Below are 72,089 nucleotides of genomic sequence, written 5' to 3' on the forward strand. Positions count from 1 at the left end.
GTTCCTAAGGTTTCTAACGTTTTCACGTTAGCTAAGGTTTTGACATTTTCATGTCACTAAGTTTGGATAGTCGCCAGTAAGGGCCGTACTCCAGTTTACATACGATCCTTTGGGCTTGTCCCCAGTTATCCTTTGGGCTTGTCCCCAGTGATCCTTTGGGATCATCCCCAGTGATCCTTTGGGCTTGTCCCCAGTTACTAACTTATCTTTTATATTGGCTTAGTCCCAAGTTATATTCCATTTTTTCAGGTTTTCGAAGTTAAACAATTAAGGATCCCTAATCCTTATTATCCATTAAAGTTTTACTTATGGTTATCCCGATTAAAGGTTAGGATCCTAACTTGGATCCTCAGGTATGATCCTTAACTATTTTTAATTTCATTGTTCATTTGAATAACCTTTAGACCTTGACAACTGAACCTATGATCCTTAAAATAAACTACCTTGAAAATTTTCGATTATAGGATATTTGATCCAGGATCATATCCTAAATTTCTTAAACATAATTTGCTCAACTTTTCTTACTCAAACAAACATGTGTCAAAACAATTGAAAATAAAAAGGATAATAACACAAGATAAGCGACAAAAGTTTAAGATTTTATTTATTAACGAAAGGATTAACCCTTCAAAAGTTGTCAAAATTGCCAACCCACATTTCTACCAGCAAAACGTGGCCCGTCCACATGGGTTGGCAAAGGGTGTCCATTGTCTGTGCGGTCTTAGCATGTGCAGGAAATTAAAAGCGGCAGGATCACAAAGGCTTCATCCCCCAAACAGAGGATCCCTCCACCATTTGCAATCCTACCTATTGTCTGAAGGATCCTGGATCCTTAATCCTAAAACTATTGTTTAAGTACAGACCATCATTGTTTGAAAACACCAACAACCACAAAAACTACTACCAAAATTTAAAAATTGGGCTCTGGCTATGTCTAGAAGTTTCCATCATTGCCCAATCTTGCAGCTCAAACCTTCGCTGCACCATCACCACCAGCTCCACTTGCTTCCTCCTGATCCTTACCAGCATCTCCACCTTCAAGCATAGGGATATCCTCAACATCGTCATCATCCTCCAATTCTGCCAGCCTTGCCTTCCAACCTTCCACGTCCCATGTGCCTTTGTCAAAAGAAGGATCCTGAGCCTCTGCAGCCATTTGCAGCTGGATCTTATACATGGTTATCGCAGCAGAGACCTTAGCATCATGGGTGATATCATGCTTCTCGTAGTCAAACTTGATCAATGCTTTGACAGCTTCATCCCTGGTAGCCCGGAGCTCCTTCTCAAGATCGGCTATCTTGAGATCCTTCAGCACACCCATCTGTCGGAGGTCGGCAATTTGGCGATCCTGATCTTCAACGTGGCTAACATAAGTTTCTATTTCAGTAAGTTTCTGCAAAAACAACAAGATATGACGTCAGACACAGGTGATCCTCAAAAACCATCAGGATAACCAACAGGGGCAGTGATCCTAACCTCGTTGACAGAATCAAGAAACTGCTGGCGAATCAGGGGAAATCCTTGAAGATCCTAAGAAACCTTTCTCTTCTTTCCCTTACCCCTAATAGGAGCTTTAGGGGCAGAAGCAGAGGGACTAGCAGCAGGGGTCTTCTTTCTTGAAGACTTGACATTGGCAAGTTCATCAATCCCGAACTTGGAGGCAGACTTGGCAGACTTAGCAGGTTTCCCAGCGCCTACACAATCAAAACCAGATAAGTTCCCTTACTAACTAAACAGTCTTACATATAACTCACTTTTTAATAAGGATACTTACTTGACATAGTGGCAGATGCGGAGGATACTTCTTGTGAATCTTGGACGGTGATTTGAAAACTTCTGGTCTCAGGATCAAGCTTTTTGAAAGCTAAAACCCTCTCTTTTGCAGCAGGAGTTAACTTGAGATGAGCAACGGATATGGCTGCACAAAAGACAAAGAAAACATTAGTGATCCTCATCATGAGAGACAAGTCTGATAGTGATCCTTCCAGGACCCTCTATCCTACCATGAGTAGCCCACTCCTTGGGCAGATCTTCCCCGTTAGGGATGGTATCTCTCCTAACAAAGAAGAACCGTCGCTTCTAGTTGGTATCATTTTTTGTGACCTTAAAAACAGGGTGATCCTCTCCAGCTTTCCGTTTCAACAAGAACCGACAAGAACCAAACGTGGTAAGATCATATAGCTCGGCCAGCTCCGACATCCCTAAGTCAATCCCCTCCTGCTCAATGATCCTCTCAAGGGTACACAGAACCCTCCAGATCATCGGCATGGCTTGGATATAGGACATGCCGGTCAGAGAAAAGAAGGATTGGGTGAAGGCTGGAAAAGGATATGAATATCCTAAGGTAAACGGAGTTGCAGGAAAGGCCACCCAGGCATCGGAAACAAAATCACTCAGAGCGGTGGAAGAAAAAGACTTGAAGACAGTATCCGCCGGAAAACAGTGACGGATCCTATCAACATGAGCATCAGTGAAGCAGCACCTCTCCGTAGGAGAGTCTTTGACGATCCCTTGGCTTTTCAGAGGACTGCTCTTCTTGTGATCCTTGTGAGGGGAATTTCGGAGCAACATACTCTTGGCAGGGTAAAAGCAGAAAAACAGAGCAAGAGAGGAAAGAAAAGAAGAAGAATACCTGTTTTGGTCAAAAATCACACAAGGATAATGTAACCAAACTTTATGTAAACGGGGTATGATGCTTGGTTAATTATAAAAGTAAAGGATCACTTTTATGAGAAATATGCAAAGACACAATGATTTATACGAGGAAAAAGCCCTTGATCAATATATGATCTCCGGCATAAAAAACCTCGGGTGATGGCAACTACCGATCACCAAACTTCAATATAAGAACAAAATGGTTACAACTTCGGATGATAATGAGCTGAGTACAAGGATCACTATTGTTTCGAGTGTCTAAGTGTGTGAGAGTTGCGTTGTATGTCGTGTGTCCTCTTCCAAATGATGGAGAGTGGTATTTATACAAGTGTAGGTGACATATTTTAGGTAAAAGGACTAATTATCAGCTCATTACCCCTTTAGAAATAAAAGACAATCTAGCCTAAATTGCTGCCCATGAATCAAGCCATGTTTCCATATCCTGTGCAACGTCTATCTTCAATTAAGCTCTTGCCATAATTGTGAAGACGCGTCCCTGGATCATGATGCCTAGAGCGTATCCTGCTAGATGTTCCTGCAAAAATAACATTGCATTAAGCGAAGATGATCGTTAGTATGAGGATCCTATAATGTCCCATGATCCTGATCCTGAAGTCCGGCTGAGGATCACTGTCTGCCAAAGAAACAAGGATCACTGGTTAGGATCACGTGTAAGGATCACCTATAATAAAAATCTAGCCCTAACAATTGCCCCCAAAATATAAGGAGTTTATTGTAAATTGACGAGTTATATTTTGTTTCGATCTTATCTCCAACGGGCGACTCCGAATAACTAGCCGTTACATATGGACTAGCCGTTGTGATCATTACGTCATAGATGTGACAATCCCTGCAGATCATGATTATAAATAGGAGATAGGGTGAGGATCAGTTTGTATTTAAATTCAAGATACACTCCCTTTATATTCTGCACCGAAGATTGATCAGGTATTCTTCTCTTTCTCTCTTTCTTTTCTCTTTGCTCTGTTTTCTGCTTCTACTCTGTTTCCGTCTCGTCACAAACATGTTGCTCCGGAATTCTCCACACAAGGATTCCAAGAAGGATAGTCCCTTAAAAAGCCAGGGGATTATCAAGGATTCTCCTACGGAGAGGTGTTGCTTTACTGATGTTCACATAGACAGAATTCGTCATTGCTTTCCGGCGAATGCTGTTTTCAAGTCCTTCACACCTACCGCTCTGAGTGACTCTGTTTCGGATACCTGGGTGGCTTTTCCTGCTACTCCATTTACCATAGGGTATTCATATCCTTTTCCATTGTTCACCCAATCTTTCTTTTCCTTAACCGGCATCTCATATATCCAAGCTATGCCGATGATCTGGAGGGTTCTGTATACCTTCGAGAGGATCATCGAGCAGGAAGGGATTGATCTGGGGATGGCGGAGTTAGCTGAGTTTTACGATCTTACCACCTTTGGTTCTCACCGGTATTTGTTGAAACGGAAAGCCGGGGAGGATCACCCTATCTTCAAGGTTACTAAGAACGATACAAACTGGAAGCGTCGCTTTTTCTTTGTTAGGAGGGATTCCATCCCAGATGGGAAGGATCTGCCCAAGGAATGGGCCACTCATGGTAGGATAGAGGATCCTCGAAGGATCACTATCAGCCCTGTCTCATATAATGAGGATCACTAATATCTCTTTTTATCTCTTGTGCAGCTATATCCATTGCTCATCTGAAATTAAGCCCTGCTGCAAAAGAGAGAGTCCTAGCTTTTAAAAAGCTTAATCCTGAAATCAGAAGTTTTCAAGTCACCGTCCAAGATTCTCAAGAAGTATCCTCTGCATCTGCCACTATGTCAAGTAAGTATCCTTATAGAAAATAAATTAAATGTAGGATTGTTTGATTAATAAAGCAACTTATCTTGTTTTTGATTGTGTAGGTGCTGGAAAGTCTGCCAGGTCTGTCAAATCTGCTTCTAAATTTGGGATAGATGATCTCACCAACGTCAAGTCTTCAAAGAAGAAGGCTCCTGCTGCCAGTCCTTCGGTCTCAGCCCCCAAGGCACCTATCCGGGGCAAGGGAAATAAGAGGAAAACCTCTGAAGATCTCCAAGGATTTCCCCTCCTCCGTCAGCAATTCCTTGACTACGTGAATGAGGTAAGGATCACTGCCCCTGTTGGTTATCCGTTTCGGATATCCTGTTTGTGTATCCTGTTTCTCTGAGGATCATCCGGTTCTGGACTTACCTTGTTTCCCTCTTTGCAGAAACTTGCCGAGATCGAGACCTATCTTGGCCATGTTGAGGATCAAGAGAGCCAGATTGCCGACCTTCAACAGATGGGCATGCTTAAGGATCTCAAGATAGCAGATCTTGAGAAGGAACTCCGGGCCACGAAGGATGAGGCTGCTCAGAGGTTGATCGATATGGATAACGAGAAGCAGGAGATCACCCAAGATGCCAAGGTCTCCGCGGCAATTGCTATGTACAAGATACAACTTCAGATGGCTGAGGAGGCTCAGGATCCTACCTTTGACAAAAGCTCGTGGGACGTTGAAGGTTGGAAGGCAAGGCTGGCGGACCTGGAGGACGAGGATGAGGCTGAGGAGATCCCCATGCTGGAAGGTGTTGATGCTGAGAAGGATCAAGGTGGAGATGCTGGTGGTGATGAAGCAGCGAAGGTGTAGGCTGCATGATTGGGCGATGATGGATATTTCGAGACTAGGCCGGAGCCCAATTTTTTAGGATTGGTAGTGGTTTTTTGTGGTAGTGGTGTTTGTGAACAATTATGGTCTGTAATCTCCGAACAATAGTTTTTAGGGTAAAGGATCCTGGATCCTTCGAACAATAGGTAGGATTACAAAAGGTGGAGGGATCCTCTGTTTGGGGGATGAAGCCTTTGTGATCCTGCCGCTTTTACTTTCCTGCACAATGCTAAGACCGCATAGACAATGGACACCCTTTTGCCAACCCATGTGGACGGGCCACGTTTTGCTGGTAGAAATGTGGGTTGGCAATTTTGACAACTTTTTGAAAGGGTTAATGATCCTTTTGTTTAATAATATAACTTAACTTTTCTGGCTTATCTCGTGTTGTTATCCTTATCTTCTTGTTTCTTAGTTGTTTTTGTAGTATATTTGTTTAAAGTGGCAAGAGTTGAAAATATGTTATCCAAATTTAGGATATGATCCCAGATCAAATATCCTGATATTGAAAATTTTCAAAGTACTTTAGTTCAAGGATCATAGGTTTGGTTGTCAAAGTATAAGGGTCGGTTAGGATAATGAATATAATCAAAATAGTCAAGGATCATACCTGAGGATCCAAGTTAGGATCCTAACCTTCAATCGAGACAATCGTAGATAAGATTTTGATGGATAATAAGGATTAAGGATCCTTATGTGTTTTACCTTTGACAATCCTGAAAAACGAAGCACAACTTGGGACTAAGCCAATGTAAGAAATAAATTAGTAACTGGGGACATGCCCAAAGGATAACTGAGAATGATCCCGGAGGATCACTGGGGACAAGCCCATAGGATAACTGGGGACAAGCCCAAAGGATCGTATGTAAACTGGAGTATGGCCCTTTCTGGCGACTATCCAAACTTAGTGACATGAAAATGTCAAAACCTTAGCTAACGTGAAAACGTTAGAAACCTTAGGAACGGATGTATGGTACGTCTACCATTATACGTAGGATCCTGGGTATAGCCAGTACGATGAGGTTGTCAGCCCCGGAAGTGGGTACTGGTCCCAAAGACGTGAACTATATCAGGATCATCGAGCGCTGCTGGCGGAAACTGGGGATAATCCCAAGGATAACTGGGGTTGGACCCAAGGATCTGTGGTGCTTTTGAAGATCTTTTGACGATATGCTGAGGATACCTGAACTATCATAACTCAAATGTTTTGTGAGTAGAGGATGAAGGATACATGATCCTTATCCTTAGGTAAAAAGTAAGAAAATGCAATAGTTTCTAGGATAAGGATATTACCAGAGTAAGGATCACTGATATCACCGGGATCCTTCAAGGATACTTCAATGTAAGGATCATATGCATGAAGGATCATGTTCACAGGAAATATTTCTTTAAGTGAACAGCATTCCAGGCTCTTGGCAATAAGTTTCCTTCCATGGTTAGCAACCTGTATGCCCCCTTTCCTGCTTCGGCTTCAATTAAGTAAGGGCCTTCCCATTTTGGTGCTAACTTTCCGTCAGCAGGATTAATAGTGTTTTGGAATGTTTTCCTCAACACCATATCTCCGACTTGGAACTTCCTTATCCTAACATTTTTGTTGTAGGCACCAGCCATTCTTTGTTGGTAGCTTGCCATCCTTATCCTAGCTAGATCCCTGATTTCTTCAATAGTATCAAAATCCTGGGCTAGAATTGTAGCATTTTCTTCAGGATCACGAGTACTTGTTCTAGCAGTTGGGATCACCATTTCTGTTGGGATCACTGCTTCTGCCCCAAATACTAAAGAGAAAGGTGTTTGACCAGTGGCATTCTTGGGAGTTGTTCTATCAGCCCATAGCACATAAGGTAACTCCTCTGCCCATTTCCCCTTCTTGGATCCTAGCTTCTTCTTCAGATTGTTGATGATGATCTTGTTGGATGATTCTGCTTGACCATTGGCTTGTGGATGAACTGGTGTTGATGTTATCATCTTGATTCCCCAACTGTCACAAAAGTTAGTGGTTCTGCTTCCAATGAATTGGGAGCCATTATCACATACAATTTCAGAGGGAATGCCAAATCTAGTTATAATATTTCTTTTGATGAAGGATATGACTTCCTTTTCTCTGACTTGGGCGAAGGCTTCAGCTTCTATCCACTTAGAAAAATAGTCAGTCATGGCAAGCATAAATACTTTTCCGCCAGGTGCTTTAGGAAGCTTGCCCACTATATCCATTCCCCATCTCATGAATGGCCAAGAGGATGGTATAGGGTGTAGCAGTTCAGGTGGTTGGTGAAGGATATTGCTGTGTCTTTGACAAGGATCACATTTCCTAGCATATTCTACAGCATCTCTTTTCATGGTTGGCCAGTAGTATCCTGTTCTAAGGATCCTTGAGAATAATGCCCTGCCCCCAGTGTGGTTTCCACAATCTCCTTCATGGAAGTCTCTCAACACTTCTTGATCCGGAAAGCTCTAGGATTTTCACCCATTGGAATCTCTCCGTTTTGCAAGTATTTCATGATTGGTGAGACCCATGATCCTGAATAAGATTGAGCTTCTTTACTAGGGATTATTGCAGTATCCTCTTCTATTTCCATGGCCACTTGATTTTCAATAGCAGGAGCCAGGATATGGATGATAGGGATACTTATGTCTTCTGGAATTTTCAAGGATGATCCTAAGTTGGCCAATGCATCAGCTTCCGTGTTATCCTCCCTTGGTACCTGTGTTAAGCTGAAAGAAACAAAAGAGAGTGCCAATTTTTTTGACTATCTCTAAATATTTGGTTAGTTTTTCACCTTTAACAGCATAGGATCCGTTAAAGTGATTGGTGATCAATAATGAGTCTACATATACTTTAAGATATTTTACCCCCATATCCTTAGCAATTTGCAAGCCAGCAATCAAGGCTTCATACTCAGCCTCATTGTTAGTTGCTTGGAACTCACAGGCTATGGAGTGGGGTATTATGTCCCCCTGTGGCGATTTTAGTAGGATCCCGAGCCCTGTGCCCTTGACATTTGAGGATCCGTCAGTGTGTAATATCCAAGGATCCTTGGTTTCATCCAGCTGCTGGACCTCCAATTCTGCTTCTTTTTGTAGATCACTACTGAAATCAGCCACAAAGTCGGCTAAGGCTTGTGATTTAATGGCTGTTCTTGGTTCATATCTTATATCATGGGCACTAAGCTTCACTGCCCACTTAGCCATTCTCCCTGACATCTCCGGTTTCCTGAGGACATTCTTAATTGGAAAATTAGTTTTAACAACAATAGTATGGGTTTCAAAATAATGCCTTAACTTAGTGGATGCCATGATTAATGCAAGAATAAGTTTTTCGAGGTGTGAGTACCTGGATTCGGCATCAAGTAAACTTTTACTTACATAGTAGATAGGATATTGTGTACCTTCATGATCCTTGACAAGGACAGCACTTACAGCGGTTGAGGATACCGCCAGGTATAAGGATAACACATCTCCTTTTTCCGGTTTAGCTAATGCTGGTGCTGAGGACATATATTCTTTGAGGGCTTGTAAAGCGTCTTCATGCTTCTTAGTCCATTCGAACTTCTTATTCTTCCTTAGGATATCGTAGAATTCTTTGCATTTTTCTGAGGATTTCGATATGAACCTGTTCAAAGCTGCTATCCTGCCTGTCAGTCTTTGAACATCCTTGGCATTGGCAGGAGATTTGATATTTACTAATGCTTTGATTTGTTCCGGGCTTGCTTCAATGCCCCTCTGGGTTACCATGTATCCTAAGAACTTTCCTGCCTTAACACCAAAATGGCATTTCGAAGGATTAAGTTTCATGTTGTAACTATCAAGGATATCGAATGCTTCTTCCAAATCCCTTAGGTGATCCTCAGCTTTCTTTGACTTGACCACCATGTCATCTATGTACACTTCCATAGTTTTTCCAATTTGATCTTTGAACATCATATTCACCAGCCTTTGATATGTTGCACCTGCATTTCTTAGTCCAAAAGGCATGGCAATATAACAATATAAACCGGTTGGGGTCATAAAGGCTGTATCCTCTTGGTCAGATGGTTCCATCTGAATTTGTTGGAATCCAGATGATGCATCCATAAAGGTCAACAGTTCATGCCCCGCCGTTGCATCCACCATGGAGTCAATGTGGGGTAATGGGAAAGGATCCTTGGGACATGCCTTATTCAGATCAGTGAAATCGACACATACCCTCCACTTTCCATTTTTCTTTTGGACAACAACCACATTGGCTAACCATTTTGGATACTTTACCTCTCTGATCATACCTGCTCGAAGTAGTCTCTCTACTTCTTCTTGGATAATGGCATTCCTTTCTGGTGCAAACTTCCTCCTTTTTTGATGGATTGGTTTGATAGACCTGTCAATGCCAAGTTTGTGAGTAATAATATCCTTAGATATACCTGTCATATCTTCATGTTTCCAAGCAAAGGTAGATTTTCTTCTTTTGAGGAAGGATATCATGTCTTCTTTCATCTTGCCAAGGATCCCTGATCTGATATAGATTTTTGATTCAGGATCACTAGGATCCAAGAGGATTTCATCCACATCTTGTTCCCTTGCCTCCAAGACATTCCTTGGAGGATACTGTAATTGCTATTGCTCCCTTGGTTTCGAGGTTGGCTTCATAGATGATGTATAACAATCCTTAGCCTCCTGCTGATCACTATCGATCTTGATTATTCCCCATGGGCTAGGGAGCTTCACACATTGATGGTAGGTAGATGGGACTGCCTTCATATCATGTATCCAAGGCCTGCCAAGGATAACGTTGCAACAAGATAAACAGTCAATAACACAAAATTTTTGATAATTATGTAATCCTTCCACGTAGATTGGTAGTTTGATGTCCCCCAGAGTTTTCTTGGTTTCCCCACTGAATCCTACAAGCACGGAGGATCTTGGTGTGATGTCTGATTCTGGGATTCCCATCTTCTTCAGGACATCCAGCTGGATAATGTTCACTGAGCTCCCGCCATCAATAAGGATCCTGCGGACAAAATGGTTAGAGATAAAGAGAGTGATAACTAAACTATCATGGTGAGGATCCTGAATGTTAATGCGATCATCCTCATCAAATGTTATCATCTTCCCTTCTGAGACACTTGATGTTCTAATAGGCCTTTCACCATTGTCCATTTTTGATTCTTTTGCATGTCTTTTGGCCGCCGAGAAGGATGTACCACAGATGTCTGATCCTCCGGATATAAAGTTGATCACTTGTGCATTTGCCGGAGGTGCTGGAGCTTTTTCGGGGATCCTTTCAGGATCCTGGGTCCTTTGCTTTTTTCTCCCCAATAATTCTTTTAGATGCCCCTTGCTTAGCAGGTATCCAATTTCTTTTCTTAAGGCTATGCAATCTTCAGTTAGATGCCCGAAATCCTCATGGTATGCACACCATTTTGACTTGTCTTTAGTCCCGGATGGTTTATCATTCTTCCTGGGCCATCTAGCTTTTTCACCTAGATTCTGCATTGCAAGGATCAGTTCATGATTATCAACGGAAAAACAATATTCTGAGATTGGAGGATAATCTTCATCATCCTCTTCTTGGTCAACAACATGCACATTCTTGTTCTCATTTCTATGGTAGGATTTGAATTTGTTGTTCTTGAAGGAGGATCCTTGCTTCTCCTGTTTTGAGGATCCTACTTGTCTCTCCTGGATCCTCTTGTCATCCTCTAGCCGGATGAACCTGAGTGCTCGAGTTCTTACTTCATCTAGATTCCTGCATGGTGTCATAACAAGATCATCATAGAATAATGAATCCTTAAGCAGTCCCATTTTGAAGGCTTCAACAGCCGTAGCCATATCCAAGTTGGGAATGTCCAAGGATTCTTTACTAAATTTAGTTATATAATCCCTTAATGATTCATTATGATTTTGAGTTATCCTGTACAAATCACTAGTTAATTTTTCAAATTTTCTGCTACAAGAGAATTGGTTATTGAATAAATTAACTAAATTAGCAAATGAAGTAATAGAGTAGGGGGGAAGACTTAGCAGCCACTTTAGAGCTGATCCAGTAAGAGTGGATCCAAATCCTTTACATAGGCATGCTTCCTTCAACTTTTCTGGGATAGGATTGATCTCCATCCTCTCCCTGTATTGTGCTATATGCTCCTCTGGATCCGTTGTGCCATCATACAGCTTCATGGTAGGGATATGGAACCTTTTGGGTACCTCTGCATCACAAATTGGTGGTGCAAAGCGAGATACCTTGTGGTTTCCATCTGCAATCTCTGGGATAGGCTTGACTACCCCTGGAACACTTGAGATCATATCTTTTAGCTTCTGCAACTCCCTGGCCATAGCATGATTGGTACCTGTATCCTGCATGAATCCATGGTTAGTGGTAGGATAATTATTTAAAGTGTTACCTCCCATTGGGTTCAAGTTAGGGAACCCATATTGCTGGGATCCTGGAACAACGGAGGGACCAGTGGAAGCAATGGTCTGCATTGGAATGAAGTCCCCTTGATGGACATCTAGACTTCCTGTTTGCAAACTTTTTAGGGATCCTGGTATCTGGAAGGATCCTGGTGTCTGGGATGATCCTGGAATGAAGGAGGATCCTTGAACCTGGGATGATCCTGGAACAAAGGAGGATCCTTGGCCCTGGAATGATCCTGGAACAAAGTAGGATCCTTGAAACTGCTGTGCCCCCGGATAGGCTCCTGAATTCATGAAGGATCCCATGTACTGAGGATAGGATCCTACTGGCTGAAAATGTGAGTCTGATGTCTGAGCCATTGCTGCCGAGTTGAGATGTGATCCTCTTGACTCCCCTATGATTTGCACGTCCGGGATCCCTGATGGCTGGGAAGTGATCGTTGGAGTATCGAAGCTCAAGGATTTGGGCATCAGTGGGGAGTGATCCTCTGCCGCTTTCTTTTGTCTTTTGAGGTCTCCAATTTCCCTGAGGATCCTGTCATTAGTCTCATCCTGCCGCTGCATACGATCCTTCATCTGCAAAATTAAAGCAAATATATCACTAGTACTGGGAATAGAAGAATTCATAGCAGAAGAAGATGGAGGTTTAGAGAAAGTGGGAGTTGATCTCTTCTCAGTATTTTTCTGAGATCCTGCCGGTGGAGGAGGCAAAGTGGTCTGTGATGAGGTGACTGCAGACATCGCCGTGGACGTGTTCTTCAATGATGAATCCATGTAACTCTTTGAAATGATTTCGAACAAAAGATTTTCTTATGAATGAAGCACCAATTGCCCCACGGTGGGCGCCAAACTGTTTTGGTCAAAAATCACACAAGGATAATGTAACCAAACTTTATGTAAACGGGGTATGATGCTTGGTTAATTATAAAAGTAAAGGATCACTTTTATGAGAAATATGCAAAGACACAATGATTTATACGAGGAAAAAGCCCTTGATCAATATATGATCTCCGGCATAAAAAACCTCGGGTGATGGCAACTACCGATCACCAAACTTCAATATAAGAACAAAATGGTTACAACTTCGGATGATAATGAGCTGAGTACAAGGATCACTATTGTTTCGAGTGTCTAAGTGTGTGAGAGTTGCGTTGTATGTCGTGTGTCCTCTTCCAAATGATGGAGAGTGGTATTTATACAAGTGTAGGTGACCTATTTTAGGTAAAAGGACTAATTATCAGCTCATTACCCCTTTAGAAATAAAAGACAATCTAGCCTAAATTGCTGCCCATGAATCAAGCCATGTTTCCATATCCTGTGCAACGTCTATCTTCAATTAAGCTCTTGCCATAATTGTGAAGACGCGTCCCTGGATCATGATGCCTAGAGCGTATCCTGCTAGATGTTCCTGCAAAAATAACATTGCATTAAGCGAAGATGATCGTTAGTATGAGGATCCTATAATGTCCCATGATCCTGATCCTGAAGTCCGGCTGAGGATCACTGTCTGCCAAAGAAACAAGGATCACTGGTTAGGATCACGTGTAAGGATCACCTATAATAAAAATCCAGCCCTAACAATACCTGATTGATCTTCGGTTGAGATTATAAAGGGAGTATATCTTGAACTTAAATGCAGATTGATCCTAACCCTATCTCCTATTTATAATCATGATTTGCAGGGATGTCACCTCAATGACGTAAAGGTTGTAACGGCTAGTTCGAGATTAACGGCTAGTTATCCGACTTGTTTGTTGCAGATAAGATCAAAACAAAATATAACTCGTTAATTTACAATAAACTCCTTATATTTTGGGGGCAATTGTTAGGGCTGGATTTTTACCATACATGATCCTCACATGTGATCCTAATCAGTGATCCTTGTTTCTTTGGCAGATAGTGATCCTCAGCAGACTCCCAGGATCAGGATCACGGACCATCATAGGATCCTCATGCTAACAGTTGCTTTCGTTGAATTTAATGTTGTTTTGCAGGAATGACTAGCAGGATCCGCTCTTAGCATCACAATTAAAGGACACGTCTTCACAACTATGGCATGTGCTTAATCGGAGATGGACGTTGTGAAGGATATGGAAACTTGGCATGATTTAAGGGCGATAATTTAGGCTAGATTTACTTTTATTTCTAAAGGGGTAATGAGCTGATTATTAGTCTTTTTACCTAAAATAGGTCACCTACACTTGTATATATAACACTCTTCCTCATTCGGAAGAACACACAACACAATTCTCACACGCTTAGACACTCGAAACTATAGTGATCCTTGTACTCAGCTCATTATCATCCGAAGTTGTAACTATATTTTTCTTATATTGAAGTTGGTGATCGGTAGTTGCCATCACCCGAGGTTTTTTATGCCGGAGATCATACATTGATCAAGGGCTTTTTCCTCGTATAAATCATTGTGTCTTTGCATATTTCTCATAAAAGTGATCCTTTACTTTTATAATTAACCAAGCATCATACCCCGTTTACATAAAGTTTGGTTACATTATCCTTGTGTGATTTTTGACCAAAACAATGATGTAGCTCAGGTTCAACACGAACAGGACATGGTCTCTTACCGGGAATGCTTTAAGGGCTCCGTCGTTATCTCTCTCCTCCAAGCCAGGTTAAAAATGGCCTATGAGGCCAAGGCCATGGGCCTTGAATGCTCCTCGTGGAATGTTGAAGCTTGGGAGGCGAAGTTGAGGGATCTTGGTGGCAATCCCGTGGAGTATCCTATGAAGCCTGCTGTTGAGGAGCCTGCCAAAGTGGCTGAGAAGGCGCCTGATGCTGGTGGTGATGCTGCTAAGGATGCTAGAGCGGATGCTGGTGCTGAAGAAGCCATGGTCAAAGAGGGTGCTGCCCCTTGAAAGCAGCGAAATGGGCGATGATGGATGTTGATGCAGAGGCTGGAGCCCATTTTTTAAATTTGTTGGTTGTGGTCGTCGAAAAATTTCCTTTTTCTGTCTTTAAACAATTTATTTTCCTGCATTAAGACAATATGATGGCCAAAGGTGGAGGGATCCTGAGTTTCAGGACGAAGCCCTTGGTCATCAGTTAGTATGGTTTATTTTGAACACTTTTAACAATTGAAGGTGGAGGTATCTTGGGTTCCAAGACGAAGCCTTCAATTGTTAAGTAAATATGGTAGAAAACTAATCGTGCTTTTGGTGGATGGGTCTCAGTTTGAGATGAAACCAAAAGCACAATCTTTTGCTATGTTAATAATATAACCTTTTTATGACTTTTTCTATTGTTATCTATTTTTTCAATTTTTGTTATTTATTGCTTAGTTTGAATACGATTTCAATATTCCAAACTTTGTGTAATATTTTAAATGTCCTGACCAAATATCCTAAAAATATATCCTGAGAACATATCTTGATCAGGATACTCGTAAATATCCTACTAAGACTTTTGTCAAATAGAGTTTTTAAAACTTAAACAATTTAGATAATGTTTTCAAAGAAAAAGGAAAGGTCATACCAAATATAGAGTACACCTCTATCCTTACACTTCAATCCTTTTGCAACCATTCCACCGAAGATGTCCCCAGTCTGGGATACTTAGTGAACTAGGCCCAAGCTTGATCCTCCGAGCTTTCCATCATGCCTTAGTAGGAATGTCCCCTGTTTAGGTCATTGTTAAATACTTATGAACTCTTGTGATCACAATTGATTTCACATTTATGTATAACTTTAGTATCACAGGGGATAAACCCTAAATATCCTGGAGATAGATCCTCAATATTCTGGGGATAAACCCTAAGCATACTTGGGAAAATCCCAAATTTTCGTGCGCTACAGGCGGGAGTGTATAAACTCCAAGACTTAGAAAGGTGAAAACCTTTAAACCTTAGAGAGGATGAAAATACCCTTTCGCGAGAGAGGGTGATCAATCCTCATATACCTTTAGGATCCAGGATATAGCCAATAATAACGAAATTGTCAGCCACTTTTACATGGACTGGTCCCGCTATCTTGAACTATCCCTGGATAACTTGCACTCCAGGCGGGGTGTTTAAACCCAATTCTAGAGAAAGGTGAATACCTTTAAACCTGTGAAGGGATCAGGATCCCTTAAACGTGAGAGAGGGGGGCAATCCTCTAATCTTTCGAATTATCCAGAGTGTATATCCTGGAGGTATATCCCGAAGCATATTCTGCAAAACAACCTTAAACTAAGGTGGGTGTTAGCCTGGCTAACACCCCTCCGATGCTTAAGTCAGTATTGGATTCAAATAAAATAGAATTATATCTAAAAGAGATAGAATTCATACCATCCTGAGTTAGAAATTAAATTCTAAACTCACTTGAAATAGGCTTTGAGGTGTGTAGCATTCCAGGATCTTGGTAGTATATCCCCCTCCATATTCTTAAGCCGGAATGCTCCTTTTCCGGATTCCGATTCAATCTCACAAGGTCTTTCCCACTTAGGAGCCAACTTTCCATCAGCAGGATTAATAGTATTCTGAAAAGCCTTCCTTAATACCCAATCTCCAACTTGAAACCTTCTAGTCCTTAGATTCTTGTTATATGCTCTGGATATCCTCTGTTGGTATGCCGCCATTCTTAACTTTGTCGCATCCCTTGTCTCATCAATAGTATCCAATTCTTGACATAGGTCTTCAGGATTCTTCTCAGGATCCCGAAGGTTGGATCTTGTTGTAGGTATTACCATCTCTGTCAGGATTACTGCCTCTGCTCCAAATACTAAGGAAAATGGGGCTTGCCTAGTTGCACTTTTCATTGTTGTCCTATCAGCCCATAAAACAAAGGGTAATTCTTCTACCCACCTTCCTTTCTTAGCTCCTAGTCTCTTCTTCAAATTGTTGACTATTATCTTGTTTGAAGATTCTGCTTGCCTATTTGCTTGAGGATGTACCGGAGTAGATGTAATCATTTTAATTCCCCAATTCTTACAAAAGTCAGTAGTCCTTTTACTTATAAACTGAGAGCCATTGTCACAAATTATCTCGGCTGGTACCCCAAACCTGGTCAGGATATTCCTTTTTATGAAGGATACTACTTCTTGGTCTCTGACTTGAACAAATGCCTCAGCTTCAATCCACTTAGAGAAATAATCAGTCATTGCCAGCATAAAGACTTTTCCTCCTAGAGCTTTTGGTAATTTTCCCACTATGTCCATCCCCCACTTCATGAATGGCCAAGGGGAAGCAATAGGATATAGTGGTTCAGCATTGATGTAATATATTACTGTGCCTTTGACATGCATCACATCTTCGAGCATATTCTGCTTCATTATTAGTGGCAGGAAATTCACACCTGATAACCTGGGTAATATGTCCCCCTGTGGCGATTTAGTAGTATACCCAATCCTACACCTCTCACATTAGATGCACCATCAGTATATAATGTCCAAGATTCTAAGTTTTCTCCTAGATGTTATACTTCTAGGTCTACTTCATTTTGAATATCACTACTGAACTCAGCCACAAAGTCAGCTAGAGCCTGAGACTTTATGGCATTTCTAGGTTCATATACTAGATCATAGGCACTTAATTTTACTGACCACTTAGCCATCCTACCTGACATCTCGGGTTTCCTAAGCACATTTTTAACAGGATAATTAGTTTTAACATTAATCCTATGTGTCTCAAAATAATGTCTAAGCTTTCTCGATGCCATAACTAAGGCCAATATCAAATTTTCTAATTGAGAATATCTAGTTTCAGCATCTAATAAACTTTTGCTAACATAATAGACAGGATAATGCTGACCTTCGTGATCCTTTACCAGGACAGCACTTACTGCATTCCCTGATACTGCAAGATACAGGGATAATGGTTCACCATCCTCGGGCTTCATTAACAGGGGTGCAGTTGAAAGATACTACTTCAATTCCTACAAGGCTGCTTCATGCTTCTCTCCCCATTCAAATTTCTTATTCTTCTTCATGATATCGTAGAATTCCTTGCACTTTTCCGAGGATCTTGATATAAACCTGTGTAATGCTGCTACTCGCCCTGTTAATCTTTATACATCTTTCATGTTCGAAGGTGACTTGATATCCAGTATAGATTTTAATCTGTTCCGGGCTTTCTTCAATCCCCCTTTTAGTCACCATGTATCCTAGAAACTTTCCTGCCCCCACTCCAAAATGGCATTTGACAGGATTTAGTTTCATGTTGTACTGGTCCAGGTATCGAATGCTCCTTCAATATGCCGGAGATGATCCTCAGCCTTCTTAGATTTTACTACAATGTCATCAATGTATACCTTCATGGTGTCCCCCAGTTTGTCTTTAAACATCATGTTCACCAATCTCTGGCATGTTGCACCTGCATTTTTCAAACCAAAAGGCATAGCAGTATAACAATAAATACCTGTTGGTATCATGAAAGCAGTATCCTCCTGGAATCCCGAGGATGCATCCATGAATGTTAACATTTCATGACCAGCAGTAGCAACCACCATTGAGTCGATGTGAGGCAGAGGGAATGGGTCTTTAGGACACACTTTGTTCATGACCAGCAGTAGCATCCACAAGTGCAGTAGATTTTGAAGTGATATCCATTGGGGAAACGTTCATCCTTTTCAGCTTTTCCAGCTGAATAATGTTGACAGAGCTGCCATTATCCACCAGTATCCTGCGCACAAAGTGATTAGCAACATATAAAGTTAGTGCCAAACCGTCATGATGGGGATCCTGGACAGTATCCCTATCATCGCTGTCAAACGTTATCACTTTATCGGTTGTGAGGGTCATCATCTTGGTCGGCTTATCTCCCCTTTCTGCCTTAGCCTCCTTTGCATGTCTTTTTGCTGCAGAATAAGAGGTTCCACAGATATCGGATCCTCCTGAAATAAAGTTAATTATCTTGGCATCCGCAGGAGGTGATGCTGCTCGTTCAGGATCTTTCTCAGTATCCTGACCCTTATTCTTCTTTCTTTCCAGGAGATCCTTCAAATATCCTTTGCTCAGGAGATAGCTTATTTCCTTCCTCAAAGCAATGCAATCTTCCGTAACATGTCCAAAATCCTCATGGAAGGCACACCACTTGGATTTATCCTTCCAATTAGCTTTCTGTTGGTTCTTCCTAGGCCACCTCGCTTTGTCTCCCAAACCTTGCATAGCATACATCAGTACAGGTATATTAACAGAAAAACAATATTCTGACAACTCAGGATACTCCTCAGGATCCTCGTCTTCAACAACATTCACTTTCTTGCTGTCATTCCTACCATATGGCTTAGAGGATATGGTTTGTATGAGGATTCCGACTTCCTGTTAGTTGATTCATAGGTTGAGGATGAATTCATCCTCTCTTGCATCTTTTTGTTATCTTCCAGCCGAATATATCTTAAAGCCCTGTTTCGAGCCTCATCCAGGTTCCTGCAAGGATTCATTACAAGATCCTGATAAAATTGGGAATCCTTTTGCAAACCCATTTTGAATGCTTGCACAACTGTTGCAACATCAAGGTGTGGGATATCAAGAGATTCCCTGCTAAACTTGTTCACATAATCTCTCAAGGATTCCTGAGGTCCTTGAGTTATCTTGTAGAGATCACTGGTTAGTTTTTCAAAACTTCGACTACAAGAAAATTGACTATTAAACAAATTGACTAAATGAGCAAATGATGTAATTGAATGAGGTGGAACATTTAAGAGCCATTTTAAGGCCGATCCTGTCAAAGTAGAACCAAAACCCTTGCAGAGGCATGCTTCCTTGAGGTCTGGGGGGATAGGATTAATTTCCATCCTTTCCCTATACTAAGCAACATGCTCTTCAAGATCCGTAGTTCTGTCATAGAGCTTCATGTTGGGGGTTTGAAATCTTTGGGATTTCAGCATCACAAATAGGATATGCAAACCGGGATATCCTGTGGCTATCTTGGGATGCTTCTGGAATCGGATGGACCACCTCAGGTACACTGGATATCATATCCTTCAATTTCTGAAGCTCCCTAGAAAATGTTGATGTCATACCTGCATCCTGCAAAGATCCGAGACCATTAGTAACAAGAGTATTAGTATTATTAGACACGGTACCAGTCTGAGGATTCTGGCCATATCCTGAAGCATATCCTAAGCTTCTCACACTTGACACCCTGACCGAAGAGGGTATCTTAGGAGTATGATTCTGAGTATGGCTAGGCACAATATTGCCCCTGTTATCCTCGGTATACACAGCCGAACTGAAGTTCAAAGCCCTGGGCTGCAAGGGAGTGACGGTATCCTCAGCAGGCCTGCTTGAGCTGGATTTCAAGAGTTGTATCTCTCTTATCAGCATCTGGTTGATCTCCTGCTATTGCTTCATCTGATCTTGTATACTACCAAACAAAGTCAGAATTTCATCATTAGAAGCCAAAATAGGACTACCCCCTGAGACAGCAGATCCTTGAACATTCCGAGTGGGGATAACATCCCGAGCCACATGAGTTTTAGTTCCTCTTGAAAGATCCTGAGGCTGTGAAGAGGCTTGCGTCCTTTGAGGAGGTGGTGGAAGCACCGAACCAATTGTTGTAAAGGTTGTAGCAGACATGGTAGAAGAGCTCATGTTTGATCTTGAGGCCATTGAATAGTGTAGCAAAAAGTTTTGAAAAAAGAAAATCAAGTAATGATTTTGCAAAAGCTTTTAGTAGAAATAGCACCACTTGCCCCACGGTGGGCGCCAAATTGTTTTGGTCAAAAATTATCTAAGTAATTAAGTGATCAAATTAGTTAAGTGAGGTAGTGTGCTAGAAGTATTTGAAAAATATATGGTGATTAAGTTGTTAACAAAAACAGTTTTCAGGATACGACTTAGGATATCGAGCTGTATCTACAATCAAACAATGAGCAAAAAGATAAAGGGTGACACGAGATGTACGAGGAAAGCCCTTAATCAATCTAGATCGCCGGCACAAAACCTTGGGAGCTAACAATCGCAGCTGCCTTGTTCTTCTTATTACTTCAAATATCAGGATACAGTGCAGGATATGATACAGATCAACTAGGTGTTACAATGCGATTTGAATACAAGTGTAAGTGTGAGTGATTGCAGCTAGTAGAGAGCAAGAGTGTTCGAAAAGAATGTGTGTTCTATCTGATCTGATCTGATCCGATCAATCCTATTTATAGTAAAACGAAATTAACAAACTAGGCTATAAATCCGGGATATAGTGAATATTCCCTTCGTGAACGTTGTAGTCCACGTCTTCCGGCTTCAACGTTCCTATTTCAACAGATTGGTCCGGGTCTTCGGGAGAATAGGTCCACTCGAACGTTATAGACTTGCTTCATTAATCTGCACGTGAATTAATTAGTCATTACCAGGATACTATGTCAGGATGTTACCAATATCCTGAACCATTATCCTGATCACAATAAAAGAAACATAGTCAGAATATTGTCCAGGATATATGAGCAGAAAACCACCCATAACAGTTTTGTAAAAATAAATCAACTTTAAATTATATATGTTTTATAAAAATAAAACAAAAATCTACAATTTTTCAACAAAAAACACAATCAAATACAACCAAACAACAAACAACAACCCATTTTTTCCACCAAAACCTTACTTTTTCCCCCAAAAATAAACAACCAGCCCAAAACGCCCCGCTTTGGTACGAGGTCATCAGACAAGGACTGACAGACTCAGTCCTTGTCTATTGACTTTACCCTAAAGCACTCTGCTTTGGCCAAAGTAGGGCGTTTTAGGATGTGCAAATAGACCAAGGGGTGTGTAAATATCCTGAGCCTATTAAATATTCATGTGATTATTGTTAGCAGACTTGGTAATATCATATAACTTAGTTGATTACTGAACACATGTTTAATAATAGGAAAAATTATTTTGTTTACAACCATTGCCTACAACTGTGCTTGACTTGTTTGTCTAATCTTTTTTATTCCCTTAAAAGGATACACAAATGTAAAAACAATCTTCTAGAAATCCTAAATGCATAAAGAAAGGATTGTATGGGTAGGTGGCATATATATTTTTCCATTGTTCTTGAGTTTTGTTTTTTCTTTGAAGGAAAAGAATCTTTCATTTTTAACAACACATGAGTTTGGGAATACAAATGATGATGAATCCAATTATTGAACTTAATCATTATACCATGTTGCATTTAACATTGCTAGACATCTGCAGTATTAAACATTCTGTGAAAGAATAATAACCTATAACGCTAATGTGATACCTAATTTACAATATAATTGTTTAAATATTGTTCAATGAACCTGAATTGATATTACTGATTTATTTAAATGACTATAATAATAAAAATAAATTATGGAAGTACAGTAATCAAAATTGAGAATCAAATAAGTAAAGGAATATGTAAATAAAGTTGGACAAAGTTTATATATTCCTCAAAAATCATAGATTTTTAAAACTAATTATTACAACTTCAAATTATCACTCATGACAATATAGCCTAGTGACATTTTTTAGGTGGGATAAGAATTAGGAACCATTAGGCTAGAGGGTGTGGGGGCGCCACCCTCGCCAGCTGGACATCTATAGCGCCCCCAGGCGCTATCGGACCACACCATGGGCGTTATGGCGGGGCGCCATTGAAGGCTCGCCTCCAAGGTAACGGGCTTGAATCGCGTGGACCGAGGAGCATTTAACATTTTGACCATTGAAGGCTCGCCCCATGGGCGCTATGGCGGGGCGCCATCCACACCCTCCAAATTAAAGGGGGACATGATAAAGCCCCAATGCTGACATGGCGCTGACGTGGATCCTAGTTGACCTGATAAAGCCCCAAGGGGCTCCAAGCACACCCTATAGCCTTAGGTCATGTGTTTGATTCTCACAAGGGGGTTTTTCCTAGATTTATTGGATTTTTTTTCTGAATTAGTATATAGGTATTATTGCCTAGTGGGGATGGATATGATCGGGTGGTTCCGTTGATAACACCCACTGATATTAATAAAGTTTAACTTTAATAAATTAAACAAAAGATTTTTAATGACTTTATAAAGATGTTTCATATATTCAAATGCTCAAAAAAAAAAAAATGAAACTAATAATATGTATATCTCCCATTCCACCCTTATAACACTACAAATTACAATAAACTCATCCTTTTTTATTACAGGATAAGCAATAACAAGAAAAAAAAATACTTCAGCTACAAAGAACTAAATTACCAAGTTGGTTTTTGGAATTTAATTCCAAATTCTGCATTGAATCTCAAATTCTAAGCAAATAAACACTAAGTTCAGGAGCTCCATTGCTATCAGGATTCATCATATAGAAAGCTTCTGAATCTCTTGACCCTGTTACCCTCTCAAATTTAGCTCTCATGTACATGATCTCATCACCTTCTTCTTCCCCTTCTCCATCGACTGTTTTCTCTGGGGGCAACACCCCGGCCCCCATAGATATCGGCTCAACCGCTTTTAAGACCCTCCATTCTTTCTCCCCACACTCTCTTTTTAAGGCAAAACCACACTTCTTACCATTGCAATAAGTCCTCCAAACTGGCTCTTCTAATAGCCTCTTTGAATTACTTATCTTTTTGGTCTTGTCCTCGTCTTTATCGCACTCAAGTGCGATTCTAACGAGCCCGGACGCCATTTCCTTAACCAGGCCACTAATCGGGGTTTGAAGCTCGATTAGGAATGCTGGTTGGGAGACCGGGTTCTTTTGAAGTGTGAAGTAAACATGGCCTCGTCGGGACCCAAACAGGGTCCCGACGACCCTAGAGCCTAGGGAGTTGAGAAGATTCGTCCGGTTCTTACTTATTGTAGTAAGAACCGAACGAAATCTTGCAACGGTTACTGCTTGGAGTTTCTTTCTTGTTGGTGGCGGGGGTGGTGGAGGTGGTTGTGGATGGTTTATGGTGGATTTGGAGGTAGGATTGGAGGGTGGTGAGACATCTTCATCTTCATTGCTGACCTTATTTGACCAATGGAAGTGCATAGAGGACCTTGCCATGGTTGTACAAAAAATGGGAAAGGAATAATAACCAAATGGGAGGGGGCAGCCTCTTTAACAATGTGAGAGCGTGAGAGAGAGAGAGTGATGTTTCTTTTTTATGAATTTGTGGATGTTATTTCTTTATACGTGAACATGGAGTAAATGCTTTCTTTTCTTTAATAATCTTTAAAAAAATAATTAAATTTTGCCAAAGTTATTACTTGTGATCAATTTAGGCTGGTGGGTGCGGTTTAAAGCCCTTAAGGGCTTTATCATGTCACGTAAGCGTCACGTAGATTTTGAGTGGAAAATAACGCCCTCTTTAACAATGATGGTGTGGGATAAAGCCCCACTAGCGCCCCCTTTAACAATTATGTTGCCCAAATGCCTTGATCCACCCAAAATTCGTCCGTTAGCGTGCTGGCGACAAAGGGATAACGCCCCCTTGTTAACGAGCGGGGAGTGGTTGATGGCGCCCCAGGACGCTAAAATCGATGAGCTGACGGGGTGGCAGTAAGCCACACCCTGTGGCCTTACAGTAACTAGATTATCTTATTTTAAAATTGAAAAACAAAAATTAGTTGTGTAAGTTTATTTAAAACTATTCACATTTATATTTATATTTATATTTATAATTATAATGATTAAATTTCCAACAAGAAAAAACAGCGACTAGAAATATTAAATAAAGACAAAAATAACACAACTATGATATTTATTATTGGCTTCTAAGTTTTACATTCTTATTTATAAAGCGTGGGTACCTAGCTGGTATATCAAATCATAAAGTGTAATCTTTAATGCATGTAAAATTAGTTTTTTCACACTTATTTGTGTATTCTATCTGGATTTAATATATTGTATGATGTCATAAACATTTTTTACACAAATGCAATAGCTTTCTTTGTTTAGTGATAAGTGTATTCTAGTTAGAAAAGCAAACTAAATTATCTTAATCACTAAGTTTACCAAAACTATATTCCTTTAATCCTCCAAATCCAAAATTGATCGTAAGTATCACAAAAAATAATAATTGTCTTTTTATATTGTTCTTTTTGTTGCCATGTATCTTTTTTCTTTATTGTTTTACTAGATTATCACCCGGGATTACTTCCTGGGTTGAGAAAATTACTAAAATAATTATTATTTATGATTAATACAAACTTAAAATCCTACAAAATGTATGACAAATTACTAATGTAATTATTATTTATGATTAATACAAACTTTTTGTTCAACACTCTACCTCCCATGTAAGCAAGATAACGCATCAGCTGCTTTGTGCTTTCGGTTTTACCAGCCCACTTTCTCCACTATACCTCTCATGTAAGCAATATCACTTCCTTACTAACCTACAAATCCCACAATCGTTGCAGTGAAATTGTTCTCTCGAAGTCTAGTCACAAAGCACAAATTAAAAAAAAAAAAAAAAACATTGGATATTAGCATATTATTCAAACATTTTTAAATGTAGGTAGTTTTTACATCATCATCATAGAACTTGCAAATTCCGCAGAAGTATTCCCAAATTTTCACTCCACAGTTGGTACATATTTGAGCAACCTATCACATCAACATAAATAATAAATCATTATATAACATCAAAACATCTACACTTATCATCTAAAAAACGCTATGCAAACTTAATAATTCCCATAAAATTCTCATAACTTAACAAACCTGTGGTTCAGTATTGCAAATCGCATAAGTAACCTGTGTAAACCACCAAAAAGCACAACCACATTACCTCACATCCACAAAAAACAAACTATAATCCCCAAAAACATAACAATCTTGGTATTAAAAAATGCGCCTATGCGCAAAGGCCATAGCATTTTCACTTAATGCCACGATAAACCCAAAATAAAAAAAAATTCAAATAAAATAAATTCACAGTTCAAGAGCTTACTTTATGTACAAATGTCGACTTCATCCTGGCTGGACTCTTGTAACGCTGTTTGACTACTGTTTGACCAAAGTCAAACAACTGTTTGCAAAAGTATGATTCTTAGTGGTTCAAAAGTCTGTTTGACCAAAGTTAAAACGCTGTTTGACCAAAGTCTGTTTGACAAAAGTCAAACTACTGTTTGGAAAAAAAGAACCACTATTTTCTCCACAAAAACACTGTTTTAACCCAACAGAACCACTGTTTAACCTAACAGTCGTTTCGAAACACTGTAGTTATTTTCTGCACAAAAACCTGAAAAAACTGCAGGTATTTTCGACGAAAAAATACCCAAAAAATACCAGCTTTTTTCAACAAACAAACCCCCAACGCTGCACGTTTTTTCAGCCTGAAATTAGAGTGAATTGCAAGTTTTGTCCTTTATCTTTAGGCCTCTTTGCAGGCGGTGTCCTTTATGTTTAAAGTTGACGAGTGTTGTCCTTTATGTTTAAAAATTCAACATCGTATGTCCTTTAACCCTAACCTAGTTACCTTTTTATGTTAAATCTGATCATGTCCCTTTTGCATGAGGGTATAATTATCATTTTACCTTATTATTATTATTAAACAAACATCTTAAAGACAAAAAGTAAAATGTTATATATCTCATATCTCAGCTCCATCTCTTTCTTTGTCTAAACAAACACTTAAACACTGAACAAAACATCGTGCACTACCACTCTTCCTCTCTATCTATCTCTCTTGCTTTCTGGATAGCCCCAAAACATCTCTGCATCACCGCCACAGCCCCCTTCCACCACCACATCCGCCTTCCACCACCATCGTGCACCACCACTCTTCCTCTCTATCTATCTCTCTCGCTTTCTCTCTCTACACTACATTGGATCTCTAGTAAGCGGATCTGGATCTGAAGACTGAACGAGGCGACAGAGGTGTTAACGGTGGTCGGAAATGGAAAGAGACGACGGAGGTGTTAACGGTTACCGGAGGTGAAGGTCAGAGGATGGCCGGAGTCAGACTTAGTTCACCGGCAAGTTAGGGTTAGGGTTTCTGGTGGATTCATTAGAGGAAGGGTGGATTTTGTTAGCCATTGTATTGAATTGAAGGTATGAGATGTTTTCTGGATCTGTAATTTGGAGATTTTTTTTTTGTTGAAATTGGTTGAATGCGGGTGGATTGTGGTATAGAGAGAAACAGGTGTTGATGGATTTGCGATCTTCGTTCTTATCTTCAAATCTGTTTTCGCCACACACACAACGATCTGTGGGAGAGGAGAGAAAGAAACAGGGGTTAATGGATTTGCGATGGAGATGGAAAAAAATTGCAGGTTGTTCGATTTGTTTGTTGGTTGTTGGATTTGTGGTGGTGGTGATAGGAGGTTGTGGTGGTGGACACCTTGGGGGAATCTTCTGCATTTGTACAATGTGCACATTAAATGACACAACTACCATCACGTGACATGCACGTGATCAAATTTAACTGGGAAAACAGACTGGGTTAGGCCCAAAGGATAAAACGTGTATGATTTTTAAACATAAAGGACAAAACTCGTCAACTTTAAACATAAAGGACACTGCCTGCAAAGAGACCTAAAGATAAAGGACAAAACTTGCAATTCACTCCCGAAATCATAAAAAAACTGCAGTTTTTTTCGACGAAAAAATGCCAAAAAACAACAGCTTTTTTCACCAAACAAACCCTCCAAAACTGCTTGTTTTTTCTGCACAAAACATCAAAAAACTGCAGTTTTTTTTTTTGACAAAAAAATGCCCAAAAACAGCAGCTTTTTTAACACTTAAACCCCCAAAACTGCATGTTTTTTCAGCACGAAAACATCAAAAATTTGTGCGTTTTTTCGGCAAAAAAAACCCCACAATTTTGGAAGTTTTTTTAGCGATCAAAACATCAAAAACTGCAGTTTTTTAAACCAAAAGAAGCTTATCGAGGCAAACGAAACCGACGATTATGGAATATATTCGTGTCTAAGCACAATAAAACTTGAAGGTAATCACGATAAATATAATCAACCAACAGTGAGATTATTCTATAACACATGAAAGTATTAAATTAAAATGAACACCTAACACAAAGCCATACGTGTTGGAAAACGACTATCAAACTGCAATTAAACCAAACCAAATCGAATTGAGTAGGGCGATGTACGGAATCCATTTAGTTCGGACATAATCCAAATCGAATCCAATAGGTCTAAACCAAAGTCAAACAACTGTTTGCAAAAATATGATTCTTAGTGGTTCAAAAGTCTGTTTGATCAAAGTTAAAACACTGTTTGACCAAAGTTAAAATGTTGTTTAACCAAAGTCTGTTTGACCAAAGTCAAACTACTGTTTGGAAAAAAAGAACCACTGTTTTCTCCACAAAACACTGTTTTAAGCCAAAAGTGTTTTGAAACGACTGTTTAACCTAACAGTCGTTTCGAAACACTGTAGTTATTTTCTGCACAAAACCTCAAAAAACTGCAGTTATTTTCGACGAAAAAATGCCCAAAAAATTCCAGCTTTTTTCAACAAACAAACCCGTTTTTCAGCCCGAAAACATAAAAAAAAAAACTATAGTTTTTTTCGATGAAAAATGCCAAAAAACAGCAGCTTTTTCCACCAAACAAACCCTCCAAAACTGCTGGTTTTTTCTGCACAAAACATCAAAAAACTGCAGTTTTTTTTTACGAAAAAATGCCCAAAAAACAGCAGCTTTTTTCAGCACTTAAACCCCCAATAGCATGCTTTTTCTTCACGAAAACATTAACAAATTGTGTGTTTTTTCTGCAAAAAAACACCCACAATTTTTGCAAGTTTTTTTAGCAATCAAAACATCAAAAACTGCAGTTTTTTAAACCAAAAAAAGCGTATCGAGGCAAACGAAACCAACGATTATGGAATATATTCGTGTCTAAGCACAATAAAAAGTTAAAGGTAATCACGATAAATATAATCAACCAATAGTGAGATTATTCTATATCACATAAAAGTATTAAATTAAAATGAATACCTAACACAAAGTCATACCTGTTGGAAAACAACTACCAAACTTCAATTAAACCAAACCAAATCGAATTGAGTAGGGTGATGTATGGAATCCATTTAGTTCGGACATAATCCAAATCGAATCCAATAGGTCTAAATCAAAGTCAAACAATTGTTTGCAAAAAAATGATTCTTAGTGGTACAAAAGTCTATTTGACCAAAGTTAAAACACTGTTTGACCAAAGTTAAAACGCTGTTTGACCAAAGTTTGTTTAACCAAAGTCAAACTACTGTTTGGAAAAAAGAACCACTGTGTTCTCCACAAAACACCGTTTTAACCCAACAGTGTTTTGAAACGACTGTTTAACCTAACAGTCGTTTCGAAACACTGTAGTTATTTTCTGCACAAAAACCTCAAATAACTGCAGTTATTTTCGACGAAAAAATACCCAAAAAATACCAGCTTTTTTCAACAAACAAACCCCAACACTACATGTTTTTCAGCCCGAAAACATAAAAAAACTGTTGTTTTTTTCGACGAAAAAATGCCAAAAAACAGCAGCTTTTTTCACCAAACCAACCCTCCAAAACTGCTGGTTTTTTCTGCACAAAACTTAAAAAACAACAGTTTTTTTTTTACGAAAAAATGCCTAAAAAACAGCGGCTTTTTCAGCACTTAATCCCCCAATACTGTATGTTTTTTCTTCACGAAAACATCAAAAAATTGTGCTTTTTCTGCAAAAAAAACCCACAGTTTTGCAAATTTTTTAGCGATCAAAACATCAAAAACCGCAGTTTTTTAAACCAAAAGAATCTTATCGAGGCAAACAAAACCAACGATTATGAAATATATTCGTGTCTATCTAAGCACAATAAAAAGTTAAAGGTAATCACGATAAATATAATCAACCAATAGTGAGATTATTCTATATCACATGAAAGTACTAAATATATAGCAGTTTTTTTCACCAAACAAACCCTCCAAAACTGCTGGTTTTTTCTGCACAAAACATCAAAAAACTGCAGTTTTTTTTTTGAGGAAAAAATGCCCAAAAAACAGCAGTTTTTTCAGCACTTAAACCCCCAAAACTACATGTTTTTTCAGCACGAAAACATCAAAAAAATGTGCGTTTTTTCTGCAAAAAATCCCCCACAATTTTGCAAGTTTTTTTAGCGATCAAAACATAAAAAACTGCAGTTTTTAAACCAAAAGAAGCTTATCGAGGAAAACGAAACTAACGATTATGGAATATATTCGTGTCTAAGCACAATAAAAAGTTAAAGGTAATCACGATAAATATAATCAACCAATAGTGAGATTATTCTATATCACATGAAAGTATTAAATTAAAAGGAACACCTAACACAAAGCCATACCTGTTTGAAAATGACTACCAAACTGCAATTAAACCAAACCAAATCGAATTGAGTAGGGTGATGTATGTAATCCATTTAGTTCGGGCATAATCCAAATCGAATCCAATAGGTCTAAAGCGAAAGAAATCAATAAAAAAACACCAAAATTTCATTGTGGCATTTGATCGAGCAACCTATGTGCACTTCAATGAAATCAGTTTCAACATATAAATCAAAATACCAATACACTCAAATGCAACAAACCATACAAGCATCCGTTGAAATCTAAAAAATAAACAAAAAAAAAAACAATTTTAACATTTTCATTACTTGAGTAAAGTGTGAAAAACTTGAAGTAAAGTGTCAAAATTGAAAATAAACAAAAGAAACTTACAGAGATGATAATATAACCTCATATTAGTTATGACACAAAAACCCTAAAAATCAAAGAAAAAATCAGTTAGAAATACTACATCAAAATGAAAATAATCAAAAATAAGAATAATATAGAGCCACTTACGAAGATGATAAACAACATAACGGTTGCTGGTGACAGTCAAAAATCTTGAAAAACCACTAATCATTCAAAAAATAAAGATTTAGATGAAGTTTTAGGACAAAAAAAATGATAAATGTAGGGTAAAATCAATGATCATGGCGAAAAACCCTAACCAGGTTACACCCACAAGATCTGAAACACCATCGAATAAAGCATGCCCAAATCTGAAAAACTAATATTGATTTCAGAACTATTAATCGATAAAACATTAGAAGTTTTGCTTTGTTTGTTCAATTTCAGAATTTGAAAAACCCTAATCGGGTGATACCAGAAGATGTGAAGCTGCCTACAAAATAAAAAATCTCTTCCAATCGAGAAGAACAGCTAAACAAAAATCAAGATTACCTGATGGTTTGATTTACAGACAATTGAATAAGAGGAACAACAATGATTGTAGAGGAGTACCGGAGAAGAGGAGTACTGGAGAAGAAGGAGAGATGTAGGGTTTTTTTAGGAAAAGAGGAACAACAATGCTTGAAGAGGAGTACTGGAGAAGAGTTATGAGAATATCCAGAAGCGTCAAGGAGAAGAATAAATATTAGGGTTTAGGAAAAAAGGAAAAAAGGGGACGGAGGTACTGTTGGGCGAGAAAAGACAAAAAGTGATGCCCTAATCAAATGACACGTTAGCCCAAAAAACTTTCATTATATAATATTCTAATTTGCAACATTTTGTTGCATTAAAGGTTGTACACCATGCTATGTTGGTGTTTTATGCATTTAATGGTTGTACAAAAGCATTATTTATTATAAAAAGTAGTAATATATGTTTGCATTATTGTTTGTACCATTTGTATTGAAATATGTATTTTGTTTTGAAGAAACCATGGGTCGGTTAATTTTCGTTATTTTACTAATTTCATGAAAGTAATGTTAAAAAGCTAGGGACCGTTAATCATGCATTATGTGGTGGCGTTGATAGCCGAAAGACAGGGGGTACATGCACTAATTGGTTTTTGTCCCAATTGCGGAGTGTTTTGTGCCCTATGTCTAAGACTTGATGCAAAACTACTATTGAGCGGGGTCTCACTGGAAGCAGACTCTTTATTTCTATGGTGCAGAGGTAAGACTATCTACATCTTACTCTTCTCAGACACTACCTTGGTTGATGTATTTTACTTTCTAAAGCTGGGTTACTCAAACATCTGATATGAAGTTGAACCCCGACCGCAACACGGCGGGTGCTCCTTCTAGTTTATTATATATAATAGAAACAGATTACAATGGATATTACCGTTATTATGAACACATATTTTAAACGATAGTCAAATACTAATATAAACTAAAAAATATACGTAGAGCGTAAATAATATAATTTTATAATGATTCTACAATCATCTCCAACAATATTTCTATATATACAGTTATATTAATTAAGCACCGTGTTACAAAATTACATATTTTCAAACTATATTATATATGGCTGTAACTCTAATGTCACAAAGTTGTTACTTATAATGTTATTATAGTGGATGAGATATCATCCTCAGATCTGAATTGATGCATTACCGTATTGATCTAGTAATCGAGTTATATGTTGGTTTGTATATATTTTCTTAGATTTCTTAAGAAGTTGGAGTTGATAAATTTTGACTACTTGTTTAAATTTTCCCTAAACCTTTATAAATTATATCATATCTTAACGTATATTCATAAAAACATACTTAAAATTTTATTTTTAATAAAGAAATGATAATAAAAAAAATATTTAACCAAGGTTACAAGAGCTGAAATAACACTCATAGTTTAATTAACTCACCATAGAAATTTGCATAATTTGGATATGATTTTCTGGATTTTAAATAAGAAACATAAGGAGGCCCACAAGAACATGACAGTGGAGGGGGTGCAGGTTTCAATAAAACAAAAAGAATGCAAAGCAAAATCCCTATCTTTACAAGATTCTAGCCGATCTAATTATATACACCCACATAGTTTTATTTTTTAATGATAAATTTTGTGTTAGTGGCAGGTTCGGAGCCAATGTGTAAGAAGGGGTTTGCTGGGCTATCTTTCAATTCCGTTTTTATAGTGTAAAAATACCTTTTAATTCCGTCTATATAGTGTAAAATTTTTATCTTTTTTATACAAGTGATACCCCTAATCCAAAAAAAAAAAAAAAAAAAAAATTGGGATGCCCCTGAGTTTTTGGGCTAGCTCCGCCACTGACTACTGGAGTATTATCGTGCCACTAGTGGAACCACTCGATCATATCCATCTCCACTAGGCATAAATCGCTAGGCGCTAGTCGGGCGGTGGGTACCGACTAGCGATTAATTGGGATTAATAGGGATTAATCGGAACTAATCGGATCGAGATTTTTATATGTAATTTTTAGTTATATATATGTAGACACACATTTTTATACGTAGTTTATTAAAGCAGATATTTTTTAACCACTCATTAACACATTTATTTAAGTAATTGGAAGGAATTTATAAGGTTTGGTCGAAATTTGGACGGCATCTGGCCAAAATTTGACTAGAATAGGACTGCCATTGACCGCCTAGTGATTAATCGGCCATTAATCGGTGAGCCTCCGATTAGTAATTAATCGGCGACTAATCGGAGACTAGTCGGGATTTTTACAACCATGGGCATAATGCCTATATACACCCACATAGTATGTATATATATTTGTGCGTAGTATTTATGGATAGCAAACGGAACCGTACTAATGGGCAGATGAAAGACCCGAAACACTCGGGACATATATAAGATTAGTTTTAAATCTTTTTGCGGGTATGAGACGAATATGAGATTAGGTGATCCGTCTTAATTGCCCAAACATGCATACTTGTTTACTCGCATCAAGCATATAAATATTTTTTTTCCTTTGTTATTGGGTAAGTGAATTGCATAATAATTTACTAATTAAGAGTTTATATATTATAAATTCCTTGAGAAACTAAATTATATAAAAAAATAACATAATATGAAATGTATTTGGATATTTCAACGGTTAATTTTTAACAAACTAATGGCATGCCTAATAATCGGTAGATATTGAACTAGGTATAGGATACAATTTTTCAAATAAGTACGTGACTGAAAAACCCATTATCCATTCTACTATCACCACTATTGATCGATCATAGGTAACGAAAAAGAAAACGCTAGCATATTGTAGTATTATATATTATATAATTATATAATAACCTTATATGCAATATTTACATGTTAAGTCCTAACTAGTTTTATAACCAGCGCGCGTTGCGGCGCACTAAACCGAATCGTTCTCGGTTTGATAACATATATGTTTATTATTCAATTGGTTGTACATTACTATAAACGATTTGAATTAAAAATCACGATTAGTTATACATTACTGTAAACGATTCGAATTAAAAATCAAAATCGCCCGGGCTGAAACCCCCGCCTAAGGGGCCACGCGGAAACCCAAGCCCACCCGAGGTGGTGACTTGGGCGTTTGTACCCAACCCACGCCACAACCCCCGCCCCATACCCCATATTCTAATATTTCCTAGATCTTTTTTTTTAAACACATAGCCGTTGGCCAACAGCTAGCCTAAACGGCTACTTGTCTTGGCCAATGAGATCCCGCAATGTCATCTTGATAGCCCCGCTCAACGCCCGGGCTGAAACCCCTGCCCAAGGGGCCACGCCGAAACCCAACCCACCCGGGGTGGTGAATTGGGCATTTGTACCCAACCCACGCCACAACCCCCGCCCCATACCCCATACCTCATATTCTAATATTTCCTAAATCTTTTTTTAAACACATAGCTGTTGGCAAACGGCTAGCCCAAACGGCTACTTGTCTTGACCAATGAGATCCAACCATGTCATTTTGATAGCCCCGCCCAACGCCCGGGCTGAAACCCCCGCCCAAGGGGCCACGCCGAAGCCCAAGCTCACCCGGGGTGGTGACTTGGGCGTTTGTGCCCAACCCACGACACAACCCCCGCCCCATACCACATATTCTAATATTTCATAGATTTTTTTAAACACATAGTCGTTGGCAAACGGCTAGCCCAAACGGCTACTTGTCTTGGCCAATGAGATCACGCCATGTCATCTTGATAGCCCCGCCCAACGCCCGGGCTGAAACCCCCGCCTAAGGGGCCACGCCGAAACCCAAGCCCACCCGAGGTGGTGACTTTGGCGTTTATACCCAACCCACGTCACAACCTCCGCCCCATACCCCATATTCTTATATTCCCTAAATCAATATTTAATTAATATATGTCACTGTTCATTCGCTTCAAATTTTATTAGTATATAATATAATTTCAAATATGTATTCTCCCAATTGCCATATGATTCACCGTTCATACTTTTAGCATAATTGGGTTATTATGCACTATAATTGAGAAAATAACATACTAACATGTAGGGTTTGGGGTGGGGTGGGGTGAGGTGGGGGAGACAAGGTCAGTCAATAAGTTCTAACTTGTGATAAAGATTTGACTGACTTTTTTGTGTGTTTGTTTGACTAGATAAGGCATTTGGGATCCATCAAAAACCCAAAATAAATAAAACAAAATAACAAAATACAGCAAAAAGAATTATTACTGCCATTGCCCCTGCCCGAAACTGTGACACAAGAACCCAGTGGACATCAGATAAAGAATACTGTCTCTGGCCTCATGCTTTAAAATTCCTAGACATACTTTCTCGTACAAGAATTATTTTCGGGTCTATTTTTTGTTTTCATGTGTATTTGGAATATCAATTTGTTAAGTATGTGTTGTTGTTAATAAAAAGTTTAGTGGCGGTTTTGTTCGGAACAATGTTGATCTTAGAGGTCCGGTTGTATCTAAGTTGAGACAGATAGCAAGTTCGTTTGTCTCGTCATGAGGGCTAAGCATTGTGACCAAGCTCTGATATCTGTACTTTCTATAAAAGGAGAAATCCAAGTGACATAAGAAAAGCTGATGTGTCAGCTAGAGAGCATGTCCAACAAGGTTTTTCTTATGTCATTATTACATCATAAAGCCTAATATATAAATCACTTTAAAATACATTTAATGCTCTATCAAACCACTGCCTTGTGTATTTTCAAATGTTAAAGATCTGATCCACATTCCAAAGGGAAACCACTGCCCTTCTATAAGAAACTAGCAGATGCTTCCTTTGGCAAACGTATACCTAGCAGCAGATGTTTTGAAATTGCGGGTAATTTGAGATTCAAAATGCATGGGGATATGTAATTTTAAATTAATGCATGTTACTCACTCACTTCTGTCAATCATCTTCTTATATAAACGTGTTCTCTATTTTTGTATTTTCAAACCACATTTCTAATGTATCTCTCCCTCAAATCCCTTCTTCTCAATACTCGGCATTTGTTCATGGTAATCTATATATATAGGTAAAGAGTAAAATACAAATGCACTTATCGTACAATACATACGCGATCATCCCAGTCGTTCGATCTGGGGAGAATTCAATACATATCACATATGAAAAAATGGTTAGCATGGGGTAGTGTGAAAAATGGCATGGGGTGTGTAGATAGACAAAATCGCATGTGGAAGATTTGAATATCGCATGTGAAAAATGGCATGGGGTAACGTGAAAAATGGCATGGGGTGTGTAGAATCGCATGTGGAAGATTGAATATCGCATGTGAAAAAATGGCTAGCATGGGGTAATGTGAAAAATGGCATGGGGTGTGTAGAATCGCATGTGGAAGATTGAATATCGCATGTGAAAAAATGGCATGGGGTAATGTGAAAAATGACATGGGGTGTGTAGGATCGCATGTGGAAGATTGAATATCGCATGTGAAAAAATGGCTAGCATGGGGTAATGTGAAAAATGGTATGGGGTGTGTAGAATCGCATGTGGAAAATTGAATATCACATGTGAAAAAATGGTTAGCATGGGGCAATGTGAAAAATGGCATGGGGTGTGTAGATGGAGAAAATCGCATGTGGGAGATTGAATTCGCACAGCTCGTACAGTTCGCATGGAGGTATGAAATCGCATGGGAGATGAAGATCTGACGGCTGGGGTTATCACATACGTAATGTACGATAAGCCCTATTGTACGTTAACCGGCCTCTCTCTCTCTCTCTATATATATATATATATATGTATGTATATATATATATATATATATGTATATAGGATTAGGATCATGAGTGAACAACTTTTTGAGAGTGAACTGAGTGAACTAATCTTGACCTTTGATCATTTTTTAGATTAAAAGGGTAAGATTGACATTAGCCAAATACTTTTAATTAAAATCCCTTAATTTTCTCCTCTCTTAACTCTCTCTCTCTTTCACTCATTTTTTATTATTTCTCTATTATTTTAATTATAAGAGATTGAAGGGATAATGTTTTTTTTTTTAAATAAACTCTTATGTTCCTTTTAAAATTAAATTCTTAAACCTAATTAAATTATGTTTTTTAACATATGTGTATACATCAGTATATACAAAACTTATACACTTGTGTATTATTACATCTTGTTTCCACGAATCGGTATAAACCAGATTTATACACTTGTGTATTATTCAAGTACATATGTGTATACAGGTCTGTATATACCAGACATATACACCTGTGTATTATTCAAGTACATAGTGTATACATGTCGATATATACACTTATGTATTACTACATATTGTTTCCACTATACATCTTTTCATCAAACATTGATCTTATACATATATGTATAGAGAATGTAATTAAATATTTTTAATCGTGTTCTAGATGGAACAATATTTGATAATGTTTGTATTTTTTTAAATTATCAAATATTAAGTTAGGTAATATGTTAGACAAAAAAAGTATAGAGAATGTAACTAAATATTCTTTTAATTGGAAAGAGAAATCATGAGAGAGAAAAAAAATCAATTAATTAAATGAAGATAGAAAAATACAATTATACCCTTGTGTCTATTAAAATACATGTAAGTTACAAAAGATAATTACAATCTTGCCACTAAAGAAAAAATCTAGATCTACAAAATCAATGGTCAGGATAAGTTCATTTTGTTCACAAATAAATCATTGTTCACTCATGAACCCTACCCTATATATATATATATATAAATGAGATGGATTTGGGCCATGTGGCATGTGATTTTGGATCTTTTTGATGATGTGGCAACCTATGATTGAGGTGTTTTGTGAGTTTGGGAGGGAATCATTCTAAATACACAAAAAAATTACATCCACACGGGATCTGAATGTGTATGCAAATACCCAAACCCGTTTTCGACCTAAGTATATTAGCCACATAATAAACCCTAATTTGTGAGACTTCTCATTTTTTCCTTCCATAAAATCTCTCAACCCTAACCAATCTCATCGCCGTTCGTCCCTGTTTGAGTTCCATCAGGTAATCTTGATTTTTGTTTAGTTGTTCTTCTCGATTCGAAGAAATTTTTTATTTTGTAGGCAGTTTCATCTTCTGGTATCACCCGATTAGGGTTTCTCAGATTCTCAAATTGAACTCTAATGTTTCAATCGATTAATAGTTCTGAAATCAATATTGTGGTTTTGACCAGCTTATCCCTTCTAAACTTGGATCCTTAATTTCTAGGTTTCTTCCCCCTCTGTATTCTCCAAAGAACGCTTATTCAGGATTCAATTCAATAGCTTTCCTCAACAAATCCTTAATCAGGTTTGATTAGTTTTGATTTTTAATTATATGCAATTGATTTTATTCTTTTTTTGATTCATATTCGAAAACCCTAATTTACAGATTACTTTCTGCCGCCTAATTATCCACCCACTGATTTCAGATATGCGTGGAGGATTTGGTGAGTTCTGGTTGTTTTAATTCATTAAACTTCTTTCTCACACAACGATTTGATGTTAGTATTACAGTTTTATCATTTTATTCAGATTAGGGTTTGTTTTGGTTCAAAATTTTTAAAATTAGGATACGGTTTCATCTTGATGTATGTGACAACATGTAATTCAATTATCCATTTAGATTAGGGTTTGTTTTGGTTCATATTTTTCATATTAGGATTGGTTATTCAGATTTTAACATTACTGCTTACAAATGATGCAAAACTTTTTAGAGAAAGCATATTATGGTTCCCCTGTTACTAATCAATGATTTTTAGATCCCCTATTGCTTTGTTGTTTTTTTGTTCATTGATACAGTTTGTATATAACTATATAAGGCCATTGATGTTCCTATCGTATTGCATCAAGCGGACAAACAGACCAAGCTTGCCTGAGAAGAAAGAGCACATCTAATTTCTCTCACGAATGTATTCATCCGCGATTAAAGTAATTGAACTATAGTAAACAAATTGAGTGCAGGTTTTTTTATTTTTGATTTTATTTTTATTTGACGTGTTCAGAAAGTTCGTGTTAAATAAAACTATGTATTCTTCGAGAGGGAGTAATGCGTATGGACAACAACAACAACAACAACAACAACAAGAGTCAAACTCACTTTCATACTCTGGTCAAAATGTAAGGTTAATATTTTGTTGCTTTTGTTACGCTGTATATTTTTGTCACACCCTGGCTTTTGCGGAAGCATGGGTTTATTTGGTGTGACTTCTTAATACCATAGCATAATCACAACAATGTTATATGAAAATAAAACCATGATGTACATCCATTCATCAAGTTTTAAAGTAAACACGACAACATTGTTTTAAAAAGTCGACACAACAAACCAAATACAACCATGACATAATGAAAACATGTTCAACGACATAACAAAAGGCATGAAATAAAAACACAGTTTAAGACTTGTGACCCGTCCAGGCAAAAGTCACATTTCCTAAACTCGGATGACATCATTATTCCTTACGCAGCGACGAAATTGCATACCCTGCTAGATCCACTAATTTCCTGAAATACATGTAATTTGAAAAATCAACAAAAGTTGAGCGAGTTCATGTAAAGGTGAGTATGAATAAACCTTTAAAGTATGTATGAAAGTCCCTGGTATGTAGCAATAAGGAAAAAGAGATCACCAATGGGTTGCAAAGCCACTGGTATGTGTGAGAAAGTGCAGGGAAACTCAAACCTAGCAAATTTGTTACCGGGCTTCGGCTGTAAGACACAGTCACCTCTATGGGCCACCCCGGCCTCACGGGTGTGGGCTCGCTACACCCAAATAGATCTATCACTCTTGTGTCCCTCGGTCCTACAACGAGGATTAATGGCCTCAAGTGTTGTACCCACCCCTCACATGATCTAGTAGTATAAACCCTCCCTACGCTAACCATACCATGTAAATAAATGTTTGTAATAATTGTCGCATGTATTTCACCCCCGGAGTATAAAACTGAAAACAATAAAGAGAAAAGGGGGACATGAACTCACAGAAGTGCGTATCCAGAAACGTCAATCTCCAACTCTATCTGCTGCGTGACGACCTACACGTACTAATGCCTATTAGACGGACGGGCCGTGCCTTGGAAAAAGGGCTTAACGTTCTTGGAAAAATAGTTAGGTGACTATTTTGTATTCACACTTCTTATTTATTTTATAAGTATATTTCCTTCCCAAGGATGGGGGTAATAATACATGTATACTTACAATTCCGAAAATATATTTTTAAGTCTCACTTGAAAAATATATTTTAATTACTTGTCTAAAATGTTTTAAATTCCAAAATATATATATTTTTCCCAAAAATATTATATTTTACTTCATGCATTTTTCCAAAATAATACTTATCAAAATATACATATAAGAGTATTTTTCAGAATATACATAAGTTATGTTTTTAAAGTTCGCGTTGTAATAGCAATACTTGTGTAACTTTAACATTTATTTTGTGAGAGCGTTGATATTATTTTGGAGTCGTAATTTCACAGTATTTTCAGGTTATATTATTTTTACCCTAAAAATAATATATCTAGTACACAAAATAACAAACAATCACACAAGCGTTTTATTATAAAATATATATTTTCTAAATATATATTTAATAAATTTTATTTACGAAAATCCACCTCCGGTACTTGGTATTTTTGTAATAAAAATCATGGCGAATTTTATTTTGAAAATCAAGTTAAAAATATATTTGCAAACGCTTGTTATAAAAATATTTCTAAGTGTTGTAATTCTAGAAAAATTTCGCCAGAGTTTCCTCTGTAAATGGAGGTGTCCATGCTTTTAGCATATCATTTTCTTTTGTAAAATCATTCAAACAATCAACAATCAACAATATACAATCTTTAATCACTAATCCTGACAAAAATAAGCCTAAATCATAAACTCATGAACTTGAAAGTTTGTAAAAATATGTAGCAAATCACTAACATACTTAGTAGGTCTTGTTATCTTTAAAAATATGATTAGTTTCTTGAAAACTTTATTTTTTTAAAGAATGTGTATTTTCACAACTTCTAGTCATGATTTCCAAAAATATTTCTTTGTGAAATTTTCTTGTTACACAAGTGTTCATACACTTGTTTACTTACTAAAAATGTTTTTAGTTCATACAAGATCCAAGTTTTGACAAAACTAGTATTTTTCACTTGGTTCTTCCGAAAAACCGCTCATAGATCTTTAGATCTACAAGTTTACATCTTTATTTTTCAAGAAATCTTATATTTATTCAAGTTCAAAGTTCATGTATGGATGGTTTCATCATCATTCATATCTTTAACCTTTACATCTTGCTAGTTCATGTTCTTAAACATGATCTAGCAAGTCTAGGTGATAAACTATCTTACTTCTACTAACAAACAACATGTATTAAGCATAACAACACAAGATCAACATGATTACAACATCATTTAACCATACATCTTCTCTTTATCCACTCTTTATCCTTTATGTTCAAGATTAGTTTAGGTTCTTTAAAGTTTCTTAACATTTTATCAATCATTCAACTATTAACCACCAAAAATAAGAACAAGATGAAGATTTGAAGCACTTACTACTAGCACAAGGCTAGGGGAGAAACAAAGCGTAAAAGTGGTGGATAAAAGAAAACTAGAGTGGTCCTTGAGCTTCCGAGTGCACCAAGCTTACTTGTTGGACCTCTTGCACCCTTGGATGTATGGAAATTGTTGGTGCACTACATCTGCTGATTACGTCTTGTATCGAGTCAATGTATTAGAACGTTAGATCTGGGCTCGTAATACTAGAAATGGTCAAAATGTATAGGTTTTAGGTTAGTGGATCGCTCATTAGGCCCATTAGGGTTTGGACCGCTCGAGCAGACATGTTTGGACCGCTCGAACGACAAAGCAGCTTATGGACCGCCGATATGACACATGGTTGGACCGCTCTTGTGTCATCATGTGTGGACCGCTTATTGGGCCTGTCCAATTAGCGGTTCCAGATGTCTATAAATAGTCCGATGAGCGATCTCAGTTGAAAGAGGCAGAGAAATCGTGCCGAAGTTCTGCCGGTGCGAGATTTGAGCTGTAAACGTTTGAAATCAATAAACAAGTAGTTAAAAGTGATTTGCCTGCTGTTTCTACCTTAGTTTCTTGTTATTCCGCACCTGAAACCAAGGAGAAAGCCTCTGAACGACTCGTTCGGGTCAGCACACGATCCTACAAGTGGTATCAGAGCTCAGGAGGAGGTTCTCTGCAGAAATCAGCTGGATTTAGTCACTTTTTCTTACTTCTACACCTTCTTTTTCAGATTCAGACACTTTCAACGGTCGAAATTTGCTGAAAAACTCAGGGATTGTGCGCGATGGCATAGAGATAAATCCTGGAAAGTTTCGGATCAAAATTCGAAGTTTAAGTGGGTAAAAATTGAGTTTGAAACTATGGACCGCTCGATCGAACAGGTAGTGAACCGCTTATTCGGACGGTTGTGAACCGCTCATTTGGTCGGTTGTCTGTGGACCGCTCCAAAATTGACTGTGGACCGCTCATCCGAACTCCCTGAACCGCTTATCCGTACAAGTCTGAACCGCTTATTCGGTCGAACAACAAATTTTTGAACCGCTTATTTGAACAAAATCTGGATCGCTTTTTCGATCAGTTCCTGGATCGCTCATCCGAACTAATCTGGACCGCTTATTCGGATTGATTTGGACCGCTTTTTCAGACAAGTTTTTGAACCTTTTATTCGAACAATTGTTTCGCTTATTCGTCACATCTGAAAAACCGAGTTACTGTATCATGGGTTTTAATGTGTTTAACATGACTCAAGAAGAATGTGATAGAAGAAGAGTACTAACGAAAGAGTTTGATTCATTTTCAGGTTTTCCAGGAGAAAGCACAAGATGTGTAATTGAGAGATATATACATCTTGTTCATTCAATGACCGAAGTTGGTTTAACCAAAGCGTCAGAGGAATGGGTCGAAAAATTTGTCAGTGCGTTACCTCAAGAGGAATGGGAAAATTATATCTTAAAATTAAAACGTTCTGAAGAATTTTCTAGTCTGACAATTAGTCAACTCATTGGAAAAATTGAAGAACAGATGGTGATCAAGGATGAGAAAAGGAAAGAAAAAGCTGTAAAAGTCAAAGAATTTGTGAAGAATGAATCGTCAAGGTCTGCATCAGTATGCTCAAATTGTCACAACTTCAAGACAGTCAATGACAAACTTGTGAAGGATGCAGAAAGTTTAGCATTGGAGATCAAGAAGTTGAACAATAAGAAGAAAGCTGATGAAAAACAGATTCTAGACTTACAGGGTATTTGTGAGAAGTTGAAAGTCGAAAATGTTAAACTGTTGGGTAGTGTGAACAGTTTGACATTAGAGAACAAAGGTTTGAAAGAAAATGAAAAGGTTTTTGAAAGCAAACAGAAATCATCAGAAAATGAAGATTTCTGGATAAAATTGGAGAACAAAAATCTGAAAGCTAATGAAGTGAAACTTCAAGAACAGATAAATGTTTTGGAAAATGAAAAATCTGTTCTTGAAAATTTGAAGGTTGAGAATGAAAATTCCATCAAGTCTCATCTTGAGAGAATATCTCAGCTTGAGGAAGAAGCTAAGAATTCCAGGATCAAGATTGATGAACTTGAGAAGAAATTGATCAGTTTTGCGACTAAATCTGACAAGTTGAATATTCCTTGTCCAAAACCGATCAATTCAGTTCCAATAAGTGACTGTGTCACAAACTTTGACTCTGTCAAAGTTGAAGATTGTGATGATGCATCCGATGATGAAAATGTTAAAAAAGAAAAACAAAAATTGTTTTTAAATTTGAAAGAAAAATTTCAGAAAACTGTTTTGCAATCAACTGAAAAAGGTGAATGTTCTAAGCAAAAGCCTTTGAAGAAGAAAGCAGAACAGAAACAAAAAGATAATAAAAGTTCATCGGATCAATCATCCAATCAAAAACAAAATTTACAAAAAATAAAAAATGAAAACTCAAAAAATGTTGGTAATAAGTGGTGCAGGTCAGACCACAGTGCTAAAGCGTCAAATCCAGCAAAGTTGAGGAAGGAATATCACCAGGCCAAACAGTGTTACGACTTGAGTGTTTGGTACAACGGTGATAACTGGTACGATAACAGAATGTGTTACAGCTGCGGCTATCATGGACACATTGCTGTTAATTGCCAGTACTGGAGATATGAGACCAGGAGGTGCTATAACTGCAATATCAAAGGTCATATTGCCCGAGATTGCCGGAGATCAATGGGAAGATCAAGGGTTATGTCTCAGAAAGTGGCAAGAATTCCAGTCAAGGTCAAGCCCAAAGAACTAAAAGTTCGAGAACCAAAAGTTCAACAACCGAAAGTTCTAGAGACGAAAGTTAAACTTTCTCAGGGGCAGAAAGACCGACTGAGGAAGAAGAGAAAGAAAGCGAGAGAATATCTCGAGAAGATTTTGTCCTCAGGTTCACAGGATAAACAGAATAAAAGTTCTGATGAATCGACTCCTTCAGTTGCAAAAACAAGCAAGACGAATTCATCAGATACAAATCCGAGGACAGAATAGAGTGGGAAGAAGAAGGAAAAGGTCGGCGATGAATCTGACAGATCAAAGTCGGACAAGCCACCTGCAGGCAATGATTCTGGTATGGTAAAACCAGAGGAGCCATTGGTTAAGGTAAAAGTTGAGAAGTTTAGTTTAACAATGGATGATGAAAACTTTCCACCATTGTTGAGCAAGAATTCAAAATCACCCAAGGGCAGTCAGGCTTGGGTGAAATTGTTTAAATAGAAAAACCTGACTTGCCGGAGATCCCAAGATGGTATCGTGGATCATGAATCGGCACATTTCTTGAGAAATTTCACTTTGGTGATTTTTCGCCTCGTACGTGGTAAATCAGGGACATTAATTTGTACTTGATTTTCTACTGATGGTTTATGATCAAACTGGAAATGATAAATCTTTAAAATGTTTGAAGAAAACAAGATGTAGAGATAACCCCGAACCTACAAATGGTTTGAACACAAACTAATTCTTCCGGAAAAACCATTTTGATTGAAACAAACTTAAGTGTTTTGAAATCATTATGGGAAAATAGTTTGTTGTGAGGGGGAGTTCTGATTGTTTTTGCACGAGAATGGTGAATTGAGGTAATTCATATAATGTTGTCAAGTTTCTTGTATAGTTTGTTTTCAATTTTTCCTCAGAAAATCAAAATTGAAACATATTTTGATTTTAGGGGGAGTAAGAAAATTTTGAAAAATTTAAAAAAATTGAAAAATGAAAATGAGTTTTGTTGCAAAAAGAGGAGATGATAGTACATCGGTGGACTATCACAGCATGCTAGAGTTTTGCAAAGACAAAATTGTTTTTAAACAAGTCTTACTAATGATGTGTCAGTAGGCTTCACACAGTTAGTAAATTGTATTCGAGATATAAACATAAAATCAAACTTACTTATTTTGTGGGGAACACTACTTGGATATATAGGTAACCCCCGAAATCTCGTTTGAAAGGTTTCTTATTCTGGAATACTAGGTTCTTGTACTCAAATGATGTCTGGGGTATTATTCCGGGACTTCTGCTGAACGGTGGTTCTGACCTAGTCCCTGGCTAATACTTTCTTCATATGCTTGAAACATAGCATAAAGCCCTCAGCTGATTAGACAATAAAATTGATGATCAGTTGTTATAGCTGAAAAGATCCTCTAAAGGGGACCCACTGCTAAGTCGAAACTGATATCTCTCTGCTGAACGGAAGTTCTGACCTGAGATCCCTCAGTTCTCGCATTTTCCCCTAATTTATATACATATATCATTTGTAGTTATACTTACCTGTAGATCAGAATATTGGGATCTGGATACGGGAGTATATTCAAGAGGTGGGACACTCAAATAAGTTTAAGTGCTAATACATTAAATACGTATCTTGAATCAATTGAAAATTTGTGTAGAGGTTTAAGTGGACAACAATACTGACAATCAGAAGTAAATTTGTTTTTAACATTTGCTGATTAATTAAGATCAACGGTGTTGGTGATATGTCTTAAAAAACCGATATGATCCTCTTGCACAATCTCTCAAAAATAGTGTTCATTTTTGTATTTCATTAAATTCAAAAATCCAAAAATATTGTATTTTTGTTTGATATTTGAAAATTACAAAAAGATTTTCGACAACAGAGTGTGAAGAACTGATATTTGACATTTCAAGTGCTAAACATGTTGAACTTGTGGTTTGGGAGAGAGTGTAAAATTGTGAAGATTTGAAATGCAAATTTGGTTCATTAACTTGATGAATAAGTTGAATGGTAACCTACAGTTTGATCTTCATAATTTTTCTTATATGATTTGCTGTTTCATTAAGTTGAATTGCAAATTGTATGATTAGTTTGTAATAGTATGGTTGAGTTTTGCAGGTTTCTGATCCTGTTGCTACGAATAGCCAGGAGACACATCAGAACCAGAGGAGAGCTTAAACAGAGAAAGCCAGGAGTTGATTTCAATGGTGATAACGATTTCCAGACAGAGATCTCAGCATTATGTTTGGGGGAGTCTGATGAAAGTTAGAGCCAGAGAATGATCCAGGCATATGATTCCAGGAAGGAATTCCTGAAGAAGATATTATTCCAGGCTGAGTTCCTGAAGAAGGCCGAACAAGATTGAAGAGTTGTGATTGTTTGAAGACTCTCACTAAAGATTCCGTCAACATCCAAGGGGGAGTTTGTTAGTGCAGTTGTCTGTCGACTACATCTTTGTTCGTGTCTTAGAATGATAGAATGATAAAGAGAGAGAAGCCCGAAGACTGATCAAGTCTGAAGAACTGAAGACAGCATGGTGTGACTCGATAGTCGACTCCATCAACATCTGAGGGGGAGTCTGTTGGTGCACTACATCTGCTGATTACGTATTGTATCGAGTCAATGTCTTAGAACGTTAGATCTGGGCTCGTAATACTAGAAATGGTCAAAATGTATAGGTTTTAGGTTAGTGGATCGCTCATTAGGCCCATTAGGGTTTGGACCGCTCTAGCAGACATGTTTGGACCGCTCGAACGGCAAAGCAGCTTATGGACCGCCGATATGACACATGGTTGGACCGCTCTTGTGTCATCATGTGTGGACCGCTTATTGGGCCTATCCAATTAGCGGTTCCAGATGTCTATAAATAGTCCGATGAGCGATCTCAGTTGAAAGAGTCAGAGAAATCGTGCCGAAGTTCTGTCGGTGCGAGATTTGAGCTGTAAACGTTTGAAATCAATAAACAAGTAGTTAAAAGTGATTTGCCTGCTGTTTCTACCTTAGTTTCTTGTTATTCCGCACCTGAAACCAAGGAGAAAGCCTCTGAACGACTCGTTCGGGTCAGCACACGATCCTACAAGCTTGAACAAGAGCTTGATGGTGGTGATATGGTGGTGATGGGTGGCGGCCGTGAGCAAGGGGAGAAAGAGAGAGAGTTTGTTGTTTGATGGGTGTTAAAATGAAATGGTTAAACCTCTTGTGTTAATTTATAATCCAATTCCAATTTTAACCAGCATGTAAAGTGTTCCTAATCTTCCAACATATGCAATTAAAATAATCAAAAGAAAACAAGAGTGGGTCACCCCTTGGTGACCGTCGAATGGGGGGGGGGGGGTATGGGGTTGGGTTCCAATATTTGGTTACATAATTAGTTAGGAACTCGTTTTTGCACTTTACTAGCATTGTTAAAATGCTGAATTTTGGTATTTAGTGCAGAATTCTGCACTTAAAGTATGTTTTAGGCACTTCCGGGCACTATAACTATCACCTAGTGACGCAGTTTTATGGTCCTCACCTCCCTACACTCCCTACTAGTGTAGTATTCTATTCGTGGCTCATACTGGCCTCAAAAACAATGTCTGTCTAGTGCTGGCATTGTCAGCATGCCTTTGTGGTTATCCGCTCACTGTGCTAACTGTGCTTTGTGCATCAAGTTTGTCACTATTGTTTGTGTGTAGTAAATGGAGTGACAGTAATAAGGTGTGATGCATGAGTATGTATGTATCAGAAAACAGAAAGCAGTTTAATCATAATTGTAATCAAGCACAGTAATTAAGCACTAATTAAATATTATTAATTTGTACGGATACCTGGAATTGTGAGGGTTGTCACATTCTCCCCTTGTTAAGAAAATTTCGTCCCGAAATTTTAGGCTCTGCTTCTAGTCGCAGGGGTCTTTGGAAATAAATGGGGGTATTTCTCCTTCATACGATCCTCACGTTCCCATGTAAATTCTGGACCATGTCTTGTATTCCAACGAACCTTGACGAGCTTGACACTACTCCTGCGTGTTTTGTTTATCTTCCAATCAGTAACCTCAACGGGTTCTTCAACAAAGTGGGGCGTGTCGTCGATATGAATTTCGACAGCAGGAATGACAACAGTTTCTTGTGTTGGACTCTTTTTCAGATTTGATACATGGAATGTATCATGAACGCCATTAAGCTCAGCAGGCAAGTCCAACTTGTAAGCTACTAAACCAAGCCTCTTCAGAATCTTGAATGGACCAATGTAACGCGGATTCAACTTCCCACGCTTTCCAAAGCGTGCCACACCCTTCCAGGGTGAAACCTTCAACAAAACCATGTCTCCCACCTCGAATTCCAGAGGTTTCCTTCTTCGATCCGCATAACACTTCTGACGATCGCGAGCCGCCTTGATGCGTTCTCGGATCTGTGCAATCTTGTCTGTGGTTTCCTGGACCACTTCCGGACCAACTAATTGTCTATCACCTGCGTCAGCCCAACAAATCGGTGATCGACATTTGCGTCCATAAAGAGCTTCGAACGGTGCTGCTTGAATACTTGCGTGATAACTGTTGTTGTATGAAAATTCGACCAATGGTAGGTGAGTATCCCAACTTCCACCTAAATCCATTACGCAAGCTCGCAGCATGTCTTCTAATGTCTGGATCGTTCGTTCGCTCTGTCCATTCGTTTGCGGGTGAAAAGCTGTACTCAGATTCAACTGAAATCCGAATGCTTTTTGAAAGGATTGCCAAATCCTTGACACAAATCTTCCGTCTCTATCAGAGATGATTGAGAGAGGCACTCCATGACGTGCAACGATCTCTCTCATGTATATCTCAGCTAATTTGCTCGTGTTGTCTTTTTCTCTGATGGGCAAGAAGTGCGCAGATTTCGTTAACCGGTCTACTATTACCCAAATAGTATCGTGACCTTTGGGCGTTCTTGGCAGTTTCGTTATGAAATCCATTGAAATCTGTTCCCATTTCCATTTAGGTATTTCAGGTTGCTGCAGTAGACCTGAAGGCTTCTGGTATTCGGCTTTTACCTTGGCGCACGTTAAGCACTTGCCAACATAAACTGCAACATCGCCTTTCATCCTAGGCCACCAGTAGAAATCCTTAAGGTCTTGGTACATCTTATCCGCTCCGGGATGAATTGAGTACCGTGACTTGTGAGCTTCATCGAAAATGACCTTTCTCAAACCACCAAACAGAGGAACCCAAATTCGTTTCAAGAAACATAAAGTTCCTTCCTCGTTTGGTACCAACTGCTTCTCCATCCCACGGCACGAATGCGCAGTGAGAGATCTGTCTGGACAATCATCTCTAGAGCCCTAACCCTTATGGGCTTGATCCTTTCCTTCCGACTTAGGGCCTCGGCGACCACATTCGCCTTCCCTGGGTGATACTTGATCTCACAGTCGTAGTCGTTCAACAATTTGACCCAACGTCTTTGTCTCATGTTAAGCTCCTTTTGGTCGAATATGTGTTGCAGGCTCTTATGATCCGTGAAGATTGTACATCGCGTACCATACAAATAATGTCGCCAAATTTTCAACGCAAATACCACTGCGCCTAACTCCAAATCGTGTGTGGTATAATTCTTCTCATGAACCTTCAACTGGCGTGACGCGTACACTATAACTTTCTGTCGCTGCATCAGCACGCAACCCAAACCTTGACGTGAGGCGTCACAATATACCACGAAATCATCCGTTCCTTCTGGTAGCGATAAGATGGGTGCATCACAAAGCTTGTCCTTTAACAACTGAAATGCTTCTTCTTGTTTGATTCCCCAATCAAACTTCTTGTCCTTCTGGGTGAGGGAGTCAAAGGTTGAGCGATTTTTGAGAAATCCTCAATGAACCTTCGATAATAACCAGCCACACCTAAGAATTGACGAATTTCGGTTGGCGTCTTTGGAGTCACCCAATTCTTTTTCGCTTCGATCTTGGTTGGATCCACATGGATTCCATCTCCATTAACCACATGTCCAAGAAATTGGACTTCACGTAACCAGAACTCGCACTTCGAGAACTTGGCATACAACTTCTCCTTTTTAAGTAGCTCCAAGATAGCTCTTAAATGCTGTTCGTGCTCGTCCTTCGTCTTCGAGTAGATCAAGATATCATCGATGAACACAATCACGAACTTGTCGAGGTATGGCTTACAAACTCTGTTAATCAAATCCATAAAAACGGCTGGTGCGTTTGTCAACCCAAACGACATCACCAGAAACTCGTAATGTCCATATCGAGTTCTAAAAGCAGTCTTGGGAATACTTTCCTCTTGTATTCTCAACTGATGATAACCTGATCGCAAATCGATCTTTGAGTAGAAACTTGAACCTTGAAGCTGATCGAATAGGTCATCAATATTCGGCAGGGGATATCTATTCTTGATTGTCAACTTGTTCAATTCCCAGTAGTTGATACACATACGAAAACTACCATCCTTCTTCTTAACAAACAAAACTGGAGCTCCCCAAGGTGAGAAGCTTGGTCTGATGAATCCCTTGTCTAACAACTCCTGGAGTTGTGTTGACAGCTCTTGCATCTCTGAAGGTGCAAGTTGATAAGGTGCCTTAGCCACAGGCGCGACGCCTGGAACTAAGTCAATGTGGAACTCAACTTGCCTTTGAGGTGGTAATCCTGGCAAGTCTTCTGGGAAGACTTCAGGATATTCCTTTACCACGGGGATGTCTTCGATCTTCGGCTCAGCAGCTTCTTTATCCACGATGTGTGCCAAGAAGGCAACACATCCCTTTTGTAAACACTTTCAAGCTTTCAGACAACTGATGATTCTCAGAGGCGTATTGTGCTTCTCTCCGTGAAACACGATCGTTTCTCCATCTTCTATAGGGATGCAAATGGTCTTTTCGTGACACACAATCTCGGCTTTGTTGCTTAACAAACAATCCATCCCTACTACCACATCGAAACTTCCCAACTCGACTGGTAGTAGATCCAAAGTGAACTCGCGTTCTCCCAGCTCAATTACGCAACCTCGAACAACTTCATTTGCTTCAGCTAGCTTTCCATTAGCCAGTTCAATTGAGTACGGAACATCTAACTTACTAGCAGTTAACCCAAGCATATTCTTAAATTCTAATGATACAAAGCTATTGTCGGCACCAGTATCAAACAGAACAGATGCAAAGCGTTGATTTATATGGAACGTACCAGTGACAATGTTAGGATCCTGGCGCGCTTCCCTTGCTCCAATGTTAAACACTCTTCCACGAGCTTGATTCAACTTCGGGCATTTCTTCTTAAAGTGCCCAACTTCTCCACAATTAAAACATCCGGGTCCTCGGCCATTACCATCTCCGTTTCCATCTTGAGTGTTGTTTTGGTTGTGATTACCATTCCCAACTTGATTCGCAACATTTCCATGGTTTCCATTCCCGCCATTTCCTCCCTGCTGGTGGCTTCCATTACCATTCCCATAACCTCGATTACCAATATGCCCAGCACCAGTTCTGGCCCAACACGTATCCTTCGTGTGGCTGTTCCTTCCACATGATTCACACTTCCTCAATCTGCATTGGCCAGTATGATGGCGCTGGCACGTATTACACTTGGGCAGAGTACCCATGTAACCCTTTTCCTTTATTCTCAACACCGGTTGCAGCTCTGGCCGGTGTGCTCGACTCACCCTTCTTGTTCACATTGCTTGTACCCTGCTTGATGTTTGAAAATTTTCTTTTGTTTTCACCAGACAACTCCACATGAGTCTCTTTCTTCTTCTGCTCAGTAACTGAAAACTTGTTCATTCTAATGGCTTCCTCAGTAAGAGCCACACTGAGATCAATGGCTTCTGTGATAGTTGCAGGCTTGGACGTAGTAACCATGCTCATGATCTGAGGTGCCAATCCCCAGATAAAGCGCTCAACACGTTTAAACTCAGGTGTGACCATGTACGACACTACATGGGACAAATCGTGGAATCTCTGAACATACTCTGCAATCTTGGGACCTTCTATTTTTAGGTGCCAGAACTCAGTCTCTAGCTTCTGAATTTCAGCACGTGAGCAGTACTTCCTTCTCATGAGCTCCTTCAGCTCATTCCCTGATAACGCATAAGCAGTAGCTTCACCTAAAGTTTGCACTTGCAAATTCCACAATGATAGGGCTCCATCCAGAAACAGCCCTGAGATGTAGGTCACTTGTTGCTCGGGAGCACACGTGCTCATTCTGAGGACAGATTTAGTCTTCTCAGCCCACCTAACAAACGCAACAGCACCTCCTGTGTCGTCAAAATTCACGGGTTTGCAATCGAGAAATTGCTTGTAAGTGCACCCTGCACATACGTTAGAATTTACAAATGGTATTAGCGGACGTGCTATGAATATCCAAATGTATTGTAGTATATCTCAAACGACTTAACATTACCATTGGGTGGGTTGTTATTGCCGTGGTTGTGCGAGATATTTCCACTCGTTTCTGCATGAGAGGCAGCGTATTGTACGATAGCTGCAACAATGATCCCTTGGAGTTCTGCCTCATTAGTGGGCATGCGCGGGTCACGTCTTGGCGGCATCTTCTAAAGGATGTTTCACGTTGGTCATGTCATAGTAAGTAAATAGTATACGTACGTAATAACATTTATCAAGCACATAACATCTCATGTTATAGATTAAAACAATCAATCCAACAACGCATATAATGAGAATACTGCGATTGCGCTATCATAAAATCAAGACCACAATACAATGTTTACAAGTTTTATATATGTATCGTACATCAAAAGTGACTAAGGGCCACATCACCCTTGTCCGAACTATCTAGTCATCTACAACAACCAAAAACTAAACATCGAAAGTCATGATATCAAAATTCGGTCTTCAAGAAGCTGTATACTCGGCACAATCGCGGTCTTCTCACCAAAAGTCTACCTCCGTCGAACCAAAAATGCCTATGCTGATGGCGGAGGAGGAGGAGGAGGAGGAAAATGAGAGAAAAGCAAGCGACACATATGTAACCAGTCCTCCTCTAAAGCACGACAGACGCGCAGCAAATATGCTATCTGCTGCTCAGATATCAAGAAACGGACGTCTGAATCGGGGGAAAGTGGACGTGGAGTGTGCGGTGCTGCAAAGGGGGTCTGACAATGGCAAGGTGGTCGTGGAGCTCTCTCCAACTCCTGTATACGACGTGTCAATGCATCCTGCTGTATCATCAAGGATGTAAGTATGTCCTCCGTAGAGTACCTAACATGGTACGGGTGGTACGGATCAGATAATGGCATGATAGGGGGCGTAGTCCATAAAAATGGCTCGCTCGATGGCATGAAAGACGGTGCAGTAAGTGGTGCAACATGAGGAAACTGAGATGTGAACGGAAAAGGTGATGACAGCACGGGTGGAGCAGAAACAGGCGGCTGCCTCGATGACCCCACTCCAGGACGAGGTGGCGGTATGTCCTGGAGGAACGTAATGGGAAGATCAGTGCGATGAGCGTCTGTGGTGTGTGGGGGAGTGACAGGAAGCACATACGGTGGGTAATCGTCATCGTCATCGATCCATCCGTTGCGGGTGTCGGTATATCGTGGATCTATATGAGCAGCAAAAGGTGCACGGTCAAACAATACCGGCACGGGATCAGGTAACGATGCATCAATAACAGGGTCATCCACCAACGGTGGAGCAACAACGGGAAGATCAACAATGGGTATGTCATCAACAAGAGGTGCAATGGCTGGTGCATCATCATGAACAGGGTCATGCTCTTGTGCAGGATCAGGAGCAACCACAGGCTCTGGGGCCATGACTGGCTCCGGGTCAACAAGATCCATATCAAAATCAACAGGGACGTTAAACAAAGGATCAATAGGAGCTACGAGCGCCTCTAAGGGCTGGTCCAAGTGAATGAACTCGATCACCTGGTCAGGATCGAAATCAGGGGGAAGACTGGATCCAAATCATCATCGACCTCGTGGTCAAACTCGAACTCGTGTGCGGGAGCAGGTGCAGCTGATAACACCATGTCGGGGTCGGCGTCAGGAGAGTGATGCTGCACTCCTAGGTCGTGCAAAGATGCAGACGCCACAGACTCAAATGAATCTGGGACAAGTGTACCAACAGGAAGCTCCTCTACATGGGCCTCAACAATGAGAAGAATGACGTCAGCAACAATAGGGGCCCCGCCCTCATAGTCAGCCTCCGGCGGATCCTCCTTGAATAGATCAATGTCGTCATCAGAAACGACATCGAGTGGCATGTCTACTACTGGAAAAGCAGCAAGCGGTATGGGAGCAGGGATCACCGCAAGAGGTAAATCCCCAGCGGGTATGCCATCAGCAGGCTCAACTCCGACGTCAGGCAACGCGAACGGCTGGAAATCATCGTCATCAGTGCTGGTGGTGTCTGATGTGTAGACCTCTCGCTCTGATGGAATCTCGTCATCTGACACGATCACCATGGGGTCTAGTGTGTCTGACACTCCTGTGTCTGAAGATGAAACCATGGTGTTTGTAACACAATCACATATATGCACATATATCAATCATAAAGTCAAATAAACATGTTAGTCACAATAAAGCAAACAAGTAATTATCCTAGTCTCCTAGACTACCCTCCCAGCCTCTCAGACTGAACCTCCTAGTCTCTCAGACTAACTCCCTGGCCTCTAAGACCAACCTCCCAGTCTCTAAGACTAAACCTCCCCAATCTCTAAGATTGAACCCTTCAGTCTCTAAGACCGAACCTCCCTCAGCCTCTAAGGCTGAACCTCCCCAGCCTCTAAGGCTGAACTCCCCCAGTCTCTAAGATTGAACCACAAATTTTTGAAAAAGAGTTTTTGTGCCTTTTATTTGTAAAAATGTTTTGTACTCTGTATTCGGACGTTTAGTGTATGCAATGTAAAAATATTTTCGTGAGAGCCCTAGTGATCATAGTCTAGACTCGAGAAAGAATCCTAGTTCGCTATGATCAATGCCCCGATACCAAGCTGTCACACCCTGGCTTTTGCGGAAGCGTGGGTTTATTTGGTGTGACTTCTTAATACCATAGCATAATCACAACAATGCTATATGAAAATAAAACCATGATGTACATCCATTCATCAAGTTTTAAAGTAAACACGACAACATTGTTTTAAAAAGTCGACACAACAAACCAAATACAACCATGACAAAATGAAAACATGTTCAACGAAATAACGTAAGGCATGAAATAAAAACACAGTTTAAGACTTGTAACCCGTCCAGGCAAAAGTCACATTTCCTAAACTCGGATGACATCATTATTCCTTACGCAGCGACGAAGTTGCATACCCTGCCAGATCCACTAATTTCCTGAAATACATGTAATTTGAAAAATCAACAAAAGTTGAGCGAGTTCATGTAAAGGTGAGTATGAATAAACCTTTAAAGTATGTATGAAAGTCCCTGGTATGTAGCAATAAGGAAAAAGAGATCACCAATGGGTTACAAAGCCACTGGTATGTATGACAAAGTGCAGGGAAACTCAAACCTAGCAAATTTGTTACCGGGCTTCTGCTGTACAACACAGTCACCTCTATGGACCACCCCGGCCTCACGGGTGTGGGCTCGCTACACCCAAATAGATCTATCACTCTTGTGTCCCTCGGTCCTACAACGAGGATTAATGGCCTCAAGTGTTGTACCCACCCCTCACATGATCTAGTAGTATAAACCCTCCCTACGCTAACCATACCATGTAAATAAATGTTTGTAATAATTGTCGCATGTATTTCACCCCCGGAGTATAAAACTGAAAACAGTAAAGAGAAAAGGGGGACATGAACTCACAGAAGTGCGTATCCAGAAACGTCAATCTCCAACTCTATCTGCTGCGTGACGACCTACACGTACTAATGCCTATTAGACGGATGGGTCGTGCCTTGGAAAAAGGGCTTAACGTTCTTGGAAAAATAGTTAGGTAACTATTTCGTATTCACATTTCGTATTTATTTTATAAGTATATTTCCTTCCCAAGGATTGGGGTAATAATACATGTATACTTACAATTCCGAAAATATATTTTTAAGTCTCACTTGAAAAATATATTTTAATTACTTGTCTAAAATGTTTTAAATTCCAATATATATATATTTTTTCCAAAAATATTATATTTTACTTCATGCATTTTTCCAAAATAATACTTATCAAAATATACATATAAGAGTATTTTTCAGAATATACATAAGTTATGTTTTTAAAGTTCGCGTTGTAATAGCAATACTTGTGTAACTTTAACATTTATTTTGTGAGAGCGTTGATATTATTTTGGAGTCGTAATTTCACAGTATTTTCAGGTTATATTATTTTTACCCTAAAAATAATATATCTAGTATACAAAATAACAAACAATCACACAAGCGTTTTATTATAAAATATACATTCTAAATATATATTTAATAAATTTTATTTACGAAAATCCACCTCCGGTACATGGTATTTTTGTAATAAAAATCATGGCGAAGTTTATTTTGAAAATCAAGTTAAAAATATATTTGCAAACTCTTGTTATAAAAATATTTCTAAGTGTTGTAATTCTAAAAAAATTTTGCCAGAGTTTCTCTGTAAATGGAGGTGTCCATGCTTTAAGCATATCATTTTCTTTTGTAAAATCATTCAAACAATCGACAATCAACAATATACAATCTTTAATCACTAATCCTGACAAAAATAAGCCTAAATCATAAACTCATGAACTTGAAAGTTTGTAAAAATATATAGCAAATCACTAACATACTTAGTAGGTCTTATTATCTTTAAAAATATGATTAGTTTCTTGAAAACTTTATTTTTTTTAAAGAATGTGTATTTTCACAACTTCTAGTCATGATTTCCAAAAATATTTCTTTGTGAAATTTTCTTGTTACACAAGTGTTCATACACTTGTTTACTTACTAAAAATGTTTTTAGTTCATACAAGATCCAAGTTTTGACAAAACTAGTATTTTTCACTTGGTTCTTCCGAAAAACCGTTCATAGATCTTTAGATCTACAAGTTTACATCTTTATTTTTCAAGAAATCTTATATTTATTCAAGTTTAAAGTTCATGTATGGATGGTTTCATCATCCTTCATATCTTTAACCTTTACATCTTGCTAGTTCATGTTCTTAAACATGATCTAGCAAGTCTAGGTGATGAACCATCTTACTTCTACTAACAAACAACATGTATTAAGCATAACAACACAAGATCAACATGATTACAACATCATTTAACCGTACATCTTCTCTTTATCCAGTCTTTATCCTTTATGTTCAAGATTAGTTTAGGTTCTTTAAAGTTTCTTAGCATTTTATCAATCTTTCAACTATTAATCACCAAAAATAAGAACAATAAGAAGATTTGAAGCACTTACTACTAGCACAAGGCTAGGGGAGAAACAAAGCGTAAAAGTGGTGGATAAAAGAAAACTAGAGTGGTCCTTGAGCTTCCGAGTGCACCAAGCTTACTTGTTGGACCTCTTGCACCCTTGGATGTATGGAAATTGCTTGAACAAGAGCTTGATGGTGGTGATATGGTGGTGATGGGTGGCGGCCGTGAGCTAGGGGAGAAAGAGAGAGAGTTTGTTGTTTGATGGGTGTTAAAATGAAATGGTTAAACCTCTTGTGTTAATTTATAATCCAATTTCAGTATTAACCAACATGTAAAGTGTTCCTAATCTTCCAACATATGCAATTAAAATAATCAAAAGAAAACAAGAGTGGGTCACCCCTTGGTGACCGTCGAATGGGGGGGGGGTATGGGGTTGGGTTCCAATATTTGGATACATAATTAGTTAGGAACTAGTTAGGATTTAAGGTGTTTAGTTAGAATATTAGTGTGTGTTATGTAATATAAGATGTGTTAGGGTGTTCGGGGACCCTAACTAGCTCAGAAAAGTAAAAACAATGTGTTTGGCAATATTTTTATGTTCTGGGTAAAGTCCGGTTGTTCGGTTGGATGTTGATCCATTAAAGTGCTAAATAAAGCTTTAAAGTGTCTTTTATATTATTTTTAGTGACACATTAAATTTCCAACACTTTGGAAAGTGTCTAGAACTATTTTGCCAAGTTTTTTGCACTTTACTAGCAGTGTTAAAATGCTGAATTTTGGTATTTAGTGCAGAATTCTGCACTTAAAGTATGTTTTAGGCACTTCCGGGCACTATAACTATCACTTAGTGAAGCAGTTTTATGGTCCTCACCTCCCTACACTACCTACTAGTGTAGTATTCTATTCCTGGCCCATACTGGCCTCAAAAACAATGTCTGTCTAGTGCTGGCATTGTCAGCATGCCTTTGTGGTTATCCGCTCACTGTGCTAACTGTGCTTTGTGTATCAAGTTTGTCACTATTGTTTGTGTGTAGTAAATGGAGTGACAGTAATAAGGTGTGATGCATGAGTATGTATGTATCAGAAAACAGAAAGCAGTTTAATCATAATTGTAATCAAGCACAGTAATTAAGCACTAATTAAATATTAATTAATTTGTACGGATACCTGGAATTGTGAGGGTTGTCACAGTTTTTGCTTTTGTTGTGTTGTTATACTCTCATATATGAACTAAGAAGAAAGAAAATAAAATATTTTAAAAACCAGTTTGTGGTTTTAAGTAGTAACCTTTAATGTTTTCATATGTTAACATAAAATTCAGAAGTTATGTTATGTTGTGCTATTTGGATTGAAAACATGTGACGATGGAACTGGTTCGAAAACCTCTCTGGTCGGGAGTTCGAGAAGGTTGTTGTTATTCTTTTCGAGAAAAGGATTCTCTACTGGTAAGAAAATCACTAAATTATATGTTTACTATTGTATTTTGTTTCAATAAAGATTGTGAACCCGTTCTCTTTTACACCATTCTAATTTTGGTGCAGGTTTTTTTTATTGTATTTTGTTTCAATAAAGGTTGTGAACCCATTCTCTTTTACACCATTCTAATTTTGGTGCAGTTTTTTTTATGCTTAACACGTGACTTTGGTCTTTAGAGCTCATGTGTTTAGTTTTTGCTATTTATGTTTTGAGGTTTGTGGCATTGTTAACTTAATTTTTCACTGTTCTTTAGGTGATGCTGGTGATTTGTGGATTGTTAATATAGGTACACGTTGTCACGAGCTTAAGGTTAGTTGATTGCATGTTTCTATTACCTATCAAAGATTAAGAATGTCGATGGTTTTAATGTTAATGTGCATCAATCTGTTGAGGTTTCACATGCTGGTATCAAAAGCTCTTTAATTCACCTGATATAATACTTCTAATACTCTTGAGCTTATGTGTTGGATTTTGGTTTTGAATTTCCTTTTGTAACGATGTATATAGCCTAATTTGTTAGATGTTTGTGAGTGATTAAATTTGGAGTTAAACTACCTTACTTTTTTTCATATGTGTTTGTGTGCTTGACGGTTAAGTTTTTACAGTCTATGATTTTCGTAAGGTTAAATTTGATTTACATGATTAAATTATTTTATGTTTTTTATTTGTGTTTGGAATTATTAATTTTTTCATAGCCCTCAGAGAAAATTGTATGAAGGTTCGTATTGGTAAAAGAATAAATATAACAAATAAATATACAAGTCGTGTTCGGATATAAGGTAGATTAATACACAATACAAAAGCTCCAATATTGTGTATATATATATATATATATATATTTTTTAAAGCTTTTCTTACACGCAGGTGACAAGACTGGTGCATCGAAGAACTCGATGGGTTGATTATCGTTTTTAGCTATTCTTGATTGGTAATCTATGAGATTCCATTTGCAATGATGAATATGCACAACTTTGATAGGTTAAATGTTGTTGAGTATGATGCATATTTTAACAAATTAATAGTTTAATTTTTCTTATATATTGTTACACAAGCATTTTAGTTATTTGCAAGTGCAAGGTAAAAAAACATTTAGTTACTGATGTGTCCTTTTGTTTTATTTAGTTAGGTGATGGTGTGGGTAAAATACCACTTGCTGACAGGGCTACTATTGCCAACATGTCGCTTGAGTTTGGTGCAACAATGTGGTTATTCCCAGTGGACGAAGTGATGATACAGTATGTTCATTTTCATTTGTGTAGACATGTAAAACGGGTCAATTTGGGTTCCATCTATTGATAACGGACTTTATGAGCAAAAAAAAAAAAAAAACTGGAAAATGATAGCTATCAAATGCTTAAAACCTCATAAAAAGTAAAGATGTTGGAATCAATGTGTTTTATTCTTCATCCAGGCTTAAACGCTCTGTTGAGAATTCTCTGAGGGATGCAAAGTTATCTTTCATCATGAAGTTGTCAATAGCTTAACCTGAAAAGAGACAACATCTACCGTCAATCCATATGAAGTTATTGCCTTGGGAGCTGCAGTTCAGGTAAAACAATCATTAGGAATACGATTTTATGTTACAACATAAGTAATCTGGGGGTGTCGGATTTAATTATTTTGTTTGTTTAGGCTGGTGTTTTAGCTGGAGATGTGAGTGAGATTGTTCTTCTAGACGTGACACCATTATCAGTTGGTCTAGAAACCCTCGGTGGTGTGATGACAAAGATCATTCCAAGAAACACAGCTCTACCAACTTCGAAGCCTGAGAATTTCTCTATAGCTGCTGCTGATGGGTAAACAAGTGTTGAAATTAAAGTTCTTCGGGGTGTGCGATAGTTCAACACCTGATATACTAACTAGGTGTTAGTAGATATGCCAGTGTTCGATTCACCATATTTTAGCTTCATCGTTCAATTCTGTTCTTTGACTATTATTATTTTTTTTCCTAATTTATTATAACTAGCATGATATTAGTACACAGTGACACCTTGAATTTCAGAAGTAACAAGTAAAGGGGAATTGTAAAATGCTTCACTAATATACTTTTTTTTCAGATCGTTTCCTCATTTGGACTCATTCATCAATACAATGCCATTGGTCCACTGACAGAAGATGAAATCGAGAGATGGCGCCCAAAGGTCGTGGGTTGAAGGCGATCGATCTTACCTTGCCACACCTCAATGTATGTATGATACTGTTTCTTTGAATATGTTCTCTATAAGTCTTTGGTTCCTCATATAGAGTTTGCTGTTCTCCCTCCCATGTTTATATAGATGGTGCGATGGCACTTATTGCGAACCATATAGACATTTTAGTTTAAAACTATTGTAATTGTTGCCATTATGTTAGTTGATGACATGTTGGTTGTCCATAGGATGGTGCATGTAACTAACCTTCTGATCAAACTTTTTTATATAGTTATAAATATTTATTCCTATATCATAATGATATATTCCATGGGTGTTTAACTGTTTATACTGGTATCATGTAGAAGTTCTTTCCTACTATTGATGATGCTGAAGGAAAATGCATTGTAGTTCAATATTTGGACGAGAAAGATTGGCTTTCAATATCAGAACCCGGCCAAATAATACCAGCAAGATGTACTTCCTGGAAAGTTTTGAGCCTTATGTTCGATCAATGAAGTTGGCTGAAGGTAATACATGTAATTGAATTTTGTAAGATGTAGTTTCTATTCGACCATATTTCAAGGTCTACATATTATTTTTATGTTTAGACTTCATATTTCTATCCTTATATCATAACCATATATACTATCTTCTTTCAGTAACTTTCTTTATGGTTTCTTCTTTGATTAATTAAATGAGTTATAAGTTTGTAAATTGTTATCAGATGCATTTGAAATGTTTAACCAATAGTCAAACTTTGATGTTTTAATCGGATGAAGAGATGTTTGACCAATAGTCATCTCTTCATCAAATGTTGACTGCATTTGAGATGTTTGACCAATAGTCAAACTTTGATGTTTTAACTTTTAATTGGATGAAGAGATTACATGATATCAGTTTATATAGTTACTGAAATTTGAAACTTATACAGGATTTGATTTAAATTTTAAACCTTCGAGATGGAATCTAACATGGAAGAATCTATTAGAGCGAAAGAACATGCGGAGAAACTGTTGTAAGAACTGTCGTGGCGTTTTTGTCGCTGTTGAGACGGGTGCGGCTCCGGTGGCGTTTTGCCTGTGGTCGTATACAACCGATAACGGGTTCACAAACACTTCGTACACTGCAGCATTCATTCTGGAAACGGGCCCGAGATCAGCAACAATGTGTTGTTTCAGTGGAATACTTCTGCTATCACCGACCCAAACGGATTTTCGTACAAATCCATTAATCTTGCTCATACGGGTAATGCGGATGTCAGTGGAGGAAGAGCGAATGGGAAACAAATCGGTAGGCCTCCTAAGAAGAGAAAGATTGAAGTGGGAGATGCATCACGGGCCGTAAACGGTGAAACGGGTTCGTTAACGGAACCAGATGCGGGTGTAAATAGCGTACCAAACGGGTACTTTTTGTAGGATCGTTTTTTGACCTCACGAGTCGTTCAGAGAAGTTCGTGTCCGAATTAAGTGGCGGAAACTAATAATTCGGTGCTATTTACGCTGTATTCACTTTAATATTGCTGTTGTATTGATTTCTTGCAAGTTTACACGATCAGACAGCACTTCGGCAGAGTATCGGAACAATACACCGTTACTATGTGTGTTGGATCGCCCCACCTATATATAGAAGCTCTGGGTCGCTTATATGACATGACATATAAGCGATCCCACATCAAGTCCATATAGGCGATCCAGCACATGTACATAAAAGCGGCCCTAACCTAAAGTTGACATATAAGCGACCTAGAACATGTACAAATAAACGATTCCTATACAAACATGCTATTCTAGGATTCCATGTCATTTCCATTCTGTTTAATCTTCAAAACTTGATGAAAGACGTAGTCAGCAGACGTAGGTGCACTAACAAACTCCCCCTCGGATGTTGACGGAGTCTTCATCACTGTCTTCATTCCAGTCTGCAATTTACACTCTTTATCAGTCGACAATCTGCCTCTGAAATATTTGTCATTTCAAGCATCCTCGTTTTCTATCTTCATCATCAACAAACTCTTCTCTCTTGAATGTTGACTCGGTGTCTTCAGACTCCCCCTCTCACATAGCTGGGATCGTAGTCTGGAAGTCAATCTTTCACTGGTTCTGATATCTTTAACAGGCTCCCATCAGGTTCTAGATCGAAACCTGGCTCTTTAACACCTGCACAATCTCTACCCAACCATAAGTTTCTATAAAGATAAACTTTTCAACAATTTTAGAAATTATATAGAACCAATCAACAATAATGATTTTGCATTTAAGAACATTACTGGTTTTTATCAAAAACAACTTCATCATTTAACTCTCAAACACTCCCCAAACCAGTTCTTCAAGTTTAGCACTTTGAATTTCGAAAATCAGCATCTCAACATCAATTGTCGAAAATCTTTTTGATTTTTTTTCAAAATTTATGCTAAAACATACTGAAAATCTTTTTGGATTTTCTGAATGAAAGATAAATGCAGAAATGAAATATTTACAAACAATATTTTTGTGAGTTTGTGCAAGAGGATCATATCAGTTATGAAACATATCACTAACACCGTTAAGCTTGATTACATGATAAGTTCTAAACAATTTACCTAGATTGTCAGTATGTTTGTCCACTTAAATTTTCAACACAGATTTCAATCGATTCGAGATACGATATTAATGTTTTAAAGACTTAAACTTAATTGTGTATCGCTCCACTTGAATATACTCCCGCATCCAGATCCCAAATATTCAGTCTTACAGGTGAGTATACCACAGATGATATCTGTAAAGGGGTAATGTGCGAGGGCCGTGAGAGCTCAGGTCGATACTTCCGTATACGCAGAGAGATGACGGCTTCGACTTTTGGTGGGTCCCCTTTAGAGGATCTTTTGTTACAACAGCAAAGATTACCAATTTTATTGTTTAATCAGTTTGCTGAGGGCGACGCTTATATTTCAAAGCTTTTTGCAGAAAGTATTATTCGGGGACTAGGTCAGTATTTCCATACAGCAGAAGTCCCGGAATAATACCCCAGATATCACTGAGCATAAAGACCTAGTATCTCAGAATACGGGACCTTTCAAACAAGATTTCGGGGGTTATCCATATATCCAAGAATAGTTACCCACGAATTAAGTAAGTTTGATTTAGATTTATATCTCGTTTCAATTTACTAAATGTGCGAAAATCTACTGACACATCCGCAGTAAGATTGTTTATCACATTTAAACTTTACATTTCTTTAGCATGTCGTGATAGTTCACTGATGTACTATCATTTCCTCTTTATCGCAACAAAAACTCATTTTTGATTTTATCATGTTTTTGGCTTTTTCAAATTTTCTGATGTTTTTGGATTTTCTAAAAATTCTTACTCCCCCTAAAATTCAAATACATCTAAAGAAAATTGAAAACAAACTATACAGAACATGACAACTGATATCAAAACACTTCAATTCTCCATCCGTTTGGCTTAAACAATCAGAACTCCCCCTCACAACAAACTATTTTCCCATAATGATTTCAAAACACTTAAGTTTGTTTTAATCAGAATGGTTTTTCCGGAAAATAAGTTTAGTTGTTTTTATCTTTTGTTAAATGGGGTTCAAATCATCACTTTGTTTACCAAATTCTTGAATGATAATTAAATCAAGTCCAATTCAATGACCTTGATTTAACCACTTGTAAGATCTACACCAATCACTACCATACAACCACTTGTAAGTTTAGCAATTCAAGCTCTTCAAACCTGTTTTTCAACCAATTACCATCTTTAGGTTGAATTCTCAAGATGCCGATTCCTACTCCTCGCTTACAAACCTGGGAGTTCCGGCAAGTCCTGCAACTTCACAAACAGATTTAGAAAGATGCCGATTCATGATCCGCAATACCATCTTGGGATCTCCGGCAAGTCAGGTTTTCATTCTTGAAAAAATATATCCACCCAAGCCTGGCCTTCCTTGGGTGTAACCTCATTGTTTTCATTGTTTCTTTCAACTGACCTGTAAACCCATCCTTTGGAAGCATAAAAATCCTGAATGCTTTGGGCCTTACCACTGACCATTTTTCCAAAGATGCGTTTTACATTTCCGTTGAAAGTTTTTTCAACATCAATTTTCTTCTTGTCAGAATAAAACTGATTTGAAATATCAACTTTTCCGATTTTAGATTTGTAATTTTTAGCCCTTAGTGGCGGAAAATTCACATCGTCCACTATCTGAACTTTCTTTTTAATCTTTTTCTCAACATGTGGCTCCTCTGATTTTATGGAATCAGATTCATCACCAGACTTGTTACCTGAACCTTTTACAACCCATTTCTGATTTGTGGCATTGTCTATTCTTTTGGAAGCACTCTTTGAACATTCTCCTTTCTCATAAGTCGAATTCTCAAAGCCTGTGAACTTCCGGGTTGACAGTTCAGTCTTCTCAACAACTTTTTCTTTCATTTTTCTTGAGACTTCTTGTTTTGGTCGAAATGTCTTTGGACAATCTTTCGCAACATGACCCACAGCTTTACACTGATAACAAGATCTCTTTTCAACCTTTTTCGGGTCTTCTTTCTTCATGCCCTCTTGCTTCTTAGCAAGGAATTCTTGATTTGTCTGATTTCTGAAAGATTTCTCCTTTTCAGCTTCTGTTGTTTTTTCTGCAACAAACATTGTTTTTGGTTTATAAACTTTTTCATTTTTATAGTTTTTCTGTGGAGCAAAACCAAGACCTTTCTTTTTGTAATTACGATCATGGTTTGGTTTCTTTTGGAAACTATAACCACAATTGTAACCCATTTTCTTGTTGATTCTTTGTTGATCTCTTGAAGTGTATTGTTTAGGTTTTCCATTAAGATTGAAATCTTTTATTTCAGAAATATTAATTTCTGTGATTTTGAAAACCTTTTGAATCATTTCAATTCTGACACTTCTTATTGGAAAACTTTCATCTGAATATAATTTGTTAGAACCTTTGAAAGTATATGCCACTTTGACTGATTCATCATTCAAATTAGATTTCGAAAGTAAAAACTCTTTATCATAAACCCGTTTGTCCTTTTTGACTGTTGGCTTTGACGCACTGGACTCAGATTTTGACTCGGGTTTTGACTTCGGTTTTGATTCTTCATTGTCATCTGTGTCTAACACCTGATCGACCATACTTTTTATCAACTTTGACTCATGATCAGTGTCTGATGACGTATATGTGACATCAATACTTTCTGGTAAGTTATCCGATGAGCCAGACTCCTATTTCAAATTGATTGCTTGATTGACTCTTTCTGAATTTGGATTTCGAGGTGAATATCCATTTTCGACTGGGGGTGGACATCTGTTGTAAGATACACTCGATTTCCTACCAGAAGTCTTCAATTTTTCTTCATCTTTTGTCACAGATTTTTCTTCTTCAAATATCTTCACTTCTTCAAAAGTCTTCAGATCTTTCACAACTGGATAAATCCTGTCAACAACAAAAGTAGAACATGAGTAACTGTCTAATAATTTCTTAACTTTCTCAGTTTCTATCTTTTGTGTTGCCAACTCAAGCTTGAGATCTGCACATTTCTTAATGTTATAGTTCGCCGTATCAAGCTGTCTTAGGTAAGCTATCTTCAACGTATTCATAGCTTCAGCTTGTTCACCATCAGAATCTGTATACTTGTTGATTTCTCTGTTCATTGTGTCATACGATTCTTTCAACTTGTGAATGTTGTGCAGCAGCTCATTGTTCTGCTTAATCAGTGAATCACAGTTCATGCATTTTTCTTGGACCATGATCGGTTCAGCATCCACTTTAACCTCAAATTCAGGAACCTCTTTGACCGTCTTGCTTGAATTTAAAAATCGAGCTCTTCTCAATTTCTCAGCTTTTGCTTCTTCCTTCAATCTCTCTTCCTCTTCAGCCTCCTCCTCGAGCTTTCTTCGTCTCTCTTCTGCAGCTTCCATGACTTTCCTGCACCTTTCTGAACATTTCAAATCATAAGCATTAGCAAAGAAAGCATGAGAAGTATTCTTGGCCACAAAGTCTTGATCTGGACAAAAATCATCCCAAGTAAATCCTTCAGCCAACTTCTCGGCATTTTGTTCAGCTACACACACTTTGCTTTCTTTCGGAAGATAATTTTCCCTGGTAAAATTATCATATTTTCCCTGACTAACAACACATGCCTTTTTATCAGCCACATCTCTTCCATGAGCTGTTTGTGCCTGATGCTGCTGTGCTGGTTGAGTGATTTGATGATAAATGGCCTTCTTGTGATAATCATTGTTTCCGAAAGGATTCTGGGCACCAGTAGCTTCACGGTTTTTGCATTCCCTCTTGAAATGCCCCTTCTCCCTGCAACGAAAACATGTAACTTTAGATTTATCAAAACCTAAAGCTGAAACATTTGCATCACGAAAATCATCACGGCCTGTAATTTGTTTGAACTTTTCAGCGCGTCTCATCACACTCGCCATACACCATTTGATATCCATCAATTCCATTTCTTCAGCATCAATCTGATCGTAATCCTCTTTTGTGAGCATTGGATTTCCGATCTTTCCTGCAACAAAACAACTATAAGATTCTAAAATCATCCCTAACAAAGACATTTGATTTTTAGCAACATCTTCAGTGTAGTCTTGATCATTTTCAAGACTTAACACAATGTTACACTGAAGTTTTCTACCATTCTTTGTTACAGATATATTAGGATCGAAAGTTGAAAATCTTGTGCTGTTGCTTGATCCTTGAGATGTCTTCATGTCAGTAGAATCTTTAACACTGTAAGCAGTTTCGATCTTAGGAGAGAACTTTGTTGAATCAGTAACACCGTGTTTGTAGTATAAACTGATATCCTGCTCTCCATCGTAATTCTTCATCCTAGCGATCTTTCTCTGCTCCATCTCTTGAGCTTCTAAATGCTTGATAAAATCTCCCAAGGTCATAGCTCTGAAATCTTTTCTGTTAGATTTTAGCATCATCAGAAAAGTTCCCCATGTTTCGTGTGGAAGAGCATCTGCAAGTTTTTCAACTAATTCATCAGTGCTTTTCTTAACACCTAACTTTGTCATATTTCTCACCAAATTACAGTATCGATCAATAATTTGTTTGGTGGTTTCGTTTTTCAATCCCCGAAACAAATCAAATTCCTTTTTCATGAGAGACATTTTGTTCCTTAACATTTCATCACTTCCTGTAAACTTTGCTTCCAACTCTGTCCAAATCGAATATGCAGTTCCATCATGTTGAAGCAAAATCAGAATATCTTCTTTTATTGCCTGCTGAAGTAGACTGACCATCAATTTCTCATCTCGATACTTCTTCTTTTGTGTAGTATCCATCTCTCTAAGTGTTAGCGGAGCAGCATTCTCAACATTGTCTTTTGTGGGTTTAGTATATGGTACTTCAGTATGTTCCCACGCATCAAGATGATAAGCTTCTACCCAATTTCCGAATCGTTCCGACCACACGTTGTAATCATCAATATCCATGAGTTTCGGTGGTTTTTGAGACGTTCCGGTTTCATTTTCAATTAAAGCACTTTGAGTAATCGATGTCGGAGTAGCAAAAGCATTATAAAAATCAGTATCCATCTTTCAAATGTTCACTAAATCACAAAGATTTTCAAATTTTTGCAATCTGTTCACAAAAGCGGTCCAATGAATTGACTGATTAAGCGGTCCAAGTAAAGATGTCTGTTCGAGCGGTTCTCAATCAGTGCGTTCGAGCGATCCAGAATTTTTCTGTTCGAGCGGTTCAGAAGTGTAATTTGGAGCGGCCCAGATGAATTTGACTAATGGGCGGTTCTAAACTTGTCAAATGAGCGATCCAAGACCAAAGTTTTGAGCGGCCCAGAATTTGTTTAAACGAGCGATCCAGAAATGTTATATGAGCGGTTCAAGCTGAAACTTTCGAGCGGTTCACACTTTTAATTGAGCGGTCCAAGATCAGAATTTTGAGCGGTCCAAGGGTTGGTCTTTCGAGCGGTCCAACTATTAACCTTTCGAGCGGTTCAAGCTAGTCACTAAAAGCGGTCCAAACATGCACTTTTGAGCGGTTCAAGGGCTTACGTCATCTTTTGCACAAATCTGAAAAAGCGATTCACCTAAAAATCAACTTTCTAGGTCGAATTTGAATCTGAAACTTTCAAGGCTTTATTAGTCCATGATTCCGAGCATACTGTGCAAATTTGAGCCGGTTTCACCGTGAAAAATTTTGAAAAAGTGAAGAAAGTGTAGAAAATCAGAAGAATAGCAGCTACAATGGCAAGAACTCCTCCTCCTGAGCTCTGATACCACTTGTAGGATCGTTTTCTGACCTCACGAGTCGTTCAGAGAAGTTCGTGTCCGAATTAAGAGGCGGAAACTAATAATTCGGTGCTATTTACGCTGTATTCACTTTAATATTGCTGTTGTATTGATTTCTTGCAAGTTTACACGATCAGACAGCACTTCGGCAGAGTACCGGAACAATACACCGTTACTATGTGTGTTGGATCGCCCCACATATATATAGAAGCTCTGGGTCGCTTATATGACATGACATATAAGCGATCCCACATCAAGTCCATATAGGCGATCCAGCACATGTACATAAAAGCGGCCCTAACCTAAAGTTGACATATAAGCGACCTAGAACATGTACAAATAAACGATTCCTATACAAACATGCTATTCTAGGATTCCATGTCATTTCCATTCTGTTTAATCTTCAAGACTTGATGAAAGACGTAGTCAGCAGACGTAGGTGCACTAACACTTTTCGTTTGAACTTGTCTTGATGTTAGAAAGCTGTTAAGCAATAAAGTCTGATCAGTGATTCAGGTCAAGTTAGAAGAAATGAAGCTAGCTTCAAAAGCCGAAAAGAACGGGAAAAGACGAAAAACACGATGATCAACCAGGACCCTGATTTCCATGATTTTGGTAACGACAGATCGGAGAAAGTATTTAAATCGAAACAAATATGGGCGATTTACGATGAAGAAGAAGCGATTTTGATAGCATGTTATCGCATTTTATTTTTAACACGTTATATCACATTTTAGTATGTTCCTATCGGACATTTGTCCGAAAACCTTATAGACTTTCATTGAATCTGCATAACTTCATGTATTTTATTTTTGTGAGAACCGTAGAGTTCTAAAACTTAGTGAAGAAGTCTTTTAAATTCAAGTTTAGGGACTTAATCATGTAAAAAAGACTTTTTCATTTATATTTTGATCATGTAAAAAATACTCTTTCATTTATATTTTGATATGTACAAGGATTTTATCTCCCAAAATAGAACTTTTATGTTAGTAACAAAGTGTGAGTACTTTATTGTCGAGTAATTTTAAGGAGGGGATACATGTAATTTTTTTATTTATTCAAGCTTTATTCTTCCTGAACTTTTTAACCCTTTATGCTTCATTTTTATTTTGTCTTTGTTTTTCTTTTTTCTTTTTTTTTTTTTTTGCTGTCAATCTAAGTACAAGTAATTTCCTAGGGATTCAAAATTGGATATACACTTTTGGCACTCATGTTTACACTATGTTATATATAGGTTTTTTATGGACATGTTGATGGCCATGATATTGGTCTCAGTTTCGACTAATTTACTTCGGAAATGGTCAATTTAAGTAGTGTTTTATCTCATACAACGTAACTGGTTAGATGGATAAAATAAAATAAAAAGTTTGACTAAAAAAGAAACGCGCCAAAGGCTTGATGATCTTGAAATTTCTTATTCTTAAGATGGTTAACAATATGAGATATATGGCGAAAAGGTTAAAAGACAAGAAGCTCAAAAAAATTCTTGTCAAAGAGCACATTCATTGTATATAATTAAGAGATTCCCTGATAGGAATTTCGTCGGTATTAGTTCGGTTCGATAGTGTACAACTTTCAATTAATGACTACAACTTTCAATTTAAAATAATTATAAAACAAGTTTCTTCGCAACTCTAATGACTACAACTTTCAATTCAAAACAATTATAAAACAAGTTTCTGACATAGTTCAATTAATATAAAGTAAAATTTCCTACCCGCGAAGTTCGCGGGTGATAACCTAGTGTGATATATATGATTATGTTTGTTTTTGTTTTTGATTTTGATTTTGATTTTGATTTTTACTAAAGTTTTGTTATCTGAGTTATGACTAAATGATGATTGTGAATGATCTGCTGCAGATGATGATGATGATGATGATTGTTCTACGGTTGTTTCCAGTGTCATTGTTTCAACATCGTTTAAAGTATGTGTTTTTTGCTACTCCAGTTTTGAAATTTTCAATTTTTATTTTTGAAGTGATATACTCTAATTCTCGCTTTATATTTCAGTCTAGTCACAGTTGTTTGAAATTCATACAATCTGTTGCAGGTTATTATAGGTTTGTATTAAAAAAAGCATAAAGTTAAATTAAACACAAAGAAACATTATTAAATGTACATTTAAAATAATTTTTCTTATGACTAAATGATGATTATATATGATTTTGGGCAGATGATGATGACGTAGAACCCGTAGTAGTTCCTACTAAACGCAAGAAAGGATCTACTACTGCAGTAAGATAAGATTTTATCTTACTAGAGTAATGGTCTTTCCTGCCTTTTTTGTATTAAAAGAAGCATAAGGTTTGGTTTAAAGCAGCTCTTTATGAGCAAAGTTAAGGATTGAGTATGTGAGGACAGGGCTACTCTTCAACAGCTAAAGAAGTGTTTTCATGTACTGCATCTTGGTCTGTTCACGAGAGATCAGGTTTCTAGAAACCTGATTTGGATGCATTGAGTACTTCCGTGGAGTTCATGGCGATTGTTGAAGATATACATTGATAGAGTTTAAAGCTAAAAGCACTAAATTTTAAGCTAAAAGCACTAAATTTGAACTGTTAGGTTCGTAAATTTCTTGGTGGTGTTGTTAGATTTTAAAGTTTCGTTGTAATTTTAAGCTGAATAAGTATTATTATGTAATTTTTAATATCATCTGATTATTGCAGATCGGTAGTTTTGAAGTAGAAGTGAAATCGGTACTTTTGATGTAGAAGTGAAATTGTCTCTGAGTTTAATTAGATTATTATGTTGATGTTATATCTATTTCTGTTAGTGTATAGATCTGTCAAAGTTAAAGTTTGTCAAAAGAGAATATCTGCTCTAAATCATCATATGCTGATCTAACGGCTGTTTGACTTGCTACTGGTGCCAACATCTGTTGTTGCCTAATAGAGCTTTTGGAAAAAAGGAAGTTCTCCTCTCAATTGCTAAACATCTGTTGTTGCCAACATCTGTTTGACTTGCTACTGTTGCGAACAGGAGAGGCTTTAACAGATGTTCGTAATATCTTT

General features: G+C 38.1%; 1 protein-coding gene across 1 annotated transcript; it reads right to left on the minus strand.

Moving 5' to 3' along the window:
• Nucleotides 1-22,684: 22,684 nt before the first annotated feature.
• On the minus strand, nucleotides 22,685-23,701 carry LOC110917809 (protein MIZU-KUSSEI 1). Its single transcript, XM_022162257.2, has one exon. The coding sequence runs from the start codon at nucleotides 23,610-23,612 to the stop codon at nucleotides 22,866-22,868; it is 747 nt and encodes a 248-aa protein (XP_022017949.1). The 5' UTR covers nucleotides 23,613-23,701; the 3' UTR covers nucleotides 22,685-22,865.
• Nucleotides 23,702-72,089: the final 48,388 nt, after the last annotated feature.

This window comes from Helianthus annuus, chromosome 2, assembly GCF_002127325.2.
Source record: "Helianthus annuus cultivar XRQ/B chromosome 2, HanXRQr2.0-SUNRISE, whole genome shotgun sequence".
In the NCBI taxonomy this organism is placed as follows: Eukaryota; Viridiplantae; Streptophyta; class Magnoliopsida; order Asterales; family Asteraceae; genus Helianthus; species Helianthus annuus.

Excerpts from the sequence above, each read along its gene's own strand:
- LOC110917809 (XM_022162257.2), bottom strand. The coding sequence starts at position 23,612 with ATGGCAAGGTCCTCTATGCACTTCCATTGGTCAAATAAGGTCAGCAAT.